Source organism: Salmo salar, chromosome 11, assembly GCF_965601325.2.
Source record: "Salmo salar chromosome 11, fSalSal1, whole genome shotgun sequence".
Taxonomy (NCBI): Eukaryota; Metazoa; Chordata; class Actinopteri; order Salmoniformes; family Salmonidae; genus Salmo; species Salmo salar.
This window is the reverse complement of record NC_138301.1, coordinates 97,378,337-97,450,425: the sequence shown is the minus strand read 5'-3', so window position 1 is coordinate 97,450,425 and position 72,089 is coordinate 97,378,337.

The window sequence follows — 72,089 nt, the reverse complement described above, 5'->3', positions numbered from 1 at the left end:
TTACCTGATCATTTATGTATCGTATTTTTTTCAAATTATAATAATTTCAATACATATCCTTCCATGAGATGTAATTTTCCTCCTCGCATGTCTGATCGAAAATGTCCTAAATCAGACTCATATGTAATCTCCAAGGGCCAAATTATTTAACCAATTCAGGCGCCGAAAATAATTTATCATTTTTCACATGAAGGTGTCATATCTGAGCATACATTTGCACCATATTCAGTAGTAGTCTATACATGGTATGTGAAGGCAATCATCGTCATATTTAATCCAAGTTGCTATTTCCAAAACACATCTCTACTATTTCTGTTTCAAAATGTAGCTTAGCAAATCCAGAGCCCCAATACAAACACTGGCCAATTTATTTAACTAAAAATACGAGTTGCACACCCTCAATAACTCTACGTGCCCTGTTTGTTATGGGCAATGAATGTGATGGGTGCAGATTGGGTCGTCAGTGGCAATCCCTCACAGTCCAGACCCAACGTAGTGGTAGTATTGGTCTGTGATCCACTTCAAACAGTCAATGCATAAATCATGAATCAAAAATGTGTCAATATTGCAAGAAAATATTGTCATTTCACATAATCATACCACAAGGTACCTTCTCTATCTGCTTCATTCATGATGAGAAAACTAACTGAAACAAGCAAGCTAAGTTAGTTAGCTAAGTTAGTTAACGTCTGTTAGATTGCGTATATGAAGTGGTAATACAACATTTGCCTAAACATTTTAAAATGTTAGCTGTCACCTTGAAGCTTTATGGGGGTAAAATTAAAATCACTGAAGCAAAGAAAATGTTGTTATTTGTTAGCAAGCTAGGCTACCAGTTAGCTTATAATGTTACCCTCCGATCAAGCCTAGCTAGCTAGCCCCACTGTCTGCTGGCCAAATTAACTAACATTATTAAAAACGTGTTGTGTAAAGATATCTCCTGCAAACTCAGCAAAAGAAGAAACATCCTCTCACTGTCAACTGTGTTAATTTTCAGCAAACTTAACATGGGTAAATATTTGAATGAACATAACAAGATTCAACAACTGAGACATAAACTGAACAAGTTCCACAGACATGTGACTAACAGAAGTGGAATTATGTGTCCCTGAACAAAGGGGGGGTCAAAAAGTAACAAAAAAAAAGTAACAGTCAGTAAGTATCTGGTGTGGCAACCAGCTGCATTAAGTACTGCAGTGCATCTCCTCCTCATGGACTGCACCAGATTTGCCAGTTCTTGCTGTGAAATGTTACCCCACTCTTCCACCAAGGCACTTGCAAGTTCGCGGACACTTCAGGGGGTAATGGCCCTAGCCCTCACCCTCCGATCCAACAGGTCCCAGACGTGTTCTAAGGGATTGAGATCCGGGCTTTTCGCTGGCCATGGCAGAACACTGACATTCCTGTCTTGCAGGAAATCACGCACAGAATAAGCATTATGGCTGGTGGCATTGTCATGCTGGGGGGTCATGTTAGGATGAGCCGGCAGGAAGGGTACCACATGAGGGAGGAGGATGTCTTTCCTGTAACGCACAGCTTTAGATTGCCTGCAATGACAACAAGCTCAGTCCAATGATGCTGTGACACACCGCCCCAGACCATGACGGACCCTCCACCTCCAAATCGATCCTGCTCCAGAGTACAAGCCTCGGTGTAACGCTCATTCCTTCGACGATAAACGCAAATCCGACCATCACCCCTGTTGGGACAAAACTGCGACTCGTCAGTGAAGAGCACTTTTTGCAAGTCCTGTCTGGTCCAGCGACGGTGGGTTTGTGCCCATAGGCGACATTGTTGCCGGTGATGTCTGGTGAGGACCTGCCTTACAACAGGTCTACAAGCCCTCAGTCCAGCCTCTCTCAGCCCATTGCGGACAGTCTGAGCACTGATGGAGGGATTGTGCATTCCTGGTGTAACTCGGGCAGTTGTTGTTGCGAGGATGATCAGCTGTCCATCCTGTCTCCCTGTAACGCTGTCTTAGGCGTCTCACAGTACGGACATTGCAAGTTATTGCCCTGGCCACATCTGCAGTCCACATGCCTCATTGCAGCATGCCTAAGGCACATTCACGCAGATGAGCAGGGACTCTGGGAATCTTTCTTTTGGTGTTTTTCAGAGTCAGTAGAAAGGCCTCTTTAGTGTTCTAAGTTTTCATAACTGTGACCTTAATTGTACCGTCTGTAAGCTGTTAGTGTCTTAACGACCGTTCCACAGGTGCATGTTCATGAATTATTTATGGTTCATTGAACAAGCATGGGAAACAGTGTTTAAACCCTTTACAATGAAGATATGTTAAGTTATTTGGATTTTGAAAGACAGGGTCCTGAAAAAGGGACGTTTCTTTTTTTTTGCTGAGTTTAGCTCTCACAGTTTCATGTCAGAATTAGATGTTCATCCATGTTTCTAAAACATCACGTTTCGAAGTTGATGCAAACATCAAATTTCAAAGTGTTTAATTAAGGTTAAATTTAGGCATTAACTCAGAATTGTTTTATGTTAGGGTTAAGATTAGGCATGAACTACAAAATCTTAAGGTTAGACATTAACGTCAAATGGTTAACTTCTTGACGGACGTCTAGGATAGGGGGCGCCACAGCGTATTTTGAAAAAAATTCGTGCCCATTTTAAACGGCCTACTACTCAAACTCAGAAGCTAGGATATGCATATAATTAATACTTGTGGATAGAAAACACCCTAAAGTTTCTAAAACTGTTTTAATGGTGTCTGTGAGTATAACAGAACTCATATGGCAGTCAAAACCCCGAGACAGATCAAAACAGGAAGTGGAATTCTGAATTGCGAACTCAACTTCATCACGTTGCCTATTAATCACACCGTGAGCTATGGTTCATTGAGCACTTCCTATTGCTTCCACTAGATGTCCCCAGTCTTTACAAAGTGGTTTGAGTCTCCTACTGTTAAAACTGAATGAATGAGACGCTGTTGAAATTGGTCACATGAGGAGGGCCATCACCATTATGACGCCGGCGGCCCTGGCTTCCCTCCCCTTTCGAAACGTTTTGAAAGACAATGCAATCATCCTCCTTGAATCTTATTGGCTTTCTTGTTGAAAAACGCCCTGAAGATTTATGTTATACAACGTTTGACATGTTTGAACTAACCTAAATGGAAAAAAAATGCATTTTCTCGAAATGGCTGTCCCGCGGCCGACAGAGCATTTGGATCAGCCTTCAGACGCGCTAACAAGAACAAGCTCTTGGAACATAAAGGAGTAATTTTTTCGAACGAAAATACATTTGTTGTGGACCTGGGATTCCTGGAAGTGCTTTCTGATGAAGACAACCAAAGGTAAGGGATTATTGACAATAGTATACAAGACTAGATGTGATATGCGATTGTTCCAAGATGGCGCTGACCTGTAACGTTAGCCTATTTTTCAGAGTATCGCATCCCCTTTCATCGCAAAGTATGATTACCCAGTAAAGTTAATTTTAAATCTGGCATTACAGGTGCTTTCAAGAGATATTCATCTATACATCTTAGAATGACAATATTACATTTTAAAAATGTTTTCGAATAGTAATTTAGTAAATTGTAGCTCTGTTTCATCGGATGCATTTGAGGGAAAATAGTTAGTCAACGTTACGCACCGATGTAAAATGCTGTTTTTATATATAAATATGAACTTTATCGAACAAAAGAATGCATGAATTGTGTAACATGATGTCCTAGGTGTGTCATCTGATGAAGATTGTCAAAGGTTAGTGCTGCATTTAGCTGTTCTTTGGTTATTTGTGATGCATGTGGTTGGTCAGAAAATGGCTATGTGGCTACTTTTACGATATACTCCTCTAACATAATCTAATGTTTTACTTTTGCTGTAAAGCCTTTTTGAAATCGGACAACGTGGTTCGATTCAGGAGAGGTGTATCTATAAAACAATATAATTTGAAAAAATAAATAATAAATGTTGTTATGCTAATGGCGATATGATTTTTCGCTGGATGGCCGCACAGGAGTTAAGGTAAGGGTTTGGATGGATGTCGAATAGTGACTATCACGGGTGACGTGGCTGGATATGGACCCTTTTTCGCCCAGTGGGTTTTCAAGCTTTTTTCTTATAATGGTGTTTTCAGTCTTCTGAATCTGGCGGCTAAGTGCTGCCAGTCGATGCTGATGTTTCAGATAGTGATAGTGATGCACAAGCTATGCCTATCTATCACTAGCTAACAGGGAAGAAATCAGAGGGATAACACGCAGGGGGACTGGGCAAAGTTAGAACAGCTTGTGAAGTTTCTAGAGCCATTCACAATCCACACCAACCAACTTGCTGACCAGTGACTGGGCCAAGCTTGAGCAGCTTGTGAAGTTCTTGGAGGCATTCGCAATCCACACCGACCAAGTTCAAACTGACAGCCAGACACTGTCTGATGTGGTGCCTTCTCAACCTTGAGGCACACAAGCAATCATCCACTGTTACAAAACAGTTGGCTCAGGTCCTCCTGAAGCCACTGCATGAGTGCTTCACATGCATACTGAATCATCTGGCTGCAAACTTTGATACAACCCCTGCAGCAGCTTGCCTGAAGTCTTTTGTACTTCAGCAAATCAGAGAGTACAGCCGTGGAGCAGCAGAATGGCAGAAAGATGACAGCACAATGAATGCAGCAAGCATCTCGACCACAGTGCTGTTTATCCATATCTGTGCCCTGTGGTACTGGATCTGGTTTCGTTTGTGGAGAGAACATTCTCTGTCTGTGGACAACTGTCATCAGGCTTGAGAAACCGAACGCCCACCTCTCTGGAACGCAGTCTTGAAGATTAATTTGAAGATAGATTTGTGAATAAGTGTTGTAATGCTTATGTTTTTTCTGTTTTTGCAGGTATTTTTTTACCCTATTTGAAGAGGTTAGTCAATCAATCAATGAAATGTATTTATAAAGCCCTTCTTACATCAGCTGATGTCACAAAGTGCTGTACAGAAACCCAGCCTAAAACCCCAAACAGCAAGCAATGCAGGTGTAGAAGCATGGTGGCTAGGAGAAACTCCGTAGAAAGACCAGAACCTAGGAAGAAACCTAGAGAGGAACCAGGCTATGAGGCGTGGCCAGTCCTCTTCTGGCTGTGCCGGGTGGAGATTATAACAGAACGTGGCCAAGATGTTCAAATGTTCAGCAGGGTCAAATAATAAGAATCACAGTGGTTGTAGAGGGTCCAACAGTATCATCACCTCAGGAGTAAATGTCAGTTGGCTTTTCATTGCCGATCATTCCGAGTATCTGCTGTCTCTAGAGAGTTGAAAACAGCAGGTCGGGGACAGCTAGCATGTCCAGTGTTCCATAGCCGATGGAGGAACAGTTGAAACTGGAGCAGCAGCACGGCCAGGTGGACTGGGGACAGCAAGGAGTCATCAGCCAGGTAGTCCTGAGGCATGGTCCTAGGGCTCAGGTCCTCTGAGAGAGAGAAAGAAAGAAAGAGAATTAGAGAGAGCATACTTAAATTCACACAGGACACCGGATATGACGAGAGAAATACTCCAGATATAACAGACTGACCCTAGCCCCCCGACACAAACTATTGCAGCATAAATACTGGAGGCTGAGACAGGAGGGGCTGGGAGACACTGAGGCCCCGTCCGACGATACCCCCGGACATGGCCAAACAGGTAGGATAGTCAGTGATACATGTTTAATACTACGTAAACATAACATATCAAATGTGCCAAGACTATTTGTTGTTTTTTCCTCTCTTTCTGTCAGATGAAGGTAAAGGTACTTGATTATTCTTACATTTACTACTAAAGTTAAAAAAAGCATTGGATTGGTGTAAAGATGGGAAAAAGAGCTTCCTTCCACAATATTTGTTGTCCCAGTCTACGTGCTTATCCTTTAAATCCATTAGGGCTGATTTTGGTCATACCAAATATCATTTAGCTATTTGATTTAGAATTTTAAGACCCCTTGAAGTATAATAAACATATATACAAAAATGCGATGATTTTTTTTGTTACCTTACTGCTATTAGCCCATACAAAGACATTGAATAACAGATTCACTACATTGAACAACTAATGGTCCCCCCCAAAAAATCTAAAGGAAGTTCTGAAGTGTCTGTCCTCTGAGAGACGTAACTGTCACGGCTCACTAGTGGCGCAGGAGACCAAAGATGCGTAGTAGGGTGTTTTATTTCCTAATTCCAACAAATCCAATCAGGAAATGAACAAGGAAAACGAACCAGGCAAAAATATCAATGTCCACCTCAACAGGGTCGGAACACAGTCCAGAAACAAAAATAACATCTTCCACAAAATGAATCATGAAAACAAAAAACACCCCCCCCATAAACCCCACGACAGGCAACAACAAACAATCCCGCACAAAAACCTAAACCCAGACAGCAAGACTAAATACCCCACTAATTACCTAACTCAAAACAGGTGTAACACAAAACCAGACAAAACCAAACGAAAAGGAAAAGAGGATCGGTGGCAGCTAGTAGGCCGGTGACGACGACCGCCAAGCGTCGCCCAAACAGGGAGAGGAGCCACCTTCGAAAGACTTTGTGACAGTAACAAATATTAGGAAACATTTTTTTGTATTTGACCCCTTATTTTTGGCACTAAATATATACTTCCATTCATTTTTTCAACTGGTACCGGGGGACGTTCAGACAAGTCTTGTGAGGCCAGTGGGCGTCCTAGAGCAAAATGTACGTTTGTTAGTCTCATCTTCCATATTAGCTTTTTGACCAAACTGTTCGGACGCTGCAGATGATTTTCTGAGAAAACCTATTTTTGGGACGTCTCATGGTCTGACAAACACAGCTCTAGCTCTGTCATCTTTGACCGCAGATACGGAAGTGCGACATCAGCGGTTGCTATTGATTGAGACCCATCCAATGCAAAAACAGATATCTCTAGATTAAACTGATGGATTTTTATGGGGATGTTTTTAATATGCTAATTAGATTTCCACGGGGGCGCAGACATCGATTCTAGTTTATTGGTCACCGGACTATTTACATTGACCCCCCCCTCCATTTGTTTTGTACACTGCTGCTACTCATTGTTTATTATCTATGCATAGTCACTTCATCCCCTACCTACATGTAAAATGACCTCGACTAAACAGGACCCCCGCATATTGACTCTGTACCGGTGGTCACACTAGATCCTGACAGGTTATCTGATCCACGTCCCTACATTTTTTGGTATCGTGAAATGCTTACTTAAAAGCCTTTAACCAACAGTGCAGTTTAAGAAGAGTTAAGAAGTAAGAAGTAAAAAATAATCAAAAGTAACACAATAAAATAACAATAACGAGGCTATATACCCCCTTTTTTAAGCATACTGAGTTGTAGTGTTATCACTGATACACACTCCCCTCACCAGCTTAGAGAAGCACTTCAATTAATTAGTTCAGCAGAAGTGGGGACATCCAAAGATAGCAATCTCAACAAAGACGATGAGTGTAGGCTATGTGGTGTGTGTGCGCGCGTCACGTGTTGCCATCCCTGTTTTTCCAATAATTGGAGACCAGCCTTTTTGTGTGTATTAATTACTTATTTTGAGTTTGCATTGATCTTTTATTTAACATATCGTGCATGCCTAGTTATAATCTGCATGAATTTCAATGATTTTGCAGTGCCTCTCTTTCTCCCTTTTGTGCTTTTTAATAGATTTATTAAAAAGACCCTTTGGCTAGTCTCCTTGGAGACGGGAGTTGGCTGTGTGCCACAGACGCATGATGACAACAGGAATCACTGCCAAATGACTACCGACGAACAAACAAACCAATAGCAGATGAGCGACCGACGGGCGGTAGCGGCGGCCATTTTGAGAACCTCCAGCAACATGAACTATAGCTCTAGGACTGAACGTTTGGACAGGTGTGAGTGTATGTGAATGGTGTGAACACAGAGCTTCTGTTATATTAAAATCCATTTAAACCTGTATAACCTTGTCTGTGTGGTGGCCTGGGATCTTAGGAACCTGCAACCTGACACATGCACTGATGAACTTCACTAATGAGCTTTGGAGTGGTTGTTACCAAGTATAATTTCTTTGGCAATTGGCCTAAGTGAAATGTTAACTACACAGAACAAAAATATAAACACAACATTGAACAATTTCAAATATTTAACTGAGTTCATATAAGGAAATCAGTCAATTGAATTAACTTCATTAGGCCCTAATCTATGGATTTCACATGATTGGGAATAAAGATATGTATATGTTGGTCACAGATACTGTACATAAAAAAGGTAGGGGTGTGGATCAGAAAACCTGGCAGGATCAAGTATGACCACCATTTGCCTCATGCAGCGTGACATTTCCTTTGCATAGAGTTGATCAGGCTGTTGATTGTGGCCTGTGGAATGTTGTCCCACTCCTCTTCAAAGGCTGTGCAAAGTTGCTCGATATTGGCAGTAACCAGAACACACAGTCGTACACGTCGATCCAGAGCATTCCACACATGCTCAATGGGTGATATGTATAGTGAGTATGCAGACTGTTGCTGAAATTCTTACACAGGGACACTTGAAGTCAATCTTAAGTGAATCATTGTTTATTTGTCAGCGCGCTGGAGAGGTTCCAACCAACTCAATACACCAGAGTAACCATGTCAATCAGGAGCTCTACCTGGGCAGTCCCAGCAGTTGTTATATACAGTATACGGCTATACACAGACAAGTTATATTTGCAAGATTTAGCTAAATGAATTAATCATTACCATTTTGTTTCATCCATGTGACCAATCAATACTGGTTCATAACACGTGACAGACCAATACCTCACGAGACTTCTTCTCTCTAAGCTGAGATATCTTTCATTCTTAAAAACAAGGTCTGGGCATACTGCCAAGTTACAGCTACTGATAGTGAGGATTCGTTCAGTCAGCCACTTGCACGAACACAGAAATTGGTTTATAGAACAGAACATGAATAGAACACAGAAATTAGTTATAAGAAAAACAAACATTAAAATTCCCATTACAAGACCATCGAAGAACTTCCAGCTTCCAGAAATTGTGTACAGATCCGTGCGACATGGGTTGTGCATTATCATGCTGAAACATGAGGTGATGGCAGCGGATGAATGGCACGACAATGGGCCTCAGGATTTCTTCACGGTATCTCTGTGCATTAAAATTGCCATCGATAAAATGCAATTGTCTTTGTTATCAGTAGCTTATGCCTGCCTATACCATAAACCCACCGCCACCATGGGGCACTCTGTTCACACCGTTGACATCAGCGAACCGCTCGCCCACACTACGCCATACACGCTGTCTGCCATCTGCCCGGAACAGTTGAAACAGGGATTCATCCATGAAGAGCACACTTCTCCAGCGTACCATTGGCCATCGAAGGTGAGCATTTGCTCACTGACCCTGGTCAACGAGCACGCAGATGAGTTTCACTGAGATGGTTACTTAGTTTGTGCAGAAATTCTTCGGTTGTGCAAACCCACAGATTCATCAACTGTCTCAGACGATCCCGCAGGTGAAGAAGCCGGATGTGGAGGCCCTGGGCTGGCGTGGTTAAACGTCTGCGGTTGTGAGGCCGATTGGATGTACTGCCAAATTCTCTAAAACAATGTTCAAGAATGCTTATGGTAGATAAATGAACTTTCAATTATCTGGCAACAGCTCTGGTGGACATAATAAATTCCTCACCTTTTCTGTGATGGTTTCATACTCACAAGGTAGACTATAGGCCTACAAGTTAGGATACCATTCATCCCATCTCTCATTTAATTTGGCCCACTTCACAGTAATAAATAGACAAGCAATTTCAAGTATTTTGCTCTATTCCATCCGATCCGGAGCACAGTTTATTAATGCTGGAACAGACAGGTGCAGGCTACTTCTTTGGCTTACGTCTGAATACTGTAATTTCAAATGTCTCGAGTAGACAAAATAATTAATTTAGAAACATAATAGCCTACATATTTTCAGAACCATTGCAGAATAAATAGCTTACCTTTTCTGACCATGATGGATTCATATTCCCGAAGTAGACATAGCTTACAAAAATGGACCATGTGCATCTCTCAATTAATTGGGCCTATTAGATAGGCTATTATTTCAAGTATTTTGCTCTATGCAGTAGAAAGGAAGTGTGGTTTATAACTACAGTGGAATTTAACAGTTGAACAGACAGTTGATATTTTGCATTGAAACATGTATGGCTACCACTGTAAGCAGACAATGTTTCAGAATTCGCTGGCAGTGTAGCCTATAGAATTGAGAAAAATAAATGCAAAACAATAAGCCCTATTAAATAAAACAATCTGTTTACAGGTCATAGTTTTTGTCTTTCAGAAACATTTTGTCTGTCAGATAGCCTAGGCTTACAGCAAATGTTACTGCAAAAGTTTAGCATTCTGCCATCACCTCCACAGACATTTGATCAAGTTCACCATTGCTATTTCCTTTAGAAACCGCCTTGGACTAATTCCAATACTTCCAAAGTATACAGCAAATAAGGGCATTTTTGTCACCATAAAATGTGAATGAGGGGCATTTTTCAGGTTTTAATGCTCATTCACAAGCCTACAGTTTCAGGACGGATCTGATTTATAACGGGTAAACATTGGTGTGCGCCAAGTTTTAAAATCTCAATATTTGTGTACATGTGCAGTCTTTTCAGAAATGTCACAAGCAGATATTTCATGTTAAATGTAACCAAAGATTATAAATGAGGCGCCTGGTAACAACAATTGTAACAAGGCGCATCCTGTCGTTAACTATCGGTCATTTTCAATTTGTTATGACCAAGCTCAAAAGCTATACTGAATCAAGTGTAATGTAAGAACATTGTAGTTACATAAGACATAGTTGTAATTACCATGTACTTACCCAGGAGCAAGCAACTTAATGTAAAGTGAAACCCAGTATGGTATAACCTTCATACCTACTATGTAGTTTTACATTTTTTTAATTTTTAGTAATTTAGCAGACGCTCTTATCCAGAGTGACTTACAGTAGTGAATGCATAAATTTTATTTCATAACTTTTTTTTTCTTCTGTGCTGGCCCCCCGTGGGATTCGAACACACAACCCTGGCATTGCAAACACCATGCTCTACCAACTGAGCTACAGGGAAGGCTAGTTACAATGTAACAACCTTGCAGACAATAGGCTAACCAGGAGAAGTTAGGAGACAGGAGGACATTTTTCAGTTTGACTTTTCTTTAAGAGATAAAGTTTGATATTCAAACCATTCAAATTAATTTCCCCATTTACAACTCAAAGCATTAACTAGTTAGTAAAACATACAGGGTAGTAACGCTAGCTAGCCAGCATGCTTAGCATAAGAACAATGTCAACACGTTTTCCAACTCAGTTAATAAGTGTTACAAATTCATCATCAATTATTTAGTTAACAATGTTATTTTGCCATTTTTGACACTTACATAGCATTTTTACACATTACAAGCCTTTATAAACACAACAAATTAGGAGACAGAAATAGCATGTGGAATCCATTTTGGCTGCAGAGAAGAGTGTGGGAGGTAAGAGGTCAGTGTGACATCACTTGCTGGTGAACTCTCACTTCAATAAAATAAAGCCTTTTTCTTCACTACTTAGTGACTGACATTGTACGTTTACACATTCAAAAGAAGAAAAAGATGAACACTGGGCTGTCACCAGGAAGTGACATCACACTGACCTCTCACCTCTTACACTCTTCTCTGATTTGGTATAGGCTTTGAGCAAGATCATCACATAGATATAAACTTACTGAAAATAACCGTTAGTTAATGACAGGTTGTGCCTTGTTAAAATCGTTGTTACCAGGTCCTAGCCTATTTATCAACCCTGGTATTATATTTGGATGGTTGCATGTGACAAAGTCAGATTTTGGTTCGAGTTATTAACATGGTAATTCACAGGTGATGTACAAACATGTAATTACAAAACATTAGCTACATAGAGGAAAATAAAAACATGTATTAGCATCAGTAATTACACGTGGACTAACCTTCAGCAAGTGGATGTGTAACTAAACCGTCCTTGTTCTAATTGTGTAATAACTGATAGCACAACAACCTTTACCTTATAATTACATAGTAACACCTATGTAACTACTATGTTATTACTAAAATTATTATTGTTCAGTTATAGTAATAGGGGCAACTTAAGGTAGTGTTACTAAATTTTAAAAGTCTGTTATATTAGATGAAGTGCCCTTTAATATAGACCACATGGATAATTCAACAAATATGAATATCTAATATGAATAAAGACATGGTAAAGTGCCAAAATTCTGCATTTTGACATAACCCTCCGTGACATATCCCTCTGACTCATAGGAAGATTTTAACCCACTCAACACCAACATTTCTCAAAGTTTTCACCATCATTGTAAAACCCTAGGTTATTTGTTGCTTTGAGAAAGTCATTTCTGAAGATTATTAATATTTCATGTGATTAGTTATTCATTTATGTTTGTCCTTCATTTTAAGGTCAACCCTGTTACGTGAACTGAACTCTTGACTTTAATATGGTATTAATATTCCTTTAAAAATATATTTTTTGGAAACGTTGAATATCCAATATTCAAATCATAGTGTAAAAGCGGTGAGCTGGTTCTACTCTTTTCAGCCATTTTATGGTGTTTTATGGTGGAAAACTGAACGCGTCGAGCATAATACACCAACCCTGTTACCCATAGATAGACAGGCTAGACATGTTTTAGCAATGGCATTTTTTGTGAAGCTTGCATTCAATTGCCACTCCCTGTTGCACACAATAAGCTTCCATTCCCCTTGTCACAAAAGGATTTATAGCTGATTTAAGATGAAATCGTCAACCCTGTTACAGTCAACCCTGTTACTATATCTGGCACTTTAATAAGCATTTACTATAGTCATTTTTTCATTTAACCTCTTGAGATGGTTCATTCGTTTTTTTATGAAGTTAAACATGTGCTGTTTATGACAGAATTTTAAAATTAGGTGTATTTTTTTTACCAAGTTACATTGCTGGAATGATCAATTCTGTATGGCACACCATTGAAGAAGTGCAGGGTATAGGCATGCAAATCACAATTATAGAGATTGTACCAAATCACGCTGTTGGCTTTCCAAACACTTCAATATTGCTCTTAAGACGGGTCAGAAGCAAGTGCTTTATATTTATTATAAATTGAGTCGGTTTATTTGCCTATTCTATAAGCGTAGATGTGTATTCCTCTGGTCTGCTTGTGCTTGTATACTAGCACACTTGACCGCCTTCCCGAAGCGTCTTACCAGTTTCACCACCCCATGTGCTACATTCACCCCTCAAACTTACTCAACAGCGACCCCAGCGTTGAGCTGAGTGCAACTGCAGATCTGGGTCACGGCACCATTATAACATAGCTAGTATCACTATGTCCTGATTCAGCTCACACCGATGCTCGTACCCAGGACTTCTGCTTTGCTAGCACACGTGACCGCCCTCCTGAAGTAAGGGTCAGTCATGGTGTGGGGTGGCATTTCTTTGGGGGGCCGCACAGCCCTCCATGTGCTCACCAGAGGTAGCCTGACTGCCATTAGGTACCGAGATGAGATCCTCAGACCCCTTGTGAGACCATATGCTGGTGCGGTTGGCCCTGGGTTCCTCCTAATGCAAGACAATGTTAGACCTCATGTGGCTGGAGTGTGTCAGCAGTTCCTGCAAGAGGAAGGCATTGATGCCCGCCCATTCCCCAGACCTGAATCCAATTGAGCACATCTGGGACATCATGTCTCGCTCCATCCACCAATGCAACGTTGCACCACAGACTGTCCAGGAGTTGGCGGATGCCACCTCATCAGGAGCATGCCCAGGCATTGTAGGGAGGTCATACAGGCACGTGGAGGCCACACACACTACTGAGCCTCATTTTGACTTGTTTTAAGGACATTACATCAAAGTTGGATCAGCCTGTAGTGTGGTTTTCCACTTTCATTTTGAGTGTGACTCCAAATCCAGACCTCCATGGGTTGATAAATTGGATTTCCATTGATTATTTTTGTGTGATTTTGTTGTCAGCACATTCAACTATGTAAAGAAAAAAGTATTTAATAAGATTATTTCATTCATTCAGATCTAGGATGTGTTATTTTAGTGTTCCCTTTATTTTTTTGAGCAGTGTATATACACCACATGGGTATGCAACTCGATGGATTCTCCATTTATTTATTTTATTTATTTGCAAAAAGAAAACAAGTGATAGACAATAATACAGATAAAAACACTTTTTTAACAGTGTGCTGGTGTGCTTATATGAAAACCACAGCACAAAAAAACAATATGCATTTCGTAAGTACAACATGATAAAAGGTTTGTTAAAACAGATTACAAAACCTACTAATTATAGATGTATAACTGAATTGATCAGTTATCACAAAAAATATATATTTGTTTTGTTTAAATGTGTGCGTGTGCATGTGATTGTGTGAGAGTTAGGCTGTATGGAGGAGATTACTGTGTAGTTTGGTTCATCAGGCTGACCCCCAGTCTTCACTTGAAGTTACTGAGGGATGATGATGTTTGGCAACGTAAAGATAAGAATTCCAGAGTACCTCTGTATCTGATAGAGAATTGACTTTGTGAAGTGTGGATGTGGGGAGGGTGAAGGTTATCACAGTGTCTTGTGTTATATAGATGAATTTCAGAATTAACCTGGAAGAATCCATTGAAGGGTTTAGGTAAACTGTCTGGGAGATATGAGTATTTCACCAAGCGGATGGAACAATGGATTCAGGGAAATAGAGACTCTAGCGCAGTGGATGTCTCGACTCATTGTTCACCTGTCTTGGCATACCTGACGGTCAAATGCCGACCCTTCTACCTCCCAAGAGACTTTTCAACTGTTATCGTGACTGCTGTAAATATGTGACCGACAGGCTCGATGTAGCAACATTTGTAATGGTGTTTTTTTAATGGTGTCTTTTTTTACATTGGATAAAAGTAGAGACTCAGAGCTAGAAAATGGTACATCATACACTACAGTTGAGGAACAATGGGAAAGTAATTCTGCTTCGAAAGTTGATAAACTTGTAACCTCACTTTTGAGAAAATGGCCTTTGAATGTTTTGGTACACCTAGTGGAGAGCTCTTCTTTGTCTACACCCATTCAGCATCGTTCACACCCTCTTAAGCTTTAGCCACACCCATCTTTTTAAGGATTCACATGTGAGGCCATGTACTAAAGAACCAAAGATTTCAAGACTAAAGGCTGGTTACTATGGGTGTGTTTGTACATTTTATCTGGAGTGCCAGAGTGTGCTCTGGGCATTCATAAACTCAGAGTGTTGTCAGATTGTCCATTTGTAAATTCAGAGCGGTTCACTCTCGGAGCATTCAGAGCGCACACTGGATGCTCTTGCCGAGGAGTAGGGTTGATCCGAATGTTCTGTCCTAACAACAACAGTCAAACACCCAAGCTAGCTTGCTAGTTACTTCCAGACACAAATGAGAGAACAGCTCACTCTGACTATTTTACTCGCCCTAGCAGAGGCTGTTTTTATGTTATCCAGAGCGTTGGTGAGAGCAACTGTGCTACTGGCAACAATTTAATTACGCTTTTTTGCCAACATTTACTGACACCGGCCATATTCATAATATTACTTCACAGATCATACACGTAACATTGGCTAGCAAGCCAACCAGCTAACATTAGCAAGCTAGCTGACAGTACACTTTAACTTGAAAGGAAAATGACTTTCTGACAATATTAGAAACTTGTAATATCTGAAAATGTAGCTAGCTAGACTATCTTACCTGTATACGTGGATGGACGCTTCTCCTTCTGTCATGGATGCCATGGTTGCCCTTAGTTTGAAGATGTAATCCGTAGACAGGTTTTTTCTCCATGTCCTTAGCTATCTTACTCTAAATCCACTGATTTCAAAACTAGGTCCTCCAGAAAGTGGAGAGAAGCAGTTCTACTATGTGATAAAACAGCATTAGAAAGGATTACGTACTGTCACGACGTGGCTCTTTTGGGTGAATATCGTGGCTCCCCCCTCTCTCACTCTCTCTCCCACATCAGGTTTTACAATGGTCATAAATTCCTGGTAGAAACTCTCAGTATGGAGGGAGAGAGCCTATGGAGAACAAAGACATTATCCTTGCCAAAACTCCTAATCCCTAAAATAGGAGAATTAAACAATATTTGTATTTTTTAGAATGTGGGAATGGTCCGTGGACACTTAAGGGACAGTCATGTCATGTGTGTCTCATTTGGTGATCTCATGAAGGACAGGAAACACACATTACTGTGTCTTCGGTTGTGTACACTTCTCAATTATGGGGTTTGTATCTGAATATGGTATAAAATATCTGATTGAACTATTTGTGAGAAGGTGTGACATGATGTTGGCCTTCTAAACGAGATACTTGTTTAGGTATAAAGCTTTAACCACTTACATCTAGACATTCCGCTAGCGGAACACCTGCTCCAATATCCAATGATTTACAGAAAAGGAGATTCCCGGTCGGAATATTATCGCTTTTTTACGAGATAAATTGCATAAAAATTGATTTTAAACAGCGTTTGACATGCTTCGAAGTACGGTAATGGAATATTTAGACATTTTTTGTCGCGAATTGCGCCATGCTCGTAACCCTGATTTACCATTTCGGATAGTTTCTTGAACGCACGAACAAAACGCCGCTATTTGGATATAATGATGGATTATTTGGGACCAAACCAACATTTGTTATTGAAGTAGAAGTCCTGGGAGTGCATTCTGACGAAGACAACAAAGGTAATAACATTTTTGTTATAGTAAATCTGATTTTGGTGAAGGCTAAACTTGCCGGGTGTCTAAATAGCTAGCCCGTGATGGCTGGGCTATGTACTTAGAATATTGCAAAATGTGCTTTCACCAAAAAGCTATTTTAAAATCGGACATATCGAGTGCATAGAGGAGTTCTGTATCTATAATTCTTAAAATAATTGTTATGCTTTTTGTGAACGTTTATCGTTAGTAAATTCCCCGGAAGTTTGCGGGGGGTATGCTAGTTCTGAACGTCACATGCTAATGTAAAAAGCTGTTTTTTGATATAAATATGAACTTGATTGAACAAAACATGCATGTATTGTATAACATAATGTCCTAGGGTTGTCATCTGATGAAGATCATCAAAGGTTAGTGCTGCATTTAGCTGTCTTCTGGGTTTTTGTGACATTATATGCTAGCTTGAAAAATGGGTGTCTGATTATTCACAGTATTTGCACGGCCGGATAAAAAACGTACCCGATTTAATCTGGTTATTACTACTGCCCAGAAACTAGAATATGCATATAATTATTGGCTTTGGATAGAAAACACCCTAAAGTTTCTAAAACTGTTTGAATGGTGTCTGTGAGTATAACAGAACTCATATGGCAGGCAAAAACCTGAGAAGATTCCTTACAGGAAGCGCCCTCTGACCATTTCTTGGGCTTCTACACTCTCTTTATTGAAAACTGAGGATCTCTGCTGTAACGTGACACTTCCTACGGCTCCCATAGGCTCTCAGAAGGCGGCAAAAGGCTGAATGATGTCTTTGCAGGCCCTGGCTGAAAAACACTAGCGCATTTGGATAATGGTCGATCAGAGAACAATGAGACTGAGGCGCGTGCATTTTCCAAGCAAGCATATATGTCACATAAACCCAAACCACAGCTAAATTCAGCACTAACCTTTGATGATCTTCATCAGATGACAACCCTAGGACATTATGTTATACATGCATGTTTTGTTCAATCAAGTTCATATTTATATCAAAAACCAGCTTTTTACATTAGCATGTGATGTTCAGAACTAGCATACCCACCGAAAACTTCCGGTGAATTTACTAAATTACTCATGAGAAACGTTCACAAAATACATAACAATTATTTTAAGAATTATAGATACAGAACTCCTTTATGCAATCGCTATGTCCGATTTTAAAATAGCTTTTCGGCGAAAGCACATTTTGCAATATTCTGAGTACATAGCTTGGCCATCACAGGTTAGCTAATTTGACACCCACCAAGTTTGGGGCTCACTAAACTCAGAATTACTATTAGAAAAATTGGATTACCTTTGCTGTTCTTCATCAGAATGCACTCCCGGGACTTCTATTTCAACAACAAATGTTGTTTTGGTTCCAAATAAATCATAGTTATATCCAAATACCTCCGTTTTGTTCGTGCGTTCAGGTCACTATCCGAAGGGTGACGCGCGAGTGCATTTCGTGACAAAAAATTCAAAATATTCCACTACCGTACTTAGAAGCATGTCAAACGCTGTTTAAAATTTTTCTCATACAATAGCGATGTATTCATTCAAAGACTGAAAGAAAAAAATGTAGAAGTCTCGTGACCGCGCATCTCCAGTCTCACTGTCCCCAGGCTGACCACTCACAAACAGAGCTGCTGTACTTTGCCCAGAGACAGCAGACACCCCATTCCACTTTCTGGCGGCTTTAGAGAGCCAATGGAAGCCTTAGAAAGTGTCACGTTACAGCACAGATGCTGTAATGTCGATAGAGATGCAACAGAAGGACAACAAATTGTCAGACAGGGCACTTCCTGTATGGAATCCTCTCAGGTTTTGGCCTGCCATATGAGTTCTGATATACTCACAGACACCATTCAAACAATTTTAGAAACTTTAGAGTGTTTTCTATCCATATCTACTAATTATATACATATTCTAGTTTCTGGGCAGGAGTAGTAACCAGATTAAATCAGGTACGTTTTTTATCCGGCCGTGAAAATACTGCCCCCTATCACAAATTAAGCACCAGCTGTCAGAGCAGTTCACTGCACCTGTACATAGCCCATCTGTAAAAAGCCCATCCAACTACCTCATCCCCATACTGTATTTATTTATTTATTTATCTTGCTCCTTTGCACCCCAGGATCTCTCCTTGCACATTCATCTTCTGCACATCTATCACTCCATTGTTTAATTGCTGTATTGTAATTACTTCGCCACCATGGCCTATTTATTGCCTTAACTCCCTTATCTTACCTTATTTGCACACAATGTATATAGACTTTTTCTACTGTATTATTGACTGTATGTTTGTTAATTCCATGTGTAACTGTGTTGTTGTATGTGTTGAACTGCTTTGCTTTATCTTGGCCAGGTCGCAGTTGTAAATGAGAACTTGTTCTCAACTAGCCTACCTGGATAAATAAAGGTGAAGTAAAAAAATAAAAAAATAATAAAAAATGTACGAATGGTACTCTGAAGTATCCATTGTAAAAACCTACGACTTTGATCTCTGGTGGACAAACCAGAGGCTTTCTGTCAACTGACTATCCAGCAGATGGACCGGCAAACACATAGAGAGACAACAAAGGCATTTACTCGTAAATATGTAAATTGCTATTTCTTTTCGAATGAGTGGTTGTTCATGTTCAAAGTATTGGCATTTCCATGAGTTTAGTGCAGTCAACTGTATGTACTTGAATCCACTCTGAGTTTCCCGCTCTTGAGCGGTCCCCACCCCCTTTTCTTTGTCTACCAAGCTGTCATATCGGTTTCATCCGCTAGGGACTTTTTCTTTGAATCATGCAGTAACCAATGTATGACCTATTGTGTGTGTGGTTATGTAATTCTGTGATTGATTAAGTTAGCTAGTAAATAAATAATTAATAAGTGAATCGATAATATATGAAAATATTTGAAGAGTTAATTCGGGAAATAAAGACTCTTTAAACATTTTTCCGTGATGCTCCGACTTCCTAGTTAATTAAAGTTACATGATTAGTTTAATAACATAATTAAATTACAAATAGAGAATTGATTAAATATAAGTCTCCACATTTAGTGATTGTCCAACGCTACGACACTACACATACTGACCAGCTTAAATAGACAGAAGCGAGTTACATGGCAGACCAATCCAAACTCATCTCTCGGCATGTCCAGCCCACTCATTATCTCAGCCAATCATGGCTAGCGGGAAGGTTGCTGTCTTTTTATGTGGCTTAACCAACTAGGCTCGTAATTTATCAATTTTATTCATATTTACAGATTGCATACACATTTTTTGTTATTAAGGCACATGAAAGTTCACATGTTCGAGAAGGCAATTTTGCCAAAAAACACATTTTGATTTAAAAATGTTCAAATGGCTCTCTTTTGAAGTAGTGACGCGTGACATACGCCAAGTTTCCTGAAATAAGTCACATACTTGACCGTAGGACAATAAATACGAATAGCTGGCACTTAACTGTACAAGGTTGTAAACAAGCAGGAAACCATGCACCCGGAGGCTGCTTTTCTTGTCACCAGTGATTTTAATTCTGTGTCATTAAGACATGTGATGCCCAATTTCCATCAACTCCTCTCCTTCGCCACTAAAGGCGATAAAGTTCTAGACAACAGTTACTCTACCCACAAGCAAGCATACAAAGCCCTCCCTCATCCCCCTTTCGTCAAATCAGATCATGACTCTATACTCCTGCTTCCTGTCTACAAGCAGAAGCTCAAACAGGAAGTACCCATGACACGCTCCGTAGAGAAATGATCCTTCGAATCGGAGGCTATGCTACATGACTTTGCTGCATTGCCAAGAATGCTGTTCATAGACTACAGCTCAACATTCAACACCATAGTCCCCTCCAAGCTAATCACCAAGCTGGGGACCCTTGGACTGAACACCTCCCTCTGCAACTGGAATGTGGACTTCCTGACGGGATGGCCCCAGGTGGTGAGGGTAGGCCACGCTGACCCTCAACACTTTGCCCTACAGATGTTTGTACTTAGTCCCCTTGAAAAGATGAAAAGATTTGGCATGGGCACTCAAGTCCTCAAAGAGTTCTACAGCTGCACCATTGAGAGCATATTGACTGCATCACTGCTTGGTATGGCAACTGTGCTGCCCTCGATCACATGGTGCTACACACGGTGATGGGGACAACTCAGTACATCCTTGGGGCAGAGATCGCCACCCTCCCTGCCAGCTCCCTGCCAACATGCGGTGTGAAAGGAAGGCCCGAAAAATGGTTAGACTTTAGCCAAGCCATAGACAGTTCTCTCTGCTTCTGCATGGAAAGCAGTACCCAAGCAACAAGTCTGACACCAATCGGCTCCTGAACAGCTTCTATCCCGAAGCCATAAGACTACTAAATACCAAACAAATTGGTATTGACCCTTTTATTTTATTTTTACACTGACCCTATGCACACACTCACACATATTCATACTGACTGTACACACACACACTCACATATAATCATCATATATGCTGCTGCTACTCTGTTTATCATATATCCTGATGCCTAGTCACCTTAACCCTACTGTACAGACTACCGGGCAAAAGCTTTAGAACACCTACTCATTCAAGGGTTTTTCTTTATTTGTACTATTTTCTACATGGTAGAATAATAGTGAAGACATCAGAACTATGAAATAATACATATGGAATCATGTAGTAACCAAAAAAGTGATAAACAAATCAAAATATATTTTATATTTGAGATTCTTCAAATAGCCACCCTTTGCCTTGATGACAGCTTTGCACACTCTTGACATTCTCTCAACCAGCTTCATGAGGTAATCACCTGGAATGCATTTCAATTCATATTTGTGCCTTCTTAAAAGTTAATTTGTGGAATTTCTTTCTTAATGCATTTGAGCCAATCAGTTGTGTTGTGACAAGGTAGGGGGGTATACAGAAGATAGCCCTATTTGGTAAAATACCAAGTCCATATTATGGAAAGAACAGCGCAAAGAAGCAAAGTAAAATGACATTCCATCATTACTTTAAGACATGAAGGTCAGTCGATACGGAAAATTTCAAGAACATTGAAAGTTTCTTCAAGTACAGTCACTAAAAACATCAAGCCCTAGGATGAAACTGGCTCTCATGAGGACCACCTCATTAATGGAAGACCCATAATTACCTCTGCTGCAGAGGATAAGTTCATTAGAGTTACCAGCCTCAGAAATGTAATCCCAAATAAATGCTTCACAGAGTTTGTCACATACACATGGTTAGCAGATGTTAATGCGAGTGTAGCGAAATGCTTGTGCTTCTAGTTCCGCCCATGCAGGTGTCACGCCCTGACCTGAGAGAGCTGTTTTTCTCTGTTTAGTTAGGTCAGGGTGTGATATGGGGTGGGCATTCTATGTATTTTATTTCTATGTTTTGGCAGGGCATGGTTTCCAATCAGAGCCAGCTGTCTATCGTTGTCTCTGATTGGGAGCCATATTTAGGCAGCCTTTTCCCACCTGGGGTTTTGTGGGTAGTTATTTTCTGTTTTTTTATTCTGTGACCTGACGGAACTGTTTGGCTGTTTTCGGTTTGTTTCTTTGTTATAGTGTTTTCATTGTCTAAATAAATATAATGAACACTCACCACACTGCGCTTTGGTCCCCTCCTTTCGACAGCTGTAACAGCAGTAATATCTAACAAGTAATCAAACCTAACATTTTCACAACTACCTTATACACACAAGTGTAAAGGAATGAATAAGAATATGTACATAAAAATATATGAATGAGTGATGGCTGAACGGCATAGGGAAGATGAAGTAGATGGTATAGAGTACAGTATATACATATGAGATGAGTAATGTAGGGTATGTAAGCATTATATAAAGTGGCATTGTTTAAAGTGGCTAGTGATACACTTATTACATCAAGATGGCAAGATGCAGTAGATGGTATAGAGTACAGTATATACATATGAGATGAGTAATGTAGTGTATGTACATTTTAGTGGCATTGTTTAAAGTGGCTAGTGATACATTTATTACATACATTTTTCCATTATTAAAGTGGCTAGAGTTGAGTCAGTATGTTGGCAGCAGCCACTCAATGTTAGTGATGGCTGTTTAACAGTCTGATGGCCTTGAGATAGAAGCTGTTTTTCAGTTTCTCGGTCCCCGCTTTGATGCACCTGTATTGACCCTTGCCTTCTGGATGATAGCGGGGTGAACAGACAGTGGCTCGGGTGGTTGTTGTGCTTGATGATCTTTTTGGCCTTCCTGTGACATCGGTTGGTGTAGGTGTCCTGGAGGGCAGGTAGTTTGCCCCCGGTGATGCGTTGTGCAGAACCCACTACCCTCTGGAGTGTCTTACGGTTATGGGCGGAGCAGTTGCCGTACCAGGCGGTGATACAGCCCGACAGGATGCTCTCGATTGTGCATCTGCAAAGGTTTGTGAGTGTTTTTGGTGACAAGCCGAATTTCTTCTGGAGGTTGAAGAGGCGCTGCTGCGCCTTCTTCACCACGCTGTCTGTGTGGGTGGACTTTTCTGGTGGAATTTATTTATAATTTAATGCACACTTAACCAGCATGGCTAACACAACATGCTGCAGCGATACGCCATCCCATCTGGTTTGGGCTTAGTGGGACGGTCATTTATTATTCAAAAGGTCAATGACCCAACACACCTCCAGGCACACCTCCAGGCTGTGTAAGGGCTATTTTACCAAGAAGGAGAGTGATTGAGTGCTGCATCAGATGACCTGGCATCCACCATCCCCCGACCTAAACCAAATTGAGATGGTTTGGGATGAGTCCGACTACGGAGTGAAGGAAGAACAGCCAACAAGTGCTCAGCATATGTGGGAACTCCTTCAAGACTGCTGTTTGAGAGAATGCCAAGAGTGTGCAAAGCTGTCACTATTCTTTTTTTATTTGTTTAATAATATTTTGGTTACTACATGATTCCATATATGTGTTATATGTGTTATTTCACAGTATTTATATCTTCACTATTATTCTACAATGTAGAAAATAGTAAAAATAAAGAAAAACCCTTGAATGAGTAGGTGTTCTAAAACTTTCACTCCAGTTTCCCTGCACGTTGTAAATATGGTATTGGCGCTGATCCTGGATCTGACCTTGTACATAGCTTACTTACTTTCTTGTGTTCTTCTTATTTAGATTTCTCGTCATTTTTTGTTCTACTTCACTTCATTTTATAGTACTACTGATATTGATTACTGTATTGTTGTAAAAGAGCATGCAAGAAAGGCTTTTCACTGTACTGTGCAGGTGACAATACATTTTTTAACTTGAGTTACATTTCTACGGTAAAAGTGTCTTGAGATGGTCATAACATGGATCATTTAGCAATTCGATTTTCAATTTTAGGACCCCTTTCGGTATAAAAAAAATATGAAAAAACGATTTGATAAATATAGAATTTGGCCTTTACTACTATAGCCCATAGAAACGCACTGAATAACACAGTCATGGCAAAAAAGACAGTCAAAAAATAAGTTTCTGTCCTATATCTAGGAGATAAAAGAAAGCTCAAGAGGTTTTTTTTACACATATTTAACCCCTTATCTTTGTTGTCACAAAACTACCTTCATACCTCCATTAATTTCTATGGGTTACCTTCAGACGAGTCCCATGACACTTGTGGGGGTCGTAGAAGACGTTTTCATGAGAAGACCAATTTTCGGGATGTCTCATGGTCTGACAAACACTGCTGTAGCTCGGCCACCTTCCACCACAGATGCGGAAGGCCGGCGGTTGCAGTCGATAGAGACACAGATATCTCTAGCTTAAATGTAAGAATTTAGATGGGGATTTTTTTGTTATGTTACTTAGATTGACACACAGGATTTTAATGAATCCACAGATGTTCAGGACATACACTTATTGGTGTTGATAGAAAATTATTGCGGCACCGATGCAAAGTAATCCATTTCAGGATTACTACAAATCAGAGTTGTTTTGATTATCCAACCAGTTGACTAAGAAAATAGTATTTTGTTCTGTATTACAGAGCAGGTCTTCAATAAGTGTCTAATTTTACGCCTTTCAAAATCCTATTCATTGGACTGTTACAGTATTATCAGCAAAAAAGGTAATTACAATTCACATATATCATTTATATCACTTACACAAACAAAAATAAAGCCTCAACTTATTTTCCCCTCGGTGTCCTCGATGCTTTACAGTGGCAAAATGTATGAGTGTACTCTTTTCGAGCATTGTTTATCAACTCTTAAGAAGTTTAATTATTTACAGCAGTGAAAAAGTCAATATTTTCTTGGCTCCGCCATCTCTTTGCCCAGTGTGACTGGGCCTCTTGGGCCATCCAGTGTTCCTGTCCTAACAACTCCAGGCAATGGGCATCCATCCTTTGGCAGGGCTCCTGTGCCAGCTGCCTTTGCCAACCACCGGAATGTCCTGTCCTCCTCCTCTTCTGGCTGCCTGGGTAGTCTTCCCTCTTCTACCCCCGGTTGGGGAGTAGAGCAGGAGTAAAAATGCACTTTTAATTGGCAAATGTGGGTCTGTTTGGCTCATTTCCTTGTAATGTGAACTTCCTATGTCTCTTGGCAATAAGCTGGCAAGGCACAATCCTCAATCGGGCCTGGTCCTCTTACTCTTGACATTTCTCTTAAATAAGAGATGAACAGCACTGGTCATGTTCGATAAAGGTAATTAAAGACGAAAAAAAAATGGGCAGATGTAGTGTTTGTTGACTTCTGGTTGGTTAGCTTTCAATTAGTGTACGCTGTTTAGAGAGTGTATAGTTTGTTGCATTACTTAAAAGGGTAGAGCACATTATTCACTCATTCCTTGGATATTCCAGAGGCATCTAAATGTATACAGATATGAGTCACTGTCATATCAATGTATGACAGGACGGGCCTATAAAGAAACAGAAGGATATCACTCCTTGTACAGAGATGTCATACGGGATAGAAATACCTCCCGTCCACCAGAACCATACTGAATTAGGAGGAGACAAATTATGTACAAGTTAAATGAAGGCTGCTCTGACTTGAGTCCCACCGGCTAGGCAATATGTATTATTCCATAAATCTGAGCATTCCCAATTCAGCCCCTGACAGAGCCTATTGTATAAAAGCATTTTACGGTCACCGCTGAATAATGAAAAAGGCCCAAACACCTGGAAGGATGTCAAGCTCGGTGGCCAACATTTTGAGCTCACCCCTGTTCCAGGGGATTGAGCTCATACTCTGAGGAGTGTCACCGTCGCCCCTCTCCAACATCACCACCACTGCTGTCCTGCCGTACATCCTCCTCAGACGCACATTAGTCCCTTCTCAAGCTGTGCCTAAAAGCCTCAGCGCTAATTTGGCAAACATCCGACAACACCTGCACTCACCGCACAGAGCGCCCAGGTTCTGAGGCGAGGAATGATTCACCGTGTTCTTCCATTTGTAATGGAAGCAGTGGGTTTGGAGTGTTGCGAGATGGTCATTCCTTTCTGCAGAGCATGTGCATTAGGATTAATATATTTCCTGAAGACTGCTGGGTTGCCTTCCAGTTCACTTGAGCATTAATTTAATGCTGCATTAGCTGGGAAATGTAAAAACATCACATACTGATGCAATAATTGGATGTAATAATTGGAATCAGTGTATACCTGGCATTACTGATGTAATAATTGGAATCAGTGTATAACCTGCATTTGCCTGACCTGCCGCAAACTACTAGAATGTTATTAGCATTGGATCATGCATGGTGAAAATAAGCTGCAGAGCAATATTCATGTGTGAAATTCAATATGAGAGGGGAGGAGGGGGAAAGGTGAAAGGAGGAACGACTAGCTTATCAAGATGACAAGAGAGAAGCAAAGGAGACGGAAAGGTGCACAAATCATCAAACTCGCTGAACCATCATAGTGCGAAGGACACAGTCTTATTGCACTTATGCAAAGATGCGGCTAATAATAAAATGATACGCGTGCTTAAGGATGCACCGCGATCCCCCGAGGATCCAATACACAGCTGCCTCCACCTGCTGAGCAGCGTCTCCCTCAGCTCTGCTTTGTCTTCTTCACTGCGTAACCATACCTGTGAACACTAGAACATCCTGCAGGCTATAATTAGCTCCGTCACCATGCACTCAAAAGCAGGAAAAATGCTGTGAAAAAAATTATAAATGCCTCGCTCATCCCCCATTTTTTGTGATTTTTCTGAATTTGCTGCCTCTTTCTCCCTCTTTCCCTCTCTTTGTCTTTCCCTTCGTTTCTGTCTGCCACTGAGGATAAATGACGTCAAGTAAACCTTGTAAACACTAATGACAGCAATCATGAAAACACAGACCTGTTCCATATTGAGAGGGTCGCTCAACTTGCACCCTGACAGATGGGCTGCAGTGAGAAGAGCTTTGCGTTGTTAATGCAAAGGCAAGGTGGGGGTAGAGCCAGAGAGACAGAAGCCACATTTGAAATAGAAAAAATAACAATAGCAACAGTACATGTGGCAGAACCAAATCCCAAAATGAGACATCGAAACATATGTCTGATTTCAGTTTAAAGAAACAACAATTTACAAAACACTACAGTATTTTTCTTTACTGGCTACTTTAGGCTGCTAACTGATACATTATGACAGCCTCTGCCATGTACGTACAGGAAAACTGGAAGCAGTACGTCATGTTGAACACATCTTAACCCTTGTGTGGTGTTCGGATCTATGGGACCCATTTTATATATTTACAAAAAATATGACACAATTATTTTTTAAACCTGAGACTCATTGGCCTTGGCTCATTTTCTGTGTAGACCATATAAAATAACACATTGTCATTGAGTGCACACTGTGCACCCCCCTACACATTTATATTACATATGTGGCGTTTGGGTCCACTGGACCCGAGGGTAATAAAAGTGTGGAAAATGTGTGTGTAGGTGAAAACAAGTAAAAATGAAGCAAAAAGGTTTGTGTGTGCCTTCACTCTGTCTTCCTCCTCCCTGTGCCTGCTGTTCGAACATAGCACCAAGAAGCTGTCTGTCTCCCTGCCTGCCTGCCTGCCTGCTTTTCTTGCACTTTTTACACGTTGTAGTGGGTGGAACTACACAATGTCTTGCGAGAACCTGCACAATGTTATTACAATACATTATTTCGATACATTGTAAAAAATTCTGTATTTTCCCACACTACCCCAGCCAGGTGCAAATTGGGGGAGGGACACAATAAATAAATAGCTTTGCATGTGTGGCTCCTTAACACAAACAATCAGTATGGCAAAAATAATCTCTGCTCAAACGGCCTTAAAAATAATGTTTGCAGAGAGAGAAGCTAGTGCTAAGCTAGTGCGTCTTCCACTTTGGACGATGAAGAATTTTTCAGAATATGAGGATCATGTCTGGAGTCCGACAGTGAGTTGGAAAAAGAGGATGAGATTGACCCTCAGCAAGCCCCAGGACCAGCCCGTCAGCAGCCAGCCCGTTAACAACCCGCTCATTAGCAGCCTGCAGGACATGAAATATGGATGTAAAAAATTTGTGAAATTGAATGGTCTTCTTGCCCAAGGAATGAGCCACCCCGCATGGCTGCCAATGTGATAAGGATGCAACCAGGGCCGACGTGGATGGCGGTTACTCATGTGCAGGACATAAAGTCATCTTTTGAACTGTTGATCCCAGACACCATCCAGAAAATCATTCTGGACTGCACTAATTTGGAGGGAAGGTGTGTTTTTGGAGAGAGATGGAAGGAGATGGACCAAACTCATTTACATGCATACTTTGGGGTTCTTATCCTTGCTGCTGTTTTCAGATCCAATGGGGAATCCACAGAATCCCTGTGTGATGTAGAAACTGGCAGAGAACTTTTCCATGCAACAATGTCTCTGGAAAACGTCCACATTGTTTCCAGGATTATCCGCTTCGATAACCGAGACACTAGACCAGGTCGGCGGCAGAGAGACAAGCTAGCTGCAATCAGGTCAGTGTGGGGATTGCCTTCCCCTGTTTTACAACCCTGTTGATGAGCAGCTTATGCTATTTAGGGGCCGCTGCTCCTTCAGACAGTACATACCGTCTAAACCCGTAAAATATGGAATCAAGATCTGGGCTGCCTGTGATGCTGCTTCATCATATGCATGGATACAGGGAAGCCAGATGGAGGAGCCCCTGAGAAGATGCGGGTTGTCCTGGATGTGACACAGGGACACCGTGGCCACAAATCACATGCAATAACTTTTTTACTTCGCACAAGCTGGGACAGGAGCTTCTCAAGAGGAAGCTGACGATGGTAGGAACAGTGCAAAAAAACAAGCCAGAGCTTCCGCCTCAGCTGTTGAATACACGGAAATATTCCTCTAAGTTTGTGTTCACGGCCAACACGTCCCTAGTGTCGTACATGCCAAAGAAAGACAAAAATGTGGTACTCATGAGTATGCTGTATAGGGATGGGAGAGTCTGTGGCCAGGAACATCAAAAACCAGAAATCATAATGGATTACAATGCCAGAAAAGGAGGGGTGACAATTTAAACAAGCTGGTGACTGGTTACAGCTGCAAAAGAAGAACCCTACTCTGGTCACTTGTGATATGCTTACATCTTGGACATCTCGGCATACAACGCGTTTGTCAACTGGATGGCGTTGAACCCAGATTGGAACAGAGGGAAACTCTGTTCTTTCTCGAGGAGCTGGGCAAGGCATTGGTAAGACATCAAATCCATAGGAGGCAACATATCCCAAGGACCCCAGCTTCTGCAGCCATTGTGAGGAGGATTCAGGAGGCAACAAGAAGAGGCACTGCGATGTGTGTGGACCCAAGAAGGACAGGAAGACACAGTACACATGCATCAAGTGCAAGAAATACATTTGCAACACACAAACACTGTCCCTCATGTGGTGGTGTTTTGTTCAAATGGGGCTCATTTATCATTTCCATAAAATACTGTATGTAAAATCTGTCCTTCCAATTTGTTCAGTTCAAAGCAATAAACATCAATATTGATGAAAACCTTGTTTCATTTTTATTTGTTCAAGATAAACATTATTGATTCCAAAAATCACATTTAATAAAAAAAAATGTTTTATAGCACTTTCATTGATAAATACGATCTAGTAGAGGAAAATGGCAACTATTAACCATGTATGGTGTCTATATTGCTTGTAATTGATGTAAGTCAACATCTAAGTATTATGTATTTTTACATAAACTGTTATGGCTGTATTGTTTTAAAAACCCAATAATGTTGTGGGTCTATCAGACACGTGAACATTGGGTGAATAACAAAAACATGAACACTACACAAGGGTTAAAGGAGATCTCTGTAGTCTGTCATACTAACAGAGGAACCGTCGTCATTTGAATCAATGTAGCTCATGGATGTAGCCTATTTCACAACAAAATATAATAAACATGGGTTCGGATTAGAAAGGTGGAAGAAATAAGTGTTTGATGTCAGCTGCCATGCTGATTGCCACAGTTCTCATCTCTAATGGCCATAGCAGCTAAACACAAGGTGCCACAGGGGCGTCCTCTTGTCGACCAAGTACAAGAGCATAAGAAATCAGCTGCTGAAATATGGATGTGCCTGTGTGGCCTTGAAGATACTGGCACCCGCTCACAGTGCAGAGAAAAACAGGTTCTCTCTATTTATAACAAAGGAACACAGGATGGGGAGGAGTTTATGTACAGTAGGCCTACAGTATGGAAGGCCTACTGTACATAGATGAGTGAGTGACTTACTGACAGGCAAGATGCCGTCAGTAAGTACGTACGATACATTGTGACTCATCAATTTCTTACATTCACCAGCAAAATCAATGTTGTTCAATTCAATATAACTTTTCCAAAGACTTGCGTTTCCTTTTGTTTCTTCTCTTTTCAAACTCGTTTTGGAGTCTAAAAAGGACAATGGTTTCTGTCAGAGAGAAACACTGCTTCCTTTCTTGTGTTCCCCAACCCCAACCTCATAATCCTTGGTTCAATGTGAGCAATAACAGGCAAAGTATCAACGAGCAGATGATGGAAGTTCTAATTCTGTTTGCTTCACAGGAGTGCAGAGGGAATTGGGAAGACAGTCACACTGCTGCTACAGATGAAACAGCTGGCCCTGGTCTCGCACTAAGAAATATTAGTCAGTAATATATTGCATGTTTCTCAATAGGAGTCAGCCATCAACTCTATTTTCTTCAGATTTACTCATAGATTCAACAAATTTTTACCTCTGACTCATATTCAGTGGAAGCCCATCTACTGTAAAGGTAAAGCTCTAACAAACATTATCCCCCATGGGGAATCAGGTAAATAAAAAATTGAAAAAGAACAGGTTAATCTGAAGGTTATTTTCATGTTTATTGCAATAGTTTGATGCTGGTCAATATAAAGCCACTGTTGAAAATATTAAACTGCTTGTCAATGGAAGGAGAGCTGCTTTGAAGTCTGGTCTTATCAGCCAAATCATTGTCGATTGTATCTGTGTGATAGTTCTGTGTTGGCAGACTTATTGAACTACCATTGGGCAGAATCAATCCCCCACCTGGCACTGAACAGCTGCAAGGATTCTCACTTTAAACCCAACTGGCTGCTTGAGCTTTTGTGACAATTAATTGGCTACTCAATAATAATAATAATTATTATTATTATTATTTTACCTTTATTTTAACAGGGAGTCATGCTGAGACTAAGGTCTCTTTCACAGATGAGTCCTGTAAAGCATTGAACATGCAAAAGAAGGGGCATGTTACAGCAATCAGTTGTTTCCTTTTCTGCGTTTTAATTGAATGGAAAACATTCTGCTGCATCCCGAGTCTCCATGGTTACATGGAGGAAATGAAATAGTGCTGGATTCAGTGGTGCTGTGAGACTTGAGCTTTTGTAAGTACTCCTGAAATGTCAAATAGAACATGAGGTTGCAATCTGAATTTGAATAGGAAATTACATGGAGAAAATCTCATACGAAAATGCTATTTTCTTTTCTTTGTGATCTTCCATTTTGACCATTTGACATTATTAATTTTGACTGGCACATTTTGGGACAGCATAAAGTCAAAACACACATCGATTTTCATGTGGTGCTGGGCTGAAACTTACAACTACATTATGGCATTCAGATAATAGAAGTATGGTCTCCCGGTATACATTATGTTGTAGGCCTATTCTCAAAGAGCTGTTTTGTGTCTGACTTTTTGAAGACCTTGTATAACAAAAGGAGACCTTTTCTGGGAGAGAGCACAGTTCAAATGGCCTTGAGCATTTAAAGGAAGAGGACTTGGCTATTGACTAGGCATAACCTTTATCTTATTTTATATAAGGCAAAAAATCTATTTGGTTGTTTTCCGCACTCTATTTACAGTGGCTTGCGAAGTATTCACCCTCCTTGGCATTTTTCCTATTTTGTTGCCTTACAACCTGGAATTAAAATGTTTTTTGGGGGGTTTGTATCATTTGATGTACACAGCATGCCTACCACTTTGAAGATGCAAAATATTTTTTATTGTGAAACAAACAAGAAATAAGAAACTTGAGCGTGCATAACTATTCACCCCCCCCCCCCCCCAAAGTCAATACTTTGTAGAGCCGCCTTTGCAGCAATTACAGCTGCAAGTCTCTTGGGGTATGTCTCTATAAGCTTGACACATCTAGCCACTGGGATGTTTGCCCATTCTTCAAGGCAAAACTGCTCCATCTCCTTCAAGTTGGATGGGTTCCGACGGTGTACAGCAATCTTTAAGTCATACCACAGATTCTCAATTGGATTGAGGTCTGGGCTTTGACTAGGCCATTCCAAGACATTTCAATGTTTTCCCTTAAACCACTCGAGTGTTGCTTTAGCAGTATGCTTAGGGTCATTGTCCAGCTGGAAGGTGAACCTCCGTCCCAGGATCAAATCTCTGGAAGACTGAAACAGGTTTCCCTCAAGAATTTCCCCGTATTTAGCGCCATCCATCATTCCTTTAATTCTGACCAGTTTCCCAGTCCCTGCCAATGAAAAACATCCCCACAGCATGATGCTGCCACCACCATGCTTCACTGTGGTTTTATCGGGGTGATGAGAGGTGTTGGGTTTGCGCCAGACATAGCGTTGTCCTTGATGGCCAAAAAGCTCAATTTTAGTCTCATCTGACCAGAGTACCTTCTTCCATATGTTTGGGGAGTCTCTCTCATGCCTTTTGGTGAACACCAAACGTGTTTGCTTATTTTTTTCTTTAAGCAATGGCTTTTTTTCTGGCCACTCTCCCGTAAAGCCCAGCTCTGTGGAGTGTACGGCTTAAAGTGGTCTTATGGATAGATACTCCAATCTCCGCTGTGGAGCTTTGCAGCTCCTTCAAGGTTATCTTTGGTCTCTTTGTTGCCTCTCTGAATAATGCCCTCCTTGCCTGGTCCGTGAGTTTTGTTGGGTGGCCCTCTCTTGGCAGGTTTGTTGTGGTGCCATATTCTTTCCATGTTTTTTTATAATGGATTTAAATGGTGCTCTGTGGGATGTTAAAAGTTTGATTTTTTTTATAACCCAACCCTGATCTGTTCTCTACAACTTTGTCCCTGACCTGTTTGGAGAGCTCCTTGGTCTTCATAGTGCCGCTTGCTTGGTGGTGCCCCTTGCTTAGTGGTGTTGCAGACTCTGGGGCCTTTCAGAACAGGTGTATATATCTTGAGATCATGTGACAGATCATGTGACACTTAGATTGCACACAGGTGGACTTTATTTAACTAATTATGTGACTTCTGAAGGTAATTGGTTGCACCAGATCTTATTTAGGGGCTTCACAGCAAGTAATTTTAAACAAGTAATTTTTTTCATTTCACTTCAATTTCAACTATTTTTTGTATGTCCATTACATAACATCCAAATAAAAATCTATTTAAATTACAGGTCGTAATGCAACAAAATAGGAAAAACTCCAAGGGTGTAACACCCTGATCTGTTTCACCTGTCCTTGTGCTTGTCTCCAACCCCCTCCAGGTGTCACACAGCTTCCCTATTATCCCGTGTATTTATACCTGTGTTCTGTCTGTTTGTTGCCAGTTCGTCTTGTTCGTTCAAGCTTACCAACGGTTTTCCTGTCAGCTCCTATCGTTACCCAGCCTCTCTTTGCTAGTCCTCCCGGTTTGACCTTTGCCTGTCCTGATCCTGTACCCGCCTCCCTGATTTCCCTGGCTGAGCCTGCCTGCTGTCCTGTACCTTTGCTCCACCTCTGGATTACTGAACCCTGCCTGTCTCTGACCCCGAGTCTGCCTGCCGTCCTGAACCTTTGCCTTACCTTGGATTTTTGACCCCTGCCTGCCCTGACCTGTCTTTGCCTGCCCCTGTTGCTACAATATCGTGTTACTTTGACAGTCTGCATCTGGGTCTTACCTTGATTCCTGATAAAGGGGGGTGAATACTTTTGCAATGCACTGTACCAATCTACCATTTCAATTATGACATTGGTTTTGCTTACTGTACCTTAAGAAGACACAGAACACAGAATCCTTTATTTGCAAACACAAATTGAAAAGTTAGAAGCAGTGTGCACTTCAAACACCTGAATAAAAACACATTTCAAGCAAAAGGAATGTATCTCACCACCATCTCAGGGACTCTATTAAAGCTAGAATCCTTAGTTGCTACATCAATTTTTTTACTTATAAATTAATGACATATACCCTTTTGATTCTTGAAGAATAGAACTTATAAATGCCTCATGAGATGTGTGCTCGTTCTGTGTTGCAGACTTATTGAACTACCACTGTGCAGAATCAGTACCCCACTAGCAACTGAACAGCTGCAAGGATTCTCACTTGTAAACCCAATTGGCAGCTTGAGGTTTTGTGACACGAAAGTCAATTTGCTCCTCAATTAGCATCGAACATGCAAAAGAGGAGGCATGTCAGGTGTTTCTCTTTCTGCATTTTAATTGAATGGAAAACATTCTGCAGAAATTTGTTAAAGATCCCAGCCACCCAAGCCATAGACTGTTTTCTCTGCTTCTGCATGGCAAGTGGAACCGGAGCAACAAGTCTGACACCAACAGGCTCCTGAACAGCTTCTATCCCAGAGTCATAAGACTGCTAAATAGACAACAAAATGGCTACATGGACTATCTGCATTGAGCCTTCTATTTCATTTACATCCTGATGCCTAGTCACCTTACCGTTATACATATCAAACCCTACCACTCCACTATACCTGGACATTGTAAATATGGTATTGGCACGGACACTGTATATAGCTTACTTACTTCCTCTGTTCTTCTTATTTCTATTTCTAATGTGTTTTGGTTCTACTCAAATGGATTTATTTTCTTGTACTATTAATATTGATTACTGCATTGTTGGGAAAGAGCAAGCAAGAAAGGCATTTCATTGTACTTGTGCACATGACTTGAAACTTGCATCCCAAGTCTCCATGGTAACATGGAGGAAAGGAAATAATTCTTGAATCAGTGGTGCTGTGAGACTTATGCTTTGTAAGTACTCCCTAAATGTCAAATAGAACATGAGGTGGCAGGAGTCGTCCACTTAACCATATTAAACGGCAATCTGAATTTGAACAGGAAATACGAGTATGCTTTTTTATAGGATTTTTTATTTCCTTTGTAATCTACCATTTTGACCATTTGACATTGTCCATTTTGACTGGCACATATTGGTACAGCATAAAGTCAAACGCACATCACTTTTCATGGGGGGCTGAAACTTACATGGCATTCAGAAAATATAAGTATGGTCTGCTTTAATATAGGCCTATTCTTAAGAGTTTTGTGTATGATTGTTCGAAGACCTTGTATAACAATAGGAAACCTTTTCCACAGCTCATGGCCTTGAGCATTCATAAAGAAGAGGACTTGAACCACAAAACACCATGGATAGGCATAACCTTTTTCTTATGTTATATAAGGCAAAAAATCTATTTGATTGTTTTCTGCACGCTCCATTTAACAATATTCCATTTCAATTATGACAATGGTTTTGCTAACCTTAACAAAATGATTAACTCAGAATAACTTACTGGCAAAAAAATATGAAGGTAAAAAGCATTGTGCACTCCTTCAAATACCTGAATAAGCAAAATGTATGTATTTCTTCATTACCTCCATCTCAGTGACTCTATTAATACTAATCATTGCTTTTTGATAAATCTAGCCTATCCAGCTGATAGGATAACAACACCTATATTCTCTGCTTTTTCAATAACTGTGAATATGAGACTTCGAAATGTACAGCTAGTAGAAAACATAGTATTCCTGTACATGTAAACATACACTACATCAAAACATGATCTGTGACTGGATCTCTGAGTTACTACATGCATTTGCTATTCTGTTCTTGTACCAAAGTTATGGCTGATAATACATTGAAGTAGAAAGATTGGGGGAGAGGGTGGAGATATTTTCTGAGATGATTTGCGGTGATTTTTATAGCCATGCTAATCATAGCATCCTGTAGATTTGAATTTGCGTCCCACTTTAGTCAATTTTCACTTTATCTAATGATTGGCATGTTTCACAACTTCTCTTGTAATCACAATTTACCAACAAAGCTATTTCTAATTCTACGGACATTAAGTAATCTCTGTTTTTCTCCTTATTCTTTCAATGACTATCTTATCTCCCAGACAATACAGGGAAGCCACTGACTGATGTGACAGAGCAGGCCATGGATTATATTAACAGCCGACTCTAGATGCCACTGAGCTGTCACTTCACATCTCGTCCTACCAGCTAGCAGAGACAGTGCACAGGGTAAAGGGACGGTGACAGAGCCACTGTCCCTGGAGCCTGTTGCCAATATTCCCCTGTCTGCTATTAATCAAGAGCCCCTGTCATCCCTCTCCTCTCCTCTCCACTTCCTCATGTGGAAAGATGGGGGTGGCTTGGGATGTCCATTAAAAGACAAGGTCCAGAGAGCACTTCTTACCACCCTCAAAGACAAGCAGGACAACTTATCTTAACGTTTCTGTGGAGATGCCTTACAGTAATGGCATTCTGTGGGTAAGGGCCCACCTCACAACTCTAGCAGCTTGCAAGCCATTTAAGTGGTTGTGGTCCGAGGATGACTACTCTTGTACCCGATTGGCAATGCCTTAACTTCCTGTATGCCAGAACAAAACACTATGGGTAAAGGCATTGATGGAAGAGAGGATTAAAGATCAAACCTTTAGTGATAGCTTCAAGGATAAGGGAACAGGCCTTTTCAACTGTGTGATTTACAACATGTCTCCTCTTCTGATTATAACTAATAGCCCACTGCCACAATCACGGGGCATACTGAAGCACATTCTCTCTCATCCCTACCCCCAGGACAGAGCTGGTTATTGTGTTGGACACAGGGCTACAGTAGATGACAGTTGTAAGAAGCACTTCCAGGGGAGTATTTAGTCATTTCTTTAAGAGGTCTTGTCTCATCAGGACAAATCAATGGGTCTTTCCCAGACTGTGTTTTGTGTGTATGAGGACCCATACTTCTTACTGTAGAATAAAACAACCTGCCTAAAAGATAAGCTTTAAGAAAGAAAGAAAAAAGTGTGAAGTTAATGTATAAACATCCCGCAGGTTGAGTCCAAAGAATGAGGGTTGTCATCCTTCACGACTTCTTTCTTTCTTTTTATCAAGATTCCCCCTTCTCTTTTGATGTGTTTCGTGCTGCCTGTAATTGATTCCACTCACTTCCGTTATGCTTTTGCCCACAATTTGGGGTTGCATTATAACGGGCTGAACTTTTTTGAACCCGCAGCATAATGGAAGAGCTGTAGGGTATGTGAAGTCTGCATTATCACCTTGGTCTTGCACATAATTCCGCTGGCACAGGAACAGGAAAGCATTCCGCTCAGCAGTAAGAATAGACGTGGGGTGGGTATGAGAGAGAGAGAGGGCACCCGTGCTTCCCTTCTGTAAGTCAGACCAGATATGAGTTGCAACTCATTAGTTTTCTCTTTTAACTGAACTGGTACCTAGCTTGGATTCCTTTTTTATTTCCTGACCCAGCCTCCTCCATCCATTCTATAAAGGAATCAATTTTTTATATCCTAGCCATTGATTGCTCTGCTACAGGAACAGAGGCGGTCTCTCCAGCAAGCCTGGTTCATTCCCAAACTCTCAGCAGAAAGCGCAGGCAGAAATACGAATGCCGCTGCCGCCTAGTCATGCATAAGGACTCTGGTATAGGTGCTGATATGATACTTAATAATACTTTTTTTTGCACTGAGCTTGGGGAATGTCAAAGGGCAAAATGTCTGAGGCATGTTCATAACTGTTAGTTTACATTACCCCCTTAATGTTACAGCTGCAAATGAGAGGAGATAGGCAGCCATTGTAAGTTTTGTATCATTGTAAATAAGAATTTGTTCTTAACTGACTTGCCTAGTTAAATAAAGGATACATTTTTTTAAATTACAAAATAAAAGCGGTAAACTGTTCTTTGTTTCTGCGTTAAAAAAGACTAGTGTTATTCGCCAACACTAAAAGCATCCATGGTCTGTTTGTGCTAATGTTGACTGCAGTTAATTCTGAACTTTTATGACAGCATAGAATGTCTACTGCCACGGTAATGTATTTGAAATGCATAAATAAGTAAGTACTGTTGTGTTTAGATGGCAATTTCTCTAATTGCTTGGATACAGTGATATTGGAAATTTGGAAGATATGGAACACAATATTATGTTTTGGAAAATGTGTTTATTATTCTCTTTTTTTCTTCTTTGCATAAGCAAGAGCTGCCTTGCAAACATTTGTGTGATTAATAAAGAAAATGTGACGGACATTCAAAACATTTCAGTGATTCCAAATTAACGATCAGTGAACCTATTTCAGATGTATGAAGTGAGTAAGTAAAGCTGGGTAAAATATCATAATATGTGACCCTCCTGAAGAATGGAGTGTGGGATTTAGCAAGCCAGGATGTGGGCATAGGTATTGTTTATTTTACCTGGATTATTAGCATTGATTCCCCACATGAATTTTTCATGCAAAGCCATTGCTCATTGTTTTGGCATTAATCGAAAAATGGGTATCATATTGTCAACCCTTTCTCTATTTTGATTTCCATTGTTTCCTCCCTAAAGTCCGGGTAAATTAAAAATAATTGCATGTAATAATCTGCTGAGATTTCAAACAGAAATATTACCATTTCTAAACCAAATAAAGTGAAAATTGTACAGCAATATGATAATAGGTCCTGGTAAAGTGACCTAAGGTGTGTAAAGCATGTGTAGTTTCATTATACGCACACACTGTGCAATGAGTTCTCTCTCGGTTTGTTAAGTTACAATATCTTAACACTACACTTTGCGGCAAAACCAACACCAATGGTAACCCAGAAACAAACACAGGCCAGAGGGGAGTGGAAAGATTAAACAAAGTGAATACAGTGCCTCCAGAAAGTATTGCCTTGACTTTTTCCACATTTTGTTACATTACAGCCTTATTCTAAACTGGATTACATTTTTAAAATCCTTAGCAATCTACACACAATACCCCATAATGACTAAGTGAAAACAGGTTTTTAGACATTTTCGCAAAAACAGAAATACTTTACTTACATAAGTGTTCAGACCCTTTGCTATGAGACTCAAAATTGAGCTCAGATGCATCCTGTTTCCATTGATCATCCTTGAGATGTTTGTACAACTTGATTGGAGTCCACCTGTGGTAAATTCAATTGATTGGACATGATTTGGAAAGGCACACAACTGTCTATATAGGGTCCCACAGTTGACAGTGCATGTCAGAGCTAAAACCAAGCCATGAGGTTGAAGGAATTGTCCGAGACAGGATTGTGTCGAGGCACAGATATGGGTAAGAGTACAAAAAACATTATGCAGCATTGAAGGTCCCCAAGAACACAGTGGCCTCCATCATTCTTAAATGGAAGAAGTTTGGAACCACCAAGACTCTTCCTAGAGCTGGCCAAACTGAGCAATCGGGGGAGAAGGGTCTTGGTCAGGGAGGTGACCAAGAACCCGATGGTCACTCTGACAAAGCTCTAGAGTTCCTCTGTGGAGATGGGAGAACCTTCCAGAAGGACAACCATCTTTGCAGCACTCCACCAATCAGGCCTTTATGGTAGAGTGACTAGACGGAAGCCACTCCACAGTAAAAGGCACATGACAGCCCGCTTGGACTCTTTGGCCTGAATGCCAAGTATCATGTCTGGAGGGAACCTGGCACCATCCTTACGGTGAAGCATGGTGGTGGCAGCATCATACTGTGGGGATGTTTTTTAGCAGCAGAGACTGGGAGACTAGTCAGGATCAAGGCAAAGATGAACCGAGCAAAGTACAGAGAGATACTTGATGAAAACCTGCTCCAGAGTGCTCAGGACCTCAGACTGGGGCGAAGGTTCACCTTCTAACAGGACAACGGCCCTAAGCACACAACCAAGACAATGCAGGAAAGGCTTTGGCACAAGTCTCTGAATGTCCTTTTGTGGCCCAGCCATTGCCCGGACTTGAACCCGATCAAACATCTCTGGAGAGACCTGAAAATAGCTGTGCAGAAATGCTCCCCATTCAACCTGACGGAGCTTGAGAAGATCTGCAGAGAAGAATGGGGGGAAACTCCCCAAATACAGGTGTGCCAAGCTTGTTGTGTCAAACCCAAGATGACTCGAGTCTGTAATCGCTGCCAAAGGTGCTTCAACAAAGTACTGACTTGTTAGGGCGAGGGTCCTTTTTTCTCAATTTCTGCCTGACTGACATGCCCAAAGTAAACTGCCAGTTAATCAGGCCCTGAAGCCAGGATATGCATATAATTGGTACCATTGGAAAGAAAACAGTTTGAAGTTTGTATAAATGTTAAAATAATGTAGGAGACTATAACACAATAGATATGGTAGGAGAAAATCCTAAGAAAAACCAAACCAATTTTTTTTTTTGGAGAGCCCATGCTCTTACAATGGAAAGTGTATGGAAATAATGAATTCTAGCTCCCAGGATGCAATTCCCATGGCTTCCACAGGGTGTCAGCAGTCTATGTTCAAGGTTTCAGGCTTGTAACTTCCAAAACGAGTAAAATATTAGTTTTAGTACAGGGACACACTCTTGGACATTTGTGTTTGGGTGCGCGATGAAGCCAAAACGCACCTGCTAATACTTCTTTCCGTATGAAATATTATAGTTTGATTATATTTTAGGGTATCTGAGGAGTCAATAGAAACTTATTTTGATTTGTTTTAACAAAGTTTAGCGGTAGATTTTCGGATTCCTTTCTCTGCATGTTGAAAGACTGGATTACTGAAATCGATGGTGCCAACTAAACAGACTTATTGGGATATAAAGAAGGATTTTATCTAACAAAACGACACTACATGTTATAGCTGGGACCCCTTGGATGACAAATCAGTGGAAGGCTTTCAAAAAGTAAGTGAATATTTAATCGCTATTTGTGAATTTATGAAACCTGTGCCGGTGGAAAAATATTTTGTTGTGGGGCGCAGACCTCAAACAATCGCATGGCATGCTTTCGCTGTAATGGCTACTGTAAATTGGACAGTGCAGTTAGATTAACAAGAATTTAAGCTTTCAACCGATATAAGACTACATGTTTAATATCCATAATTTGTATGATTATTTATTTGAATTGCGAGCCCTCCAGTTTCACCGGAAGTTGTCCCGCTAGCGGGGCGCCTAGCCCTAAGATAATGTGATATCAGTTTATGATGTTTAATAAATTAGCAAAAATGTAAAAAAACCTGTTTTTGCGTTGTCATTATGGGGTAGTGTGTGTAGATTGATGATGAAAAAATTAACTTTAATACATTTAAGAACAAGGCTGTAACCTAACAAAATGTGGAAAAAGTCAAGGGGTCTGAGCACTTTCTGACGGCACTGTATGTTCTTAGTGCTAATAGTATACACACTATTATCCGTAGTGTTCCTCAAAGTCAGCTCTGGAGTGAAGAGTCATTTATTTAATGATTTCTGCCCAGCTGGAAGTGGACTATTTTTAAAGGGACACTATTGGGATGACACACCTTTCACTACACCCTGCATAATTTAGCATATCCTCAAACAGCCACCCAAAAAAAGTAAAGCCACTAAATTTGAATATCATATCTACCAATTCAATGAGGACATTTCAGAGGAGCTACTTTCTGAACAGCTTAATTTCATGGTGATTAGGAGGGGTGTGAAAGAGAGAGAGCGAGAGAGAGACCCTTCATTGTACACACAGCTGAGTCTGTGTTTGACTGCATCAAAGTCCCTCTCCCCCCACAGCTCGTTCCCCCAGTGTGTTGGTGCTGTATGTGGTCTTGGAACGTTTCTCACTGACCTCAGTGTGGTGCAGTACAGCTGCTATTGGCTGGCTGGGAGTTATCTTTCTCCATCTGCATAGACCTCTGCTACCCCCTAGAGGTCACTGTGTTCTCTCATCAGTCTAGAGGATATAAATTAATTAATTTATATTTTCAGCTCTGAAAAGTTGCTGTAATAGACAGAGGCTGATAAGAAGGATATTGGTTATTGCAGAATGATACCTGCTTGTCACTGATAGTGTACTTTAAAAAAAAAAAATAATATTAAAACATTGTTCCTAACTGCAGAGTTAATACGGTAAACAAATTGTTTTCAGAAGTCTGGCACCTTTGTTCTAGCAGAACATTCTCTATTTTCTGCCAGAATATCCTTGAGCATTTTTTTCCTGCAATATGCCCTGTCCAGCTGGTGAGTCTACATTACAGGGATACAGACCATTGCTCAGTATGGAGGCATTTCATGCAGCATCAACTCCCTTCTAATGGAAGTTGTGGACTGAAGCCATGTCAGATAAATGTGGCCCAAACACTTATGGAGACGCCACAGCCTTTTAGCACTACAACCAGGAAATCTGGAGTGACCATTGGGACCAGAGGTCTTTAGTTCACTGAGTTGCTTGCACACACAAACACACACGCAAGCAAGTATACACACACACACACACACACACACACACGTGTGCACATACACAAGAATGTATAAACTCATCCACACATAAAAGCAAGTACACTCACACGCTCACTCACACAAACACACACACACAGGCATCTTATTCACACAAACTCTCCATAATCACACCTTATTGTGTGATGGGCAACAGCTCCTGGGGCTCAGCCCTATAAAGTATACTGCATAGGTAGCCATTTTCTCCTCTCAACTATTACAGGTAAGTATAGGGAACCATACAAACAGTGGGAAGTTTTATCAGCAGGCTGGTTGGCCAGTGTTCCCGAATAAAGCCAATGCATGGCTCTCTGGAACGGCTGTGTGAGGAGATAAAACTTCTGAAGTCAGGTAGCTAAGGTAGTTGGGTAATAGGATTGCCTAAAGCTGGACATATCGACATGAGTAGCAGGGATGATAATCTCACTCCAGAGTTCCCTGTATCGCTCCTGGCCCCCTCTTCAAACTGGCAGACATGATTGGTAAGTGTCCCTCCGGGCATCATAACACTCGTTGGAGAACTCAATGAGAACTCAATACAAAAGTCACTTGGTGGCTAAATGGTTGATGAAAGTGGAAAAGCATTGTCTCTGAATGGGTGGCAATGAGGCTCCTTTTAGCAAACTGAAGTGGCTCCCTTGGGGACAAGGGTTATAGTAGGAGGAACACCTGGTTTTACAGTCAGCACACGCCTCGCATTAAAGTGTAAATTGGTTAGAGTGTAACCAAAATATCTGAATGTATAGATAGCTTTGTCAGACGTTGAAAAATAGTTGGATTTCGAGAGAGATATGAAATTAGTTACAGTGCATAACTAGAACAAAATAAATAAGCAATCGATTTCTACAGTGTAAGTTGACTATTTTAGTCAACAACCTCATTCCATGTGCTCCAAAGACAAAATGGGACAGGAGACAGTCAACGGAAATGTTAGGTGAGTGGCATCAGATCAAATCCGAACAACAATCTCCTCACAAATGATTCGCTCTGCATCTCAGGCCTTTCTCATTGACAGCATCTTGCCGGAAACTGAAGAGTGTAGAGTGGTTTACATTTCATATAATCTCCTAAGGAATAAATAGAAAGCAGGACCAGATCAGAAAACAGAGCTGTGCGGAAAATGGAAACCATGCAGAAACAGATCAAAAGAGAACAGAAGCAAACAACAGAAACACAATTACTTCTTCCTGAGAGGCTCTGACCTCACCATAACCAGAACATGTCTTACCGCTACACTGACTCTGTCTACCAGGGCAAGAGGTGAGGTGTGACACAGTCCCCACAGTGCAAGATCATAAGAAACATGGTCTTTCCTTATTTTATTCTACAATCATTCTGACCCTCCAGACAAATTGGCACAGTACATAAACTACAGTAGTATTGTTTTGTTGTAATGTAATGTAAACACAAACTGAGTCCATGTAACTTATTATGCAAATTGTTAATCAAATTTTTACTCTTGAACTTATTTAGGTTTGCCATAACAAAGGGGTTGAATACCTATTTACTCAAGACATTTTAGCTTTTCCTTTTTTATTATTTTGTACAAACATAATTCCATTTGGGCATTATGGGGTATTGTGTGTAGGCCAGTTACAAAATAAATCAACATTTTAAATTCAGGCTGTAACACAACAAAATTTGTAAAAAGTTAATAGGTGTGAATACTGTTTCAAGGCACTGTATATGGCATGAAATCTTTTACCAGCATTTGTTTTGTTTTTTGCTTTCGCTTGTGTTTGGATACATTTTTCCACCTTGACCTCTTGAGATAAAATTACTTCACAGTCTAAACTATACCTCCTCACTGGACCAGAGTCCATGACCAGGATGAGGTGAAATCCACGCTTCATTCAACTGTCAATAATAACGCACAGTCAAACAGTCCAATCTATATGGATCTTAAACAGATGGAAGCCCTCTAGGGCACTGTCAAAATGCTCTGAAAAAAATGTATTGGGCCCAGTCTTTGCCAAGATCAAACAGTGACCCACCAGTTCATCAAATACACGAAACCCAGCATTCATAAAACATGCTTCCCCGGGCAAGCTCTTGGCATACATTCAGATGTAATAATTCACATACTGTATATTTTATGACCTGACTGGTTAGGGGTTGTATTAAAGGGATGTCAGCACTCTGAAATATTGGAGAATAGTTGTCAATGGATCACTGAGGATATATGAGGAGTGTAGTAATGGTTTTATAAGGCATTACTGACCACCAACAGCATGGAACACAACATGTCTCATCCAAGCAGATGTGATCATAGACATGGTGGATGGGTTTCATGTGGGGTTTGGGAGGATTAGAGGCACTGACAGCTGTGCTGGAAATGAGTTCCTAGAAGTTGCCCAAGATTTCATTAAAATGTTGAACTTTGACAAACAATACATCGATTTGAACTATTTCACATTCTCTCACACACACAAACAAGCGTGCGCACACACACACACACACACACACACACACACACACACACACACACACACACACACACACACACACACACACACACACACACACACACACACACACACACACACACACACACACACAAAAAAAAAACAGTGCCGTGAATAAGATTGTAAAATGTTGCAGTTATCTGAGCTGGCCCAGTAAGGTAGTTGCAATGTATTTCCAATTACTGTATGTGGGTGAGAGGGAGGAGGGCGGGCAGGCTGTGGAGATGGAGAAAGGAGGGGTGGGGTTGAGTGAGAGCAGAGGTACTTTGTATGGAACGCAGGGCCAGGTTATAAGGAAGACAAATAGCGTGACAAGTTAATGGATCTCTACAGTTATCCGCTATGAATAAAGTAAGATTGCTTCATAAAAGTAGCAGGGCCAGCTCCAGGCATAAGCGACATAAGTGGTCGCATAGGGCCCCCAGCCACTAGGGGGCCCCCACCCCAATTTTGACATAATTCCTGTCTTATAGCAAAAATTCTCATTTTGGTTCCAACTCGGAAAAATAATGCAGACTGCTGATACATATTCACGAACTGTGGGTTGGAACGTTGTGGTGATTTCCACGTAGAGTGGAGAAATAACAACAACTAGGGGACTAACAGCTGTCAGTGTATCTAGCTAGCATGCTAACCTTATCTAGCTGGCTGATGTTATCTGTTGTTGCTACACCGTATTCAAAAGATTAGCCAGCTGGCTGGGCTATGGCTGGTTCTGGAGCTGGATTTGTCATAAGCATTTAGGGAAAACTTTGCCACAGATGGATAGGGGAAACCAGTATGTTTGACTTTGCCATCTATTGTTATTTTCCATAAATTGCATCCGTGATTGCGTCATAGAAATAGAATACATTGTAATGGACACGATGCAGCCTTTGGTAGGCTGCTGGCAGGTTATTCAGCTGCACCACAACAATAACAAGCCCTAGCTCATGCCATGGTTCTCACAGGTAGGGAAGTGAAATGATAGGCTGCAATGACTTTGCTCATGAGTCACGCCACAAATTATATGTTACAACACCCTGACTGCATCGGACACGAAACGTAACACCAATAGAAATGTAACAGCACAAAATAAACAGCACGGGAAAGATATTATTAATTTTGTGCTGTTGTTGTTACATTTGTATTGGTGTTTCGTTCCGTGTCCGATGCGGTCAGGGAGTTGTAACATATCATATGCGTTGTGAATCATGAGCAAATTCATTGCAGCCTATCATTTCACTTCCCCTACCTGTTAGAACCATTGTGGAATTTTCTTTCGTGGGTACCATTTCATTATAGGATAGACACTTTTGATTTCAAGCAGCAACAATCTGGAGTTGGAGCGTGGTCAAAACCATTAATCTTGGGGCAACGGGGCGAACTGGGTTCCAAAATGCAATCATTTGCTGGTAAAAAAGAGGAGGTGCAAAAACATGTTTGCACCCCCTATTCTAATTTGCTCCATGGCCCAGGCGGCCAAGTGTAGGCTACGGTGAAAATCTATTATATTGCTCAGCTCATTCACGACTCATGAAGAGGAAGAACTTTGCAGGCGTTTCTGATTAATAAATAATGCCATGCTGGTTGGTGGTAACGTTCAAATAAAACCCAGCCCTGAAAAGAAACACTAAAAACTATTAGCAGAGGTGGAAAAAGTACCCAACTGTCATACTTGAGTAAAAGTAAAAGATACCTTAATAGAAAATGACTCAAGTAAAAGTATCCCAGTAAAATTCTACTTGAGTAAAAGTATTTGGTTTAAAATATACTTAAGTATCAAAAGTAAAAGTATAAATCATTTCAAATTCCTTATATTAAGCAAACCAGACGGCACTATTTCCTTACACTCAGACATCATTTACAAACAAAGCATGTCGGTTTAGTGAGTCTGCCAGATCAGAGGCAGTAGGGATGACTAGGGATGTTCAGTTGTGAATTTGACTATTTTCCTGTCCTGCTAAGCATTCAAAATGGAAGAAGTACTTTTGGGTGCCAAGGAAAATGTATGGAGTAAAAAGTACAATATTTTCTTAAGTACTGTAGTGAAGTAAAAGTAGTCAAAAATATAAATAGTAAAGTAAAGTACAGATACCCCCAAAAATGACTTAAGTACTACTTTAAAGTATTTTACTTAAGTACTTTACAGCACTGACTATTAGCATGTCACATCATAGGAAAAACACACGGCAGTGGCACGGAAAATATCTGACCCCCCATGTCTCAATTGTCTCAAGGCTTAAAATTCCTTATTTAAACGGTCTCCTCCCGTTTGTCTACACCAATTGAAGTGGATTTAACAAGTGACATCAATAAGGGATCACCTGGATTCACCTGGTCAGTCTATGTCATGGAAAGAGCAGGTGTTCTTAATGTTTTGTATACTCAGTGTATATCATACTTTGACTTAAACAATGACTTATTGACTTAAATCGTTGTGCAACATCACAAGTAAGCTATGGGCATTGTCTTTGCAAAAATGTCTCCACCCCATTGCAAAATGAGTAGAAGTGGAGGAACTTAGCTATAAAACTGCCCTTTTTTGCACTCTGCCCCATGGAAAATGATTCGATTTGCATTAAATTTGTAATAAAATGTCAGGATTTTCTCTCCGCCCCATTGCAAAATGTGTAGAATGGCAGAAAATGAACTCTTTGAACGTAATGTTTCTCTCTGCCGTCAAGAGAAAGGCCTCTAAAATGTTTTGCCGCGAGGTGGGGTCCCTCCAACCAAATCTCGCTTAGGGCCCGAAAAAAGCTTGAGCTGGCCCTGAAAAGTATCTTCAATTTATGATAGCTCTGAAGCATTCGCATAGCTCCTGGAGACAAAGGACACACCAGTATTTACTACATTTAATCTTATACTAAATGGCATTGTAAAACCTGACCACAAGTTCAATAAAGAGACGTTCTAAAGGGAATTAGAAAAAGGCCTCTGGTGGAGAAGTCTATTACTGTATTCATCTAGCCTACTTTCTAGGTGGATGGGAGGGGATTGTAATATAATCGATTTCTGCCCACAGTAATTTGTGATGTCTCCATAAATAGACACATCTGTCTATGGGAGGGACAATGGTTGTGTGAGATAGTATGACGACATCTAACTGAGATGCTGTAGAGATTGTAATGGCTCATCCAGACAACAGCTGAGTGTTGTTGCAGAGAGTGGTTGGGTACAACACAACCTCCCCTTCCCAATACAATTGGCTATCATGGTCAAAAGTCTTCTGTATCTCCATTTAGCTACTACACTCAGATGATCTCCTTTCTCCCATCATGGGGTTGACAGCAGTTAGTTACCAGTGATAGGATGATAGCTGGCTGCAGTACGGGCCTTTATCCTATCCACCATAACTATCCTATCCATAGGTGTGCCTAATAAAGTGATGCTGGGCCCAGGACCCTGTCACTGGCACCTATTGTGGCAATGATCAATGGGTGGAGACCCGGGACAGATCAATGGTCTCCGGAGGCCTTGATGAACCCTCGTTCGATAGCCGCAGGTCGACTAGGAACTCGCTCTATGATCCCAGCCTGCCTCGCCTTGCTTCACGGTTACTGGTTCACATCCTGGCAGTAGTCCCAACTCAGCATGGTTAAGTCCTGAAGCGTTTTGACAGAGATTGAAGGGGTTATTATAGAATGTTGTTGTGGTGGACAGTTCCTGGGAAAGAAAGGTGTCCTGGGATCGATATACATACAGAGATAAGTGGTGGGCTGTTGGGGTCAACACAGCCAGGAAAGAGCACATCATGCTTTCTAATGTCATTGTGTCAGAAGGAGGGCAGGAGGGAAGAAGAGTGGTTATTGTATGTAACGTGGGGTAACATGGGAATACTGAGATGTATTTAAACGCTAACTTGGATCTGAATAGTAAATAAGTCAGGTTTTATTCATACTCATTGTTTTTTCTTCTTCTTCTGATCACTCTATAGCAAAATTACACTTTTGTGTACTTAACCAAATCAAATTTTATCTGTCACTTGCGCCCAATACAACAGGTGAAATGCTTACTTACAAGCCCTTAAACAACAATGCAGTTAAGAGAAATAAGTTTAAGTTAAAAAAAAAAAAATAAAATAAACTAACACATAATTAAAGAGCAGCAGTAAAAAACAATAGCGAGGCTATATACAGGGGGTATCGGTACAGAGTCATGGGGGCAACGGTTATTCGAGGTAATATGTACATGTAGGTTACAGAGGTGTCATGTCCCCTCAGATGTGTCCTATTAAAAAAATTATCAAAACAATAATAATTATCTGTAATAATACTAGCTACCTAGCAATTTTATGAAGTTGGCTTTAGCTAGTCCAGAACCTCATAACTTTCTACCAAGAAACCATTTCAGGCTGTCAATAAAGTTAGAGTAACTACCTTGTCTAACTACAGGAAACTTCCAAAATAAAAGAAACGCTAACATAAAATGTCTTAATATGGTGTTGTGCCACCGCGAGCCAGAACAGCTTCAGTGCACCTCGGCATAGATTCTACAAGTGTCTGGAACTCTATTGGAGAGATGCGACACCATTCTTCCACAACAAATTCTCATCAAACCATTCAGTGACCACTTGTGCCCTGTGGATGGGGCATCGTCATCCTAAGGGGGCATAGCCATGGTAGCCTGCCAAGAATTTTTATGCATGACCCTAAGCATGATGGGATGTTAATTGCTAAATCAACTCAGGAACCACATCTCTGTGGAAGCACCTTCTTTCAATAAACATTTTTCCATTATTTTGTCAGTTACCTGTATTTTAGCTGGCATGCCTGCTGGCAAACATTTGCGACTTTAAAAAAGCAAGCTATAACTAAATGTAATGAAGACTCACATTCCTTTCAATTTTTTACCCAGATTTTAGCAGAGATGCAAAGAAGCATATTAAGTTTATTTTAAAGAAGAACCACCAGTCAGGATACAGACAGCTCAAGAGGTATGCTTAAATATGCAGAAGAATTTCCTTCTTTTTTTTTTTACATAGAGTTAAGCAAACTGATTATGGCTCTAGATTACAGGAAAAAGCTGTTTCATGTGTTTGACAAATGCAAAATTCTCCAATTTATGGACGGCGGGATTAGCCCCCCTGTGGACCACCACCCAGCCATCCTCACGTACTTTGTGCCCCTCAGATTTTTGGGGTGCATGATGCCCCTGACTGGTTATAATGTGTAAATTACAAGGTCCATATTTGGAAAAACATTACCATTCCTCTCCACTTTTCAAACCATTCCAATAAAAGATAAAGTTGCATAGGCTGAAGGAGTTGCCATAAAGAAGGGAATAGGACATAATTGCATTTGAATTGCAGATCTAGTGGCTAATCCAGAGCTCCTAGGCTTTGGAACCAACATTTTCAGCCCAGAAAAAAAGCATGGTCAGCTAGATGACTGCATGACACTCGACACTAAACAGCTGACACGATATGTTGCCATCCACGGAACCCTCCCACTGCTTGCCTATAAATTACACTTTAAATTCATCAATAAAGATTGAGGGTGACATTCTACAAAAAAAAATTGGTAATACCCACAAAAATGTCCAGTGTGATGTCTCAAACATATTTATGCAGAAAATGCATAAATATGCAGCGAACATGCAGTGTTACACACGATGCAATGACGAGCTGCAATTTTCCAAACTCAATTTCAGCGTAATGTTATGCTTAATTTGAGCACAGCCTGTGCGTTTAGAAGTGTCCTTACACTAAAGATGAACCTAACACCATATCCCGGAACCTTGTTATTTCTGAGATCACAAAGGACAGAAGAGTGCACCTAAGAGTGGTGTGAGTAGGTCTTTGCAATCATCTCAGGCAAGAGATTTCAATCACTACACTCCACAAATACCCTCTACTACAACAATCTGCCATTGTGAGTGTCTCACGCTGCATGCTTTGTATATTTGCTGTCCCTCTGTACACTTACAGTAGGCCCAGGATATAGTTGGAACGTGCTAGGCACAAATATTATGGTCTGGTGAATTCACATAGAAAAGGAAACGGAGAAAAACTCGCTCACCATTAAAAATGAAAAAAGCAAAGTTAAAAGATTAACATTTCGGCCTTCATCAGAATTCACATTCTCCATGGAAACGGTTGCTTAGCACAGAAGCAGTCATCTTCAGTTTCCAATTCTAGTTTATCGATCCTCCACACCTTTCCACCGTTTTGATAGTGTATACGTATATCATTGGAAGACAGTTCACCTTTCTGTTAACCATTGTTGTTCTGGTTCTATTCAATGCACTTCTCTCTCAGTTGGGATCCTGGCTCTCACTGTGTACTGTGTGTTTCACACTATTTTAGACCTGTGTTCAATCATTTGTGAGCGCAAGTAGGAATTTCTATCACCTGTGGTGTAAGCTGTAATCCTATTGAAAGCTCAATCACAGTCTGATGCATTCGGAATCCTGAGGTGTGTCAAAGTTCCCCCCATGAAATATACCCCAGTGTGAATCAGTGGTAACCTGGCCCCCTAAACCCCCCTACCTGTGTGCCTAAACCTGACTCCATGACAGTACCTAATATCAATATCAGAACACCTTTACTGTGTCCCTATATCATCTTTAACTGCTTCCTAAGACCAAAATAAGTTTCCACCATTACTGTTTTTACCTGTCTTTGCAAATTCATCTGTCAAGTTCCTCAAGATCTATTATCATGGAGGAAAAAAGGTGAGGAAAGACAATTTCACTCTTCTGGGACACATCATATGTCTGTTAAAACCCAGTCAAATATGAAATCAAATCAAAGTTTATTGGTCATTTACACAGTTTAGTAGATGTTATAGTAGGTGCAGCCAAAATGTCAAACAAGTACACAAATAATAATCAAAAACAACAAACAAATCACAAATGTCAGAACGAATCCAAATAACACTATCAGTAAATCCAAATGCAATATATATCTATATACACCAAAATGATATACTTACAATGATATTCACAGCAGTAGATATATTATTAAGTTGAGTCCAGTGTATAAATAAACAGTGTAACAAAATGCAATGTACAATAGTAGATATATTAGAATGCGCCATTTGAAGAATGCATATGAATACACAGTGTGGAAAACAGTATAAAAGAAATGGTCCAGTGTCTCTATATACATGAGATAGCACCATTGGCTGTGTGTGTTTGTGTGAGATGCAGCTCGACAGAATGCTCCCAATGGTGCATCTGTAGAAGTTTGTGGAGCCATGCTGAATTTCTTCAGCCGCCTGAGGTTGTAGAGGCGCTGTTGCATTTTCTTCACCACGGTGTCGTTGTGGCAGGACCATTTCAGGTCCTCAGTGATGTGCACGCAAAATATCTTAAAGCTTTTGACCCTCTACACCGCGGCACCTCGATATGGATGGGGGTGTGCTCCCTCCTCTGCAGTTTCCTGTAGTCCACGATCAGCTCCTTTGCTTTTTGACGTTGAGGGAGAGGGCATTTTCCTGGCACCACTCCGCCAGGGTTCTAACCTCCTCCCTTTACGCTGTCTCGTTGTTGTTAATCAGGCCTACCACTGTCGTGTCATCAGCATGCTTGATGACTGAGTTGGAGTCGTGCGGAACCACACAGTCATGGGTGAACAGGGAGTACAGGAGGGGGCTGAGCACACACCCCTGGGGGGCCCACGAGTTGAGGAGGTGTTGTTGCCTATCTTCACCACCTGGGGTCAGCCCATCAGGAAGTCAAGTACCCAGTTGCACAGGGAGTGGTTCAGACCCAGGACCCTGAGCTTAGTGACAAGCTTGGATGGCACTATGGTGTTGAAAGAGCTGTAGTCCCCCTCTTGGGGGATAGGGCGGTGTGCAGTGCAATGGCGATTGCACCGTACGTGGATCTGTTGGGTCAGGCAAGGTAGAGGTGACATGGTCCTTCACTAGCCTCTCAAAGCCCTTCATGATGACAGAAGTGAGAAACCGGAAGGTTGCTGGATCGAATATCTGGGCTGACAAGGTAAAAATCTGTCGTTGTAAATAAGAATTTGTTCTTAACTAACTTGCCTAGTTAAATTAAATGCGGGGGTTCACGCTTTCAGTTTTGCGCGAATGTGGCCCTTAAGCCACAGACTTTGATTTGGATAGGTTGTAAAAATCACTGTAGGAACAACATCCTCTATGTATCAGTCATTATCATTGCATCTGTGGAAAAAGGCTGTTTGGAACAAAAGTGCATTCAATAATGTGCCTCAACAGTATTTCATAGAGGAAGGAGAGTGTTGTTCCATAGCCACTCAACGTGAGCATTGATGTGCAAATCATGCCTTCCAAGTTGCCTTGGGGAGTCTGATTTATATTAAAGGCCCAGTGCAGTCAAAATGTAATTTGCTGTATTTTATGTCTTTCCACACTATGAGGTTGGAATGATACTGTGAAATTGTAAAACGTATGACAATGCCCTTTTAGTGTAAGAGCTGTTTGTAAAGACCACCTGACATTTCAGCCTGTTTTTGTGGGATGGATGGAATTTTGGCCTGCCTGGTGACATCAACAGAAGGTAGATTAGTTAACAGACCAATAAGAAAGAGTGATCCAAACCTCTCTGCCAATAACACCTTTCTGCCACTCAGACCCCTCCCAGACAGTCGTAGCAAAATTCTTGCTTGAGAAATTACTCTTTGCTAAAGATGCTATTTTTGTTTATTTTTGACTATTTCAGTAAGGTACTTAATTGTTACCCAGAGAGGATTTGATACTGAGATGAAAATGTCTGCATTGGACCTTTAAATAAATAGCTAAATAAATATATAAACAGATGAATTTGGAGAGAGCTTCCACCGAGGGTCTAAGATGTTATGGTCCAATATTTCCGTTATTCCTTTCAAAGTGTTTTACAATGGGCCACAGAGACTTGTCTTCAAAAGAGCAGCCACTCTCCACTGAACTGCTCTCCTGACTCTTGGATCTCAGTTACTGTATTCCAGCCAGGTCCTGAGAGGTAGCTACAAAGCCACTAAAGTAAAAACCAAAGCAAAGAATTGCTGTTAACATCGCTCAATGTTTTATTCATACTCGCCACTTACTTTCATAGATAAGAGGTGTCATTGTTATTGTGCCCGGCAAAGTTGCTGTAAGTGTTTTATAAATAAGGAAAAGTAGCTTTCACCTTCAGTGTTCACTAAAAGCCATATACTTTGAACTTAGCATTTGAATGCATTTGTCTTTGTGTGAGAGCCACCAACATACCACTTAAAGGAGATGTTTTTCTTTTACCAAATTTCTATTTTTGATGTTAATGGCATGCTGTAGAAGTTTCCAAACATTGAACCTGTACTTTATGTGTACAAGGTTGTATTACAGTCAAAGGGACTGATGCTGTTGTATATAGTAATAAAGTGTCAGCCTTTGACTGGCTTTTTCTTACAAAGGTACATTTTGATGTTTTCAATAGTAAAGCACAGAGAACACTGGAACCCTGTGTAGAGATTTGCTTGGTTAGAGCGTCTATATTCGCAGGGTCAAACCAAACACATTAAAGGGCAGATCGGAATGAGAATAGCTGGCCCTGTAATTTGTCATGCTACAGTATACCTGCATCTAATGCCCTATGCTGATATACAGTGTGTACTGTACTCTGACATTTGTGCTAACCTTACTATATTCCCCAATTATTGAACAGTTTCAGCATTAAACCCAATTCAAAGTTTCCAATGAAGTTGACAAATAGCATATGGTTGGTTTTAGCTGGAAAACAGATTTCTCTCTTATGCAGTTCCATTTTTTTAGTTTTACTACTTTACCCTGTTTTTAACCATCTCATTGTATGGGCAGTAACCGAGGGGCCAGGGTTCTGGTCTAAAAACACTGTTTCGACTGCTCCTTCAGTTCTGCTTCGGTACTGCAGTTTAGCTGATGCCCGGCCAAGAAAGATCATTTCCGTACACGGCCACATAGAGAAGTCAGATTTGAAAATTCTTAATAACACACTTTAGTCATCACCGTTGTGCACAAAACATCCATTGAATTATGAAAATAATTGTCGCCAAGGCTGATTTTATAATCATACAATGTCTGCCATGTTTTTGGATGACGTGATGACATCGTTGCTGCTCGCGCTGCTCGCTGTGCGCACTGAGTGCTAGTGTGCATGTGACTTTGGTCTGTATAAACCGGATGCAACCCAGATATAAACGGTCCATAAATCGGCATATGCGAACATGAATAGGTTACCTTAAAAACAACAGTTGGACATCTTGGAGGCAGTCTCCAGTTCTTAGTATACCTCAGTGGCAGTAACACTGCGCTACAGAGGAAGCAGCACAGTGCATGGTGCTGAGACGTTTAAACATGGGACCACACTGCCCTCTGTTGGTTACAACAGAGACTTCCTCTCAGGTCACACTACTTACAGTATACTATCATGTTATGAGTAGAAGCTGTCCTATTTGAAAGGACATTTTTATTTTTGACAAACAGCTGAAGGCCGGCATAGTTATACAACTGATTACGTTGACTGGCAAAGTGAAACATTGGCTCGTTCCACAAGAGGAAAGATGGCTGATAGCATTTCAGAAAGATCTTCATTCAGATCGCTAACTTCATCATCAATTAGTTTGACTTTTAGGTAACCACAAATCTGTGCTCTTTGAAGGGAAAGTGTCTGAGGAACCCTAACAGGCAACCTGTTGGCACGACCATGCCTTTACTCTAACTGTGTCACGGTAATTGATTGATGAGCAATATCAACATTTTAGAAAAAAATATATAATGACAACAGCATATTAAGGACTCCTCATAAAATCTGATTATCGATCCAGTCAATATTCTGACTGACTATATGAATGTGGCTAAATCATACACAGCATGACAAAAGTATAACCACCTAATATTAGGTTACTCCTTCACGGTCAATACAGTCACCCATTGCTACAGATCTAATTTGATAATTTATTTATTCAGACACATAAGAGGCATCAGCCGTCATAAATCTCAGTCGGACATATTTCAAATTGATACCTTCTCAATTGGCACAATAAATAGCCGGTGACCCATTGGGAGTTTTCACTTCACTTTGAGTCACGTCTGTTTACTTTTCTTAATCCCTCAAGTGTGGACAACGACAGATTAGCTTCACATTTTTTCTGAGTGCATTTTACGTCTGCCATCCCCCAGACTGTTCGGTTCTATTGGTTTACTCTCTCCCTCCTTGCTGGCTGTTTTAATTACCTCTTAAGGATCGGCCCCTTTTTTTTTCAGTTTTCGCCTAAAATGACATACCCAAATCTAACTGCCCGTAGCTCAGGTCCTGAAGCAAGGATATGCAAATTCTTGGTACTATTTGAAAGGAAACACTTTGAAGTTCGTGGAAATGTGAAAGGAATGTAGGAGAATATAACACATTAGACCTGCTAAAATATAATACAAAGAAAAAACAACCTTTTTTTGTACCATCATCTTTGAAATGCAAGAGAAAGGCCATAATGTATTATTCCAGCCCAGGTGCAATTTAGATTTTGGCCACTAGACAGCAGTAGTGTATGTGCAACGTTTTAGACTCATCCAATAAACCATTGCATTTCTGTTAAAAATGTATCAAGACTGCCCAAATGTGCCTAATTGGTTTATTAATAACGTTTCATGTTCAAACTGTGCACTCTCCTCAAGCATGGTATTATTTTACTGTAATAGCTACTGTAAATTGGAGAGTGCAGTTAGATTAACAATAATTTAAGCTTTCTGCCAATATCAGATATGTCTGCCCTGGGACATTTTCTTGTTACTTACAACCTCATGCTAATCGCATTAGCCTACGTTAGCTCAACCGTCCCACAGGGGACCCACCAATCCTGATTAAGGAATATATACACTGAACATTTTTGTAATTTACCAGACGCTCTTATCTAGAAAGACTTACAGTAGTGAGTGCATACATTTTCAGCCTTTTTTCTGTACTGTTCCACCGTCGGAATTGATCCCACAACCCTGGCATTGCAAGCGCCATGTCCGTGTTGAAGTATTAGAGACCGTTCTTGAGACCACATATTGAGTGTCTCGGTCTTCTCTCGCCGTTGGATAAATGTGTAGTCGGTCTTGACTTGAAGAGACCAGCAGAGTGAAAAACTCAGTCATTCAGTCAGCGCATTAAACCGCGTCGCCAGGACAAATATATACACTCCTTTCTTGAAACATTATCATTAATAGCCTTTATATCTATTATTGACATGTTTGCGCAGTGGAAAAAGTATAGGCCTTCAGTGTGGTTCGTGATTGTGAAAGGACAGAAACTGTAATACCAGCGGACTCATGTGCCAGTGGTGTTGTGGAGGCTATACGCAGGTATAAACCCAATACCCACTTTTTTTTCAGTGGGCATTGCTTAAACTCACATCTTAATCGCTACTGATGCGTATCAAAGTAGTGTAGTGGAGGTATATGATTTATCAATTATGTAGTACAACAAACGAATCATGCACAAAGTAGCCTGCACAATCGCAAAGCACATGAAATATATTCATGAGTGCCACATACATAGCCTAGTATAAACGTAATATCATCTGCAGGCAGCAAAAGTGTGCAGTAAGCTCTCAAATTGTTTTGGCATGGAGCAGCTTACAGAAGAATGACATCAGTAGCCGGTAGAGTAGGAAAGACGTTTCAACGATATCTACCAGTACATGATAAATAAGGCAACAATGGGTATGCAAACCAGGTATTGAAAAAGTTTAGTCCAAAGTGTTGGTTAGTAGGCTATTTGTGATGCGCAATTGTCATCACGGGCTGTTTGCGTCAGGGACTTAGACATGGATGGCCCTGGGTGGACAGAGGCCCATGCACTGGGGAGCCAGGCCATGACAGGCCCACCCAATCAGATTGATGTGGTTTAAACATTGTTGTGGACTTAGACCATACATTTTTGCTATTTTTATATAAAAATGTGATTGAGAGTGAACATCTGAAAAATCTATAGGAAAACAAACAAAAAAAACATACGAAAACCTAGGATGATTCACATAGGGTGCCTTTCCTTCACTGGGCGGGCCGTTTGGGAGAGTATACTTCTTCAGGCACCATTCTTCAGGCACCATTACACCATTGCAGAGGGCTGATGGAAAGAAAGCAGTCACACACAGCATGGTGTTAAAGGATAAGAGGTCCAAAAACTCAGACATAATGTAATAAGCCAGTAGGTCCCAATCATAAGTCATAATCATATCACCTCTACCTTACCTGACACCATAGACCCACTTCAATTTGCTTACCGCCCCAATAGATCCACAGACGATGCAATTGCCATCGCACTGCACACTGCCCTATCCTATCTGGACAAGTGGAATACCTATATAAGAATGCTGTTCATTGACTATAGCTCAGCATTCAACACCATACTGTAGTATCCTCCAAGCTCTTCATTAAGCTCGGGGCACTGGGTCTGAACCCCACCCTGTGCAACTGGGTCCTGGAATTCCTGGCAGGCTGCCCCCAAGTGGTGAAGGTAGGAAACAACACCTCCACTTCGCTGATCCTCAACACAGGGGCCCCACAAGGGTGCGTGCTCAGCCCCCTCCTGTACTCCCTGTTCACCCATGACTGCGTGGTCACGCATGCTTCCAACTCAATCATCAAGTTTGCAAGATGACACAACAGTAGTAGGCCTGATTACTAACAATGACGAGACAGCCTACAAGGAGGAGGTGAGGGCCCTGGGAGTGTGGTGCCGGGAAAATAACCTCTCACTCAATGTCAACAAAACAAAGGAGCTGATTGTGGACTTCAGGAAACAGCAGAGGGAGTACGCCCCTATCCACATCGATGGGGCAGCAACGGAGCAGGTGGAAAGGTTCAAGTTCCTCGACGTACATATCTCTGATGATCTGAAATGGTCCACCCACACAGACAGTGTGGTGAAGAAGGCACAACAGCGCCTCTTCATCCTCAGGAGGCTGAAGAAATCGGTCTTGGCACCTAAAACCCTCACAAACGTTTACAGATGCACAATTAAGAGCATCCTGTCGGGCTGTGTCACCGCCTGGTACGGCAAGCCTATTCCCCCTCAGGAAACTAAAAAGATTTGGCATGGGTCCTCAGATCCTCAAAAGGTTCTACAGCTGCAACATCGAGAGCATCCTGACTGGTTGCATCACTGCCTGGTATGGCAACTGCTCGGCCTCCGACCACAAGGCACTACAGAGGGTAGTGCGTACAGCCCAGAGCATCACTGGGGCTAAGCTGCCATCCAGGACCTCTACACCAGGCGGTGCCAGAGGAAGGCCCTAAAAATGGTCAAGACCCCAGCCACCCCAGTCATAGACTGTTCTCTCTATTACCGCATGGCAAGCAGAACCGGAGTGCCAAGTGTAGGACCAAAAGGCTTCTCAACAGCTTTTACCCCCAAGCCATAAGACTCCTGAACAGGTAATCAAATGGCTACCCGGACTATTTGCATTGTGTGTGTGTCCCCCCCACCCCTCTTTTACGCTGCTGCTACTCTGTTTATCATATATGCATAGTCACTTCAACCATACATTCATGTACATACTACCTAAATTAGCCCGACTAACTGGTGCCTGTATACAGCCTCGTTACTGTTAATTTTCACTGTCCTTTTTACTGTTGTTTTTATTTCTTTACTTATCGATTGTTCACCTAACACCTATTTTTTTACTTAAAAATGGTACTGTTGGTTAGAGCCTGTAAGTAAGCATTTCACTGTAAGGTCTAAACCTGTTGTATTCGGCGCACGTGACAAATAAACTTTGATTTGAAGTGCACTGCCCACAACCGCACGGCTCTCCAGAGGGTGGTGCAGTCTGCCCAACGCATAAACGGGGACAAACTACCTGCCCTCCAGGCCACCTACAGCACCCGATGTCACAGGAAGGCCAAAAGGATCATCAAGGACAACAACCACCCGAGCCACTGCCTGTTCTCCCCGCTATCATCTAGAAGGCGAGGTTAGTACAGGTGCATCAAAGCTGGGACCGAAAGACTGAAAAACAGGCTGACAAGGTAAAAATCTGTCATTCTGCCCCTGAGCAAGGCAGTTAACCCACTGTTTCCCGGGGGCTGAGGACGTGGATGTCGATTAAGACAGCCCCCCGCACCTCTCTGACTCAGAAGGGTTGGGTTAAATGCGGGAAAACACATTTCAGTTGAAGCTCGCATCCGCTACAAGACCATGGTGATTGCCTACGGAGCTGTGAAGGGAACGGCACCTCCATACCTTCAGGCTCTGATCAGGCCCTACACCCAAACAAGGGCACTGCGTTCATCCACCTCTGGCCTGCTGGCCCCCCTACCTCTGAGGAAGCACAGTTCCCGCTCAGCCCAGTCAAAACTGTTCGCTGCTCTGGCACCCTAATGGTGGAACAAGCTCCCTCACGACGCCAGGACAGCGGAGTCAATCACCACCTTCCGGAGACACCTGAAACCCCACCTCTTTAAGGAATACCTAGGATAGGATAAAGTAATCCTTCTAACCCCCCCCCCTAAAAGATTTAGATGCACTATTGTAAAGTGGTTGTTCCACTGGATATCATAAGGTGAATTCACCAATTTGTAAGTCGCTCTGGATAAGAGCGTCTGCTAAATGACTTAAATGTAAATGTAAGGCATTCAGTTCTACAACTGACTAGTTATCCCCCTTTCCCTTTCACAAAACATGTGTATGTGACCAATACATTTAGATTTGATTTGAAACAAATAGACAATCACAGTATCAGTGAAAAATATCTAAATCCCAGTTTATGCTCAAAACCAACTTCATAAGAGATTTTAAAAATAGGTTATATTTGACCCAAAGTTCCATGACTAAGGCATTGTTGGCAGAATAGATGGATGCAATTCAATGCATGATTAATATAATTCACCAATACATTTCTTAGTCCCAAAAATATTGCTATCAGGTTGTAAATCACAGCTGGCCTGGTACATGGTTTGCTGCCTCTATTCAGGATGCACTGTTTCAGTTTCAATGGCTCAATATTCTGGACAAAAACGAACAAACTTAACTAACGCTGGGAATGTCAAAACAATCAAACTAGCAAGGTCAATGATCACAAGTCAGTCATAACGTGGCTAATAGGCTAGCATATCTACTTATGTAGCAAGCTAAAATCATGGAGCCTAGCGTTAGCTAGATAGCTGCTAGGAGGATGACATGTCATGCCATTGGAGGAGTGGGTAGGTAGGTGACTGACTTTTTCCCCTCATTTTGTTTTTCAGTGGCTACAAACAGCTAGAGATGCAGGTGTCATTTGGTTAGCTAGCAAGAACTTTAACTATTTATGCATATCTCTTGCGTTTGCAAATTCACTCTGGCTATCTACTCCGATTTCAGAGCACTCTCGTCTGAGTGTGCCAGAGCGCAGAACAACTGATGAATTTACGAACACGCAACACCCGCGGAATATTACCGTGTCAGTAAACGTAGGCAAAAAAAGTAATAGTTAGTCAAGAACGCTCTAGATAACATGTAAACAGCCTAACCAGCTCTGCTATAGCGAGTAAAATGGTCAGAGTGAGGGGTTCTCTCATTTGTGTCTGGAAGTAGCTAGCTAGCAAGCTAGCCAACTTTAGCCAGTTAGCTTGGGTGCTCGGTTGGGACAAGCATGCATTTGCAGGCAAGCTGCAGAAGGAAGAGGAGGCTACAATCCTCATCGTTTATTGGTGCAATTTTGACGGCCAACTAGCTGAAAACGTTTGAGAGGGTTTATTTAATGTTCCTTCATTAGATTTTAGCTCATCTTGCTATGGCTACCTTTAGTTGTCGATATTGTTGTTGTTGATTGGCATACCTGAGGGAGAGAGAGCCTACCTTTTCAGGGTTGTTTGATTAATAGGACTGGAAAGTTTCCAAATGTAAGAGGACTCGTACATATTTGTAGGAATCTATTCAGGTGTATTTTGTGGCTTTTGGCGAATGCGTTCTAATGACCTAAAGTCTCACTGTTGCAACTGCCTGTAAACACACAGTAAGGGTCAAAGTGAATGATGGCAAGCCTGTGTGGCAAATGAATTCTTTGTATAATGACCTCGGATTGGCTATGGCACATCGGTCTGTGTAGACTCCAGTCCTGGACAAGACAGATGTTTTTAATTCTGTTTTATTTATTTAACCTTTATATTCTCCACTGTCTATTACTTGTCCATATGCACAGCCACTTTTCCACTTTATGTTGCTATAGAATATTCACAAATGCCTTAGTTTACATAATTCCCCCACATTCTAAGAATTTATGAAAACGTGCAAATGACCATAACTAAGTGGTCACTGGTCAGAAAATGTTTTTTTAAAAGTGTCATGTCTTCCGGGGGGAGTATATAAACAGATTTTAATAACATTTTATGTTACTAAAATACGGTCAGTTCCACTTTAAATGCAAAAAAATTTTTCACACACAGAAGTTATTTTCAACGAGATGGCTAAGAATGAAAAACACAGTTCCACTCACCAGATGATGATCAATTGAAACGTACTCTTGTTGAAAGTTATTCTTGAATAGGGAGAAGCTAACAAATTAGCAACAACATCCTCTTTGATAACACCTGCTGCAGCCGCTGAAAACTAGCCGACAACAAAAGGTAACTAGCTAGACCATGGGAAAACGACTGTTGGCTATTGTGCAGTGACCTGTTGACCTTCAAGAAGCCAGAAGTTCCCAGTTTTTGTAAAAATTGTCCAACCCATTAAGTCAAAATGTAATTGTTTTTTTCCACTGTCACTCCAAAATATTACCCTAATACAGTTGAACGGGCAGATGCCTTAATCTAGCTTCTGATGGCTTAGCCAATGGCTGATTTAGCTAGCAAGATTTATCTCCCCAGAGACCAGCAAAGAAAAATTTGATTTTTTTATCTTCTGTGTTAACCCTTTCCTTTCCAAGAAAAACTGAAGAGATTCAGAACATCATTGAAAATAATAATATAATTATCATTATTATTATATAATTATAATCATTATTTTATAAATCCTTAGCCCTTGTCTGAAGGCATAGAACGCCCATTGTTCCCCACTGTTTGGGTTAGTAATAACTTGTAGAGTGGCTCTATTTTCCTTCAGCATGCATTCCTTCACAATTCGTTATGTCTAAAGAATCCATATGTTGTTCTGAAATATGAACACAGAAACACTCTTTATATGCTGGTGATTTGACAAAATTACAATCACAGGTGGACTCCAATCAAGTTGTAGAAACATATCAAGGATGATGAATGAAAACAGGATGCACCTGAGCTAAATTTCAAATTTCATAGCAGAGGGTCTGAATACTTATGTATACTTATGTTTTTTATATATATTTGCAAATATTTCTAAAAAACTGTTTTTGCTTTGTAATGGTGTATTTTGTGTAGATTGAGGGAAAAAAATGTATTTAATCAATTGTAGAATTTATTTTACCTTTATTTAACTAGGCAAGTCAGTTAAGAACAAATTCTTAGTTTCAATGACAGCCTAGGAACAGTGAGTTAACTGCCTTGTTCAGGGACAGATTTTTACCTTGCCAGCTCGGGGATTCGATCTTGCAACCTTTCGGTTACTAGTCCAACGCTCTAAACACTAGGCTACCTGTCGCCCCCCCCCCCCCCAAAAAAAAGGTTGTAATGTAACAAAATGTGGAAAAAGTCAAGGGTTCTGAATACTTTCTGAATGCACTGTATACCATTTTTTTCTCCTCGCCCTGCTCTGTACATTTTTCTGTTCACAGGTCAATTTCAATGTAGCCAATCAGAGGTATGTCAATCTTCTTTTTGGTCTCTACTTTCAGTCACTATACAATGCTGCTAAGGTGAAAGAATGCAAAGGCCCACACTGTATAGTGAACGATTCTAAAGGACTATCGTTACCTCTCTTCTACATTTCAGACATCTGTAAAGAAAATAATTCTGAATTAATTTCCATTATCCAGTAGATGGAGGTAATACGCTCCTCAAATCTAACAAGAGTCTTATCTATGGCATCCAGTATGACATGTATATAAATATGACGGATCTGCCATTTGAAACAAACTGAACAAAGCACTATATCCTTGCCAACGCTACAATTGTATTGAACATACTTGTTTTGCTTTATGGCCTTTCTTATACTGTAGCATGCTATCCAACTGAAACGGACAGTGTGCATACAAAAGATGTCACACAGTATCTACTGCCCTTTTGAGTGGCATAGCAAACAATTTAGCAGTTACAAACAACATGAACAGATGTCAGCAGCCATACTACTGTACTACTGCAAGAAACATTGCACTATTACTTAGACAACATGTGGAGATTTTATTTTTCCTCGCTTGGGTGCCCTTACCAATTGCTGCGTTCCCAACACAAGTCAGTTCTGGACGTGCCTGACATCAAGGAACATGGACCTCAGATGTAAAGATAGAGCGACAGTACAGAAGAGAGCATTGCAGTGGCCAGCCACCAGACCCTAATTAAAGGATATAAACCAGACTGTACTGCCTTGTATGAAGTGACTTCACATTGTCCAAGCATTTTCCCTCCCGAACAGAATACTGCATTGATCAGAGCAGTCAGGGGCTTGTTCATCATGGGTTGGTGTGGACAGAGGACATATTCGGTAATCAGCAACAAGACTCATTAAGTGGGAGGACCTTCAGGCACTGTGGACGTGACTATCTAATCAAACAAACTGGCAGACAGACACGTTCAGATGGCACTATACACATGCAACATGCTACTGTTATGCCGCTACTGGGGATGACAAGGTGTATTGGCACTACCTTACAGACAAACACAGAAAGTGTGTCACCCCTGGACAAACAAATCTATGTCATACTACAGTATGTTCTATTGTATTTGCCCATGAAGTGTAGCTCCTTTTCCATTGTATGTTTTTTCAGTATTCATTATTCACAGTGCAAGGCCCGTAAAGTCCCCTTTCCTGTGGTGGGGACTTTACGGCCCTTGCATTGTTGAATACTCGTACAGAATGAACAGAACGGATGCACTCATCCCGCTTATACTACAATTGCCAAAGAAAACAATATGAAAGCACACATTTACCGGAATAAATACTTTTTTCATTGATATTTTCATTTTTATAAGCAAATTCATACTTTCTCATCTTTTGGTTGCCAGAGATTCGACCCAGTTGTTTGTTCGATTAGTTTGATATTTACGGACGCCACCCAGTTGTTTGTTATTTATGTTCCATTGCCATGCTCAGTGGCAACGTTCTTATCCCTTGACTGCTGCTAGCTCGCCAACTAGCTATCACTTTTCAATACAAGTGAAAGTGCTTCAAATCATAAAATAAAAATACTAACAAAGAAACAAAGACATGAGAAAAGAGAATGAAAAAAATTGCTAATTAAAACCATACATTGAAATCATACAACAAGGATGTTATGATCAATAGTATCAAACAAGGCACTTAATGAGTATTTTGGGGTGTCAAGGAAAATGTATAGAGTAAAAAGTACATTATTTTCTTTACAAATGTAGTGAAGTAAAAGTTGCCAAAAATATAAAAAGTAATGTACAGATACCACACAAACGACTTAAGTAAAAATACTTTGAAATATTGCTTAAGTACTTTACACCACTGCCCAAATGCCTTCGCATGGGTACATTAGCATACTTTATATACTGTTACACATGCACATAGTATTCCATACATAAGTTAAGGCCATGCAGCCTGAGTTGAAACCTGAGTGAGATGCACATGTACAGTACATGAACAGATGCATGTGACATATTTAAGTAGTGGACACTTGATACGGTCACATGATATTGTTGTGGTATGTCACAAAATCATGTTACAACCATACATATCAATATTCATTTTATATATCAATGTTTTGCTAAGTCTTGATAAGTGGATGGTCTCTACAGAAGTTGTAAACGGTACAGCCAAATGGTTACTTGCATAATAGTAATATCAGAAATAGATAGTGTCAATATAAATAAAATATACAGTATGTACAAGAACAATATCAGTGATAGACGAGGTAGTTATATGCATACAATCGGGTAAAGTCGCTGAGCAGCAGGATCCCCCCAAAAATTGCAGCAACGTATTGCATGTGTGTTAGGAGAGAGTAATGTGAATAGAGACACTGAAGATAGTGTTGATGACTGGTCCATCCAAACCACGCATGAACAAGGGAATCTATATTCGGAAAGCCTGTTTCTGTCCTGCCCTTGACTTTGGTGCAGGGCATGTGATGTCCATAGACTCTTCATCGCAAAACTCCCTGATCTTGTCAAAAATATAGTTTGTCTAGCTGTGTCCAGTCCAAGTGGTGCTTGTACAGGCAAACCATCTATGGGAGGAAGGATGTCAGCGTTGCGCAGCAGCTGAAACCTGGTCCCGACAGTCTGAACGCTCCTTGGCGACAACACCAGGCTCCAGAGCATCGAAGCTGTAAAACAGGGAATAACAAAAAATCTGAAGACATTACAACCCTGCACAACATCAATTCACCTCCCAAGTTTAGATAAGAATAACCTCATAGAAAGAAAATAATGTTTTACCTGAAGTGCTGGTACTGCTTGATCTGTGGCAGCGGCCTGAAGTACAGTGTCAGGTGTTGTTGTCAGCCATAGCTTTCCACTAGCACCGTACCATCCTCCAGTCTAACCAGCTGTGGGATGTTGACCCCTATCACAGTGCTGTCTTTCACAACACCAGCAGTCTCAGACAAAGTGTTCAATCTGGTCTTTCTGAACCGCTGCTTGATGAGGCCGAACCACCAGTCAGGGGCAAACTTGGTGTGGCCTGTGATCAAGAAGTGAAGGTCCAGATTGTGGTGGAGTTTGTGCATGGTCCACGAGGCACAATACCAGAGCACAAACTTGTTCTTGTTTTGGCCACTGCAGTTATCACAATTCAGGTCCACACGTGTTTTCCCAACTCCGTAGTTGGTGAAGAAATGGTGCATGTAGTTGATGACTGCGCTGCTGCCTTTGCTTGCTTGGGCCAGCTCTCTTTTTGATGACTGTATGACTGGTGGATTAGAGTCGGGCGTGTTTTACTGATTAATGCTGAAAGACAAATTCCAGATACAAATATTCTAAAATTATTATACAATAGATGTGAAATGGCATTCTGAGATATCACTACACACAGTTCATACAGGCAATGTTAGCTACTGTAGCTAGCCAGCCATCTAACATCAGCTGGCTAGCTAACAGCAAGCTTTAACTAGCAAAACTAACTGATTGTCATAGCTAGCTAATTATAACCAATAAGTTAACTGTTAGCTAGCTAACATTAGGCTATAACTAGCAATGTGAAATGTTATTCTGAGAAAACATTGTTAACGTTACACACGCTTCATACACATAAGTTAATGTTAGCTAGCTAACAGCAAGCTTTAACATGGGATATTTTGTTTAGACATGTCACGTTAACATTAGCTAGCTAGCTAAAAAATTGACTATAATCCCAATCCATAGAGTACGTTACTAGCAATTCAAACCGATTGTCATAGCAAGCTAAAGTCAACCAAATAACATTAGGTTAATTGTTAGTTAGCAAGCCAGCCATTGAACTCCAGCTGGCTCGCTAACAGCAAGCTTTAGCTTGCAAGGAAAACAACTTTCTGACAAAATTCGAAACGTATAATATCTGAATCTGTAGCTAGATTCTTACCTGTATGCATGGATGAAAGCTTCACATTAAGTTCATTGTTAATTAGTTCATTGTTAGTTAGCCTAGTGGTTACTGCATTGGAGCAGTAAATGAAAGGTTGCTGGATCAAATCCCCAAGCTGACAAGATAAAAGTCTGTCATTTTGCCCCTGAACAAGGCAGTTAACCCACTGTTCCCTGGTAGGCCGTCATTGTAAAGAATTTGTTCTTAACTGACTTGCCTAGTTAAATAAAGGTTACATTTAAAAAAGCAAGCCAGCCATCGAACTCAAGCAAGCTTTAGCTTGTGATGAAAACAACTTTCTGACTAAATTAGAAATGTATAATATCTGAATCTGTAGCTAGATTCTTACCTGTATACATAGATGAAAGCTTCATGGCAGACTGCAACCCCTTTTATAAGACATCCTGTGCTGTTTCCGTTTAGATTGCACAGCTTGTTTGTCCCGTTGTGTTCCACTGATTTCAAAACATGTTATGAAATGAGTGTCAGCATTGCATGGCACAATCGTAGTCCAGAAAGTAGTCCATCACAACTTTTTCCTACTGACCTTTGTAGATAGTGCCTGATAAATTCAGGGCCGCAGTGTTACTGAGCGCAGTGGCAACATATTTGCAGTTCTCCATGGCTAACATAATATCTTTAGAGAAACTGCAGTAGAAATGATTATTTACTCATTACGAGCAGCTCATTTTACAGACACAAGACGCAACACTGCAGACCAATCCAAACTCATCTTTTCGGCATGTCCAGCCCACTCATTATCTCAGCCAGTCATGGTTAGCGGGAAGGTTGCTGGCTTTTTCTGTGGCTAAACCAACTAGGCTTGAAATTTAACAATTCTATTCGTATTTACAGATGGCATACAAGTTTGATATTGAGGCACATGAAAGTTCACATGTTCGAGAATGCATTTCTGCCAAAAAAAACACATTTTGATAAAAAAAAAAAAGAATTACTTTCAAAAGGCTCTGCTGTGAAGTTGTGACTTGCGACATATGCCTATTTCCTGAATCGGGTCAAATATGCATGTCAGGTAAAATAACAACCCAATGTTCATCTCCCAGGACAAACTAGCTAGCAACAGCTAGCTAGCCAAATGTCCATGAATGTTTGTGTGTTAGTTTGCATTTGCATCTTTAACCACACCATTGTAATTTCTCATCAGACCCTTCATTATCTCATAGAATACTTGAAGTTTGCAGGCATTCCTTCCATTTTTAGCATTTGTGAAACAAATCCCATCCAAGTCCTGGTACCGATATTAGCATTTTTCGCGCATCATGTTCAAATAATCTGAAAGTATCTAAAATGTATTGTGAAGCTCAACAAAGTCACTTATAGATGATTTGAACATGATGCACGGAAAATTTTAATATCAGTACCATGACTTTGTGGCATTTGTGGCACAAATCCCTTTAAAAGACGCTTAATGATGGTAATAAGTGCTGAGTGACGTTCATAATTGTTTTGGGAGGGGGTAACTCTGTTGATGAGACACACCTGTTCCTTATGTAACAGTAACACTGCTACTCCTACTGCTCTCTCTTCGTCTGCCCACGTGTTCTCGCATACCCCTAGAGCATCGAGCCAGCGGGGTGGTGGCACTGGAATCCTCATCTCTCCCAAGTGGACATTCTCTCTTTCTCCCCTGACCCATCTGTCTATCTCCTCATTTGAATTCCATGCTGTCACAGTTACCAGCCCTTTCAAGCTTAACATCCTTATCATTTATCGCCCTCCAGGTTCCCTTGGAGAGTTCATCAATGAGCTTGACGCCTTGATACGTTCCTTTCCTGAGGATGGCTCACCTCTCACAGTTCTGGGTGACTTTAACCTCCCCACGTCTACCTTTGACTCATTCCTCTCTGCCTCCTTCTTTCCACTCCTCTCCTCTTTTGACCTCACCCTCTCACCTTCCCCCCCTACTCACAAGGCAGGCAATACACTTGACCTCATCTTTACTAGATGCTGTTCTTCCACTAATCTCATTGCAACTCCCCTCCAAATCTCCGACCACTACCTTGTATCCTTTTCCCTCTTGCTCTCATCCAACACTTCTCACTCTGCCCCTACTCGGATGGTATTGCGCCGTCCCAACCTTCGCTCTCTCTCTCCCGCTACTCTCTCCTCTTCCATCCTATCATCTCTTCCCTCTGCTCAAACCTTCTCCAACCTATCTCCTGATTCTGCCTCCTCAACCCTCCTCTCCTCCCTTTCTGCATCCTTTGATTTTCTCTGTCCCCTATCCTCCAGGCCGGCTCGGTCCTCCCCTCCTGCTCCGTGGCTCGACAACTCACTACGAGCTCACAGAACAGGGCTCCGGGCAGCCGAGCGGAAATGGAGGAAAACTCGCCTCCCTGCGGACCTGGCGTCCTTTCACTCCCTCCTCTCTACATTCTCCTCTTCTGTCTCTGCTGCTAAAGCCACTTTCTACCACTCTAAATTCCAAGCATCTGCCTCTAACCCTAGGAAGCTCTTTGCTACCTTCTCCTCCCTCCTGAATCCTCCTCCCCCTCCCCCCCCTCCTCCCTCTCTGCGGATGACTTCGTCAACCATTTTGAAAAGAAGGTTGACGATATCCGATCCTCGTTTGCTAAGTCAAACGACACCGCTGGTCCTGCTCACACTGCCCTACCCTGTGCTTTGACCTCTTTCTCCCCTCTCTCTCCAGATTAAATCTTGCGTCTTGTGACGGCCGGCCGCCCAACAACCTGCCCACTTGACCCTATCCCCTCCTCTCTTCTCCAGACCATTTCCGGAGACCTTCTCACCTCGCTCATCAACTCATCCTTGACCGCTGGCTACGTCCCTTCCGTCTTCAAGAGAGCGAGAGTTGCACCCCTTCTGAAAAAACCTACACTCGATCCCTCCGATGTCAACAACTACAGACCAGTTCCCTTCTTTCTTTTCTCTCCAAAACTCTTGAACGTGCCGTCCTTGGCCAGCTCTCCTGCTATCTCTCTCAGAATGACCTTCTTGATCCTAATCAGTCAGGTTTCAAGACTGGGCATTCAACTGAGACTGCTGTTCTCTGTGTCACGGAGGCTCTCCGCACTGCTAAAGCTAACTTTCTCTCCTCTGCTCTCATCCTTCTAGACCTATCTGCTGCCTTTGATACTGTGAACCATCAGATCCTCCTCTCCACCCTCTCCGAGTTGGGCATCTCTGGCGCGGCCCACGCTTGGATTGCGTCCTACCTGACAGGTCGCTCCTACCAGGTGGCGTGGCGAGAATCTGTCTCCGCACCATGCACTCTCACCACTGGTGTCCCCCAGGGCTCTGTTCTAGGCCCTCTCCTATTCTCGCTATACACCAAGTCACTTGGCTCTGTCATATCCTCACATGGTCTCTCCTAACATTGCTATGCAGACGACACACAATTAATCTTCTCCTTTCCCCCTTCTGATAACCAGGCAGCGAATCGCATCTCTGCATGTCTGTCAGACATATCAGTGTGGATGACGGATCACCACCTCAAGCTGAACCTCGGCAAGACGGAGCTGCTCTTCCTCCCGGGGAAGGACTGCCCGTTCCATGATCTCGCCATCACTGTTGACAACTCCCTTGTGTCCTCCTCCCAGAGTGCTAAGAACCTTGGCGTGATCCTGGACAACACCCTGTCGTTCTCCACTAACATCAAGGCGGTGACCCGATCCTGTAGGCTCATGCTCTACAACATTCGCAGAGTACGACCCTGCCTCACACAGGAAGTGGCGCAGGTCCTAATCCAGGCACTTGTCATCTCCCGTCTGGATTACTGCAACTCGCTGTTGGCTGGGCTCCCTGCCTGTGCCATTAAACCCCTACAACTCATCCAGAACGCCGCAGCCCGTCTGGTGTTCAACCTTCCCAAGTTCTCTCACGTCACCCCGCTCCTCCGCTCTCTCCACTGGCTTCCAGTTGAAGCTCGCATCCGCTACAAGACCATGGTGATTGCCTACGGAGCTGTGAAGGGAACGGCACCTCCATACCTTCAGGCTCTACACCCAAACAAGGGCACTGCGTTCATCCACCTCTGGCCTGCTGGCCCCCCTACCTCTGAGGTAGTTCACAGTTCCCGCTCAGCCCAGTCAAAACTGTTCGCTGCTCTGGCACCCCAATGGTGGAACAAGCTCCCTCACGACGCCAGGACAGCGGAGTCAATCACCACCTTCCGGAGACACCTGAAACCCCACCTCTTTAAGGAATACCTAGGATAGGATAAAGTAATCCTTCTAACCCCCCCCCCCCCTTAAAAGATTTAGATGCACTATTGTAAAGTGGTTGTTCCACTGGATATCATAAGGTAAATGCACCAATTTGTAAGTCGCTCTGGATAAGAGCGTCTGCTAAATGCCTTAAATGTAATGTAAAAAGTAACGGCAGGTCAAACTCCTCTGGGACAGGGTTCTTATTAACACCATGACCATGGACCATACAACATTGAATCAGGGCCTGTCGAGAGGTTACGCCACTAATATCCCATTGGACCAGTACCAAAGCAGCTCACAAATTCTAATCTTTTTTTCTCAACTTCACATTTTGGAGAGGTTTTTGTAAGCTGCTTTAGACATTAGATTTAAATGCACTGTCAACAAAAGAATGGATTGTTAGG